Source organism: Arvicola amphibius, chromosome 9 (assembly GCF_903992535.2).
Source record: "Arvicola amphibius chromosome 9, mArvAmp1.2, whole genome shotgun sequence".
Taxonomy (NCBI): Eukaryota; Metazoa; Chordata; class Mammalia; order Rodentia; family Cricetidae; genus Arvicola; species Arvicola amphibius.
In genome coordinates, this window is record NC_052055.2 from 38,340,409 (window position 1) to 38,410,439 (window position 70,031).

The window sequence follows — 70,031 nt, forward strand, 5'->3', positions numbered from 1 at the left end:
CCACCATTACATGGATCCATTTCTGTACTGATCTTGTGTAGCCCAGGGTGTCCTTAAACTCACAGAGGCACCTCTGCCTCTGTCTCCCAAATCCTGGAATTAAAGGTGTGTGCCATTACTGCCTGCCTTCTAGTGACTTAGTTTTACCCTCTGATCTTCAAGCAAGCTTTATTTATTAAAACATAAATATCACTCTATATGTGTGTGCACATGCGCATACACACACACACACACACACACACCACACCACACACCACACACCACACACAAGAGTGCCGATGCCATGCAGGCCATAGCAGCGATGTTATGTTCATATGTCCAGCAGGAACTGAATTTTTGTGCTCTTTAAGAGCAGTACATGCTCTTAAGGACAGAGTCTTTCTCCACTGGTTTCTGTTTCCCAAGTGATACAATTAAAGGTGTGTGTTACTATTCCTGGCTTTTTTTCTTTGAAAAAATATGTATGTATGTATGTATGCATGTATGTATGTATGTATGTATGTATCTATCATCTATCTGTCTGTCTGTCTGTCTGTCTGTCTGTCTGTCTATCTCTCCACTAGTGTTTGTGTCACTGTGTGTGCATGTAAGTCAGAGGAAAGACACCAACCCCAGAACACAGGAATGACCCTGCCCAGTGTACCTTGGTGAACCAAGTTTAGCACAGCTGCTTTTAGGAGAAAGAGTGAAGGGTTGCTTATAGATGCATGAGTGATTAGGAAAAAAAGTCATCCCAACCCAGCATGGGTAATGATCTCCCCATAGCTTTACAGGAGTGCCCGTCCCTTGCATTAATTTTCTGCCTCCTAAATACTGCAATACTCTCAGAGGCCACGGGCAGTGATGCTACAAGAGTTACACATTGCAGCTGTCACTCAGCCCTTACCCATGTCACCACGTGGGTTCAGTAAACTCACTGGTTCATAGAGGGAGATTTGTGTGGTATCTTTGGTCTGTTGTGGGTGCTCTCCCCTCACATCTGCCAAGAAAATGTTAATGCAACCGTCTTCCTGGAACTTTCTTCTCCTGGAAGAAGACAAAGAATAAAATATTAAAACAATGTGCTTCGCCTTTAATCCCAATACTCGGGAGGTAGAGGCAGGTGAACCTCTGCCTTCAAGGCCAGCATGGTCTACAGAGTGAGTTCCAGGACAGCCAGGGCTACCCCCTTTTTCAAAAAAACCCAAACCAACCAACCAAAAGCCAATGTGCTTATAGGAGGACAGGGCTCAGTAAAGTGTTGGATGTGGAGTGCCTGTGGGGCTCGGCAACCTTATTTATTCTGATAGACATTTGTCTCAGAACAATCCTGCCTGGGCTTCACTAGTGTAGCCAGCAAAGCAAGCCTTCGCAGGTGTGGCTGGGGAAACTCCAGTCCCCGCAGGTGCAGAGGCATGGAAGCTGAAGGCCTTCACGGACTGTGGGGACAGCAAGAGGCCTGTGTCCAGGGAAAGGAGGAGGTGGAGTCAGGCATGCCTTGGGAGGGAGAGACCAGAGCCTGTGCAGACATCTGAAGATGTTGGCGTCTATCTGGGATTTAGTGAGGAACTAGTGGAGGCTTTTGAGCAAAATGCTATAGTACAACTTGGGTTTTGTTTTATTTATTTTATTTTATTTTTGTGGCATAACAAATCAAACCCAGGGTGTAATGAATGCTCCTCAGTTTTGTTTGGTTGTTTCTTTTCCTTGTTTTTGTCTTTTCTTGTTTTTTTGAGACAGGGTTTCTCCGTGTAGCCCTGGCTGTCCTGGAATTCCCTCTGTAGACCAGGCTACCCTTGAACTGCCTGCCTTCCCAAGTGCTGGGGTTAAAGACATGTGCCAACACTGTCCGGTTTAGACCTAGGCTTTAAAGGAATCCCTCTAATTCCCACATGGACAGATTGGCGGAGGACAAGGTTAGAAAACCCGAGCTGTCTTAGTTCACAATACCTGGTCAGAGCCTGAATCACATGGTAGGAGTGGGGTGGGATGTAGGGGGTCAGAGTCTAGGGGTACAGAATGTTCTACCCAAACGGATGGGGGCGGGAGGGGATTCAAGGATGATTCCAGACCTCTGACCTGGGGACTGGAAGCAGAGACGCTGGAATGCTGTGGGAGGGGAGGCTGCTGAGCCCTCTTAAGTAAGAGGCGTTGGTAGACAGTTGGAGCTGGAGATAAAAATAAACTTGGTTGCATATTACGCATTTCAGTTAACTGGGTAAGACGTTTGGGACCTCGCAGATCAAAATGGGGTAAGGGGCTGGAACAACACGTGCAGAATTTGGTTACTTAGGCGGCCTGGAACGAGGTGGGGCAGAACCCACGGGAGCTGGGTGGAGTGGAAAGAAAAAGCCTCTTTTGGTGCTTTGCAGTTTCGTTTTGAACAACTGCACAAAACGCTCCGTGGAAGCCCGTTCCATAGTCCCACACCCACCCTACACGTCGTAAATGGTCACTAGATCTTTCGCCTTCAATGTAGGCGCAGGAAAAGCTTCAGAGAATTGAAGCGCTAGCCAGCCCGCGGGTGTTCAGGGCAGAGTCTGTACCCAGAGGGTCAGTCTGTGCATCCCAGGACCGTGATGGGTGGGACTCGGAAATCTGGGCCTTAGGTCTCTCCCAGAACGTCTGCGAGTTGCGAAAGGACAGAGCCCAAGATTCGGTCTTGGGGCTTCGCAGCGCGCGCGTCCCCTTTAAGGCTCGGCGAGTGACCTCAGTCGCGCGCTCCGGCCCCGCCCCCGCCAGCGGCGCTGCCAGCGCGCAGGCGCGTCCAGGCGGCACTCGGCAGGGCTCAGGACGCGCCAGTGGCGACGAAGGTACCGGGCTGCGGCGCCGCCTGCTCCGCCCGCAGTCGCCAGCGCTATGGGCTCTTGAGGTACCCGGGCGGCGGGATGCGCGAGATGAGCGGGGACACGGCCAGGGCTGCTCCTTGGGGAGAGCCCCTTCTTGGGGGCTCCCCGCGGGGAGGAAGGGACTCACAGGCCCCCGCGCGGCCCGTGGGTGTGCCCGCTCCGCCAGCGTGGCGGGGCCCTGAGAGTAACCGGACCTGCCCATGGGGGAGCAGGGATGGGCGGCGCGGGGCCCAGCCTCTTACCGGTGGGACTGTAGGCACCGCGGTGGGTGTGCAGCATCCAGCCTGGCACGGCCGAAAAGCACGTCGAGGCGTCCGTCCCCTGTGCAGTGGCCTTAACTTGGCCAGGTGGTCGGCCCTCGGAGCTGTACAAGCGTACACTGGGCATGTGAGAGCCTTGCCCACAGGTCAAGTAGATTTGGATGGGAACAGATAGGAATCCGGGGACCCCAGGATGTCGGTGTTCAAAGGAACCCTAGAGATTGGTTTGAGAGTGTGCATCCGACCTGTGTGTTGTGCCTGTATTTTCCTGGGCACGCCCTTGGACACTTTGCTTGAATAAGACCCAGCGCTAAGGGGCTCCAGGCAGTGGCAAGGCAAGAGTCTGGGGAATGGGCCTGGATTTCTAGTCTGTAGCTTTTCTGAGGGACTGTATGAGACCGGTTATCTCATCCTTCCCTCTCTTGCAGGCTGTGGTGGGGCAAAGCAGGTGTCTGCCTGCCTGATACCTGTGTGTAAGGTGAAGGGCCATGCATTATTCATCTGGCTGCCAGGTGCTGTATGTAAGGAGAGAAGTAGCAATCTGTGCCCTGAAGGCTAATGCTTGCAGACTCAGCCAACACACACACACACACACACACACACACACACACACACACACACACAAACACACAGTGCAGTAGCAGCAGCATCAGTGAAGGTGCAGGTCTTAGAGGTCCGGCTTTCCTTTTTTTCTTTTCTTTTTGTTTGTTTTGTTTTTCAAGACATGGTTTCTCTGTGTAGCCCTGGCTGTCCTGGAACTCACTCTGTAGACCAGGCTGGCCTCAAACTGGGAGACCTGGAATTAAAGGTGTGCCCCGGGATTAAAGGTGTGCACCACCACTACCTCCTGAGGTCTGGCTTTCTTGACAGGCTGTTCGCAGCATCCCTTCCCATGTCGACATAGTGGGCCCTTGGGCTCTTTGCACATCTGAACATCTTGAGAGTTCTGTGTTGTGCCAGAGTTGGAAGGGAATGGTGGTGTTCACCAGGACACAGATTGGATGATCCAGGCATCTGGTAACTCTGAGGTGGCTGGGCAGAGTTTGACTTGGAAATGAGTAACTCCAGGGATTCCAGAAACGCAAGACAAAGGCAGAGGTGGGTTTAGAGCTGTGTGTGTGTGTGTGGGGGGGGGTAGGAACAGGCCAGGGAAAAAGACTTCAGCAGAAAAGGACAGTTGAGCCCAAGCTGGGCCACTGACATTCCTCAAGGGCTTTTTGTTTTTCATGTATATTTTCCGTGTGAGTAATGTATTGTTGTGTATGAGGAAACTGAGGCAGCAGGTGGGGGGGCATTAGTGACTCACTTGTCAGCGTGATACAAATGGACTGGTGGAACCCATCATCCTTGAGTCAGGAACTGTGTCTTGCCAGGTTGCCTTAACTTACGAGCATCTACTGTGTGTCAGGCTATCTCTAGTCCCTGCTATGTCCAGTTTCTCCTTGATGTCCCTGGAGTAGAACACGGAGGGACCGGACCTGTTACCTGCCTCTAGGGGCTCCCCATCTGCGAGGAAAGTGGACATAGATGGCAACCCCACTGGCCAGTGTGGGTGGAGAGAATCTAAGTATTGTCTAGGGGCTGGCCTGGGTGCCCTTGTGCAGTTCTGCAGAACGGATTGTCACTTGCTCCCAGGGCAGTGGGGTTGAACTAGGAAGGAGTAGAAGGGGTTCTAGATGGGAAGGATGTGAGTGACCAGCTTGTCCTAGTTCTGTGGACCTGGAATCCTGTCTAGGGATTGCTTTCTCCCATTCTCTCTCTCTCTCTCTCTCTCTCTCTCTCTCTCTCTCTCTCTCACTGAATTGGGGCTCAGTGCCTGAGCCCCGTCCTCATGTCCTAATCTCTCTCACATTCTATCTTCGAGGTTTTGCTCCTGTTTGCCGGCCGGCCTGCCCAGTCCTCTCCCCAAGAGGGGCTCGGTGCTATTTCCAGTCCCTGCTGTGCTCATTTCTCTCTGTACGCTCCCTGGAGTAGAAACTGCTAGGCAAGGCAGGGTACAGCCCTTTATTGTTTTGAAGACGGAGTAGCAGCAAATGAGACTGGGGATTTGGTGTGAGGCTAGGAGGCCTGGATCTGGGCTCGCAGAGTTCTATATGGGGTCTGCCCCAGGACCTTGGCCGAGGCTTTGGGGGCAGCAAATACTGAGTGTCTTGTGTGTGCCCTGAATTTGCTGGCTGTCAGGGAAGTGAGGCCAGAGTCCTGGGTTGGCTGAGGTAGCCCAGCGTGTAACTAATACATTTGAGACAGTGCTCTACCTGTGGTAGGAGGAGGGCGATGAAGGGGCCCAAAGGACAATAGGAACAACAGCTTGTTTCTTGAGCACTTGCTGTGGGCCAGGCACAGTTCAGAATGCTTTCATGAGTTATCTTTCTATCTCCACCATCAGGTGAGGTGGGCTCACCTTTCAGATCACAGGTGAGTCGGTCCCATCTCTGTCTTGCTCTTCCCCTCTGCCATGGAGTGTGCTGTGATGCCTTGCTGATCCCAAAGGACTAGGGATTTGGTACTGAGGAGGAAGAGGAGGCTTCTAAGTAGCAGGAGCCCCAAGCAAACATGGAGGCTTGGCATGTCTCCCCTCTCAGAGGGTTTTGATTTGGTCCTGGTGTGGTCAACAAAGAGCCTTTGAAAGTCTGAGAGGAAGTGACAGGCACAGCCCTGTGTTCCGAGGCTGGTATCATCACTCTGCGTCTTGCTTCCTTCATTCTGGCAAATGACTCCAAGATGACCTGCCTCCTTCCTGTTTGCTGCCCCTTTGGTCCCTGGTTTCCCTTTAGTCTCTGCATCTGGTTTTCTTTTACATCTTCTGGGCCAAAGGTTACTGTGCCCCAGGTCAGGCCTCTGGACCCTCCCTTGGAACGGTTACCTGCTCTCCTGCTGGCCTCTTCTGCTTTCTGTCATTTGGGTTCACTGAAGAAAAACCTGTTGGTTGGTTGGTTGGTTGGTTTGTTATTTGAGCAGGGTTTCATGTATTCCAGGCAGAACTTCAATTCACTATGTGGCTGAGGATGACCTTGAACTTTTGATCCTCCCAAATGCCTAGAATTACAGGCACGCGCCATCTGCCCAGTGTTTGTAGTACCGCACATGACAGGAGGTACTTTACCTGCTGAACCAACCCCGAACTTGTTTTCCTAAGGACCGAACTCCTGATTCTCCAGGGCTCTTGGGGTCATAGCTTCTCACATCCCAGCTTTCAAATATCCTTGGGACTTAGGGTCTGTTATCCACCATCTGTGCTCTGAGCACTCAGGAACAGCGGATAGAGCTGGTAATGGAGCCAGGCAAGCTGGGTGTAACTGTGAGCTCCGTGAAGACTTGCCTGCTCTTCTTTGCTAGGGACCTGGCTGGCTGGCTTTTGATACAGTGACTGGCCAGTCCTACCAGAGTGTGAGGAATTAGACGCATCCCTTCTCTGGACAGAGGCTGTGAGAATATGCGTGCCCCACTGGAGGGTCTTTGCAGAATACTGCTGAAGCACAGCTGTGTGAGGAGGCGGGGGCTGTGGGCTGTAGGACGTGGCATGAGAGTTGGGGGAGAATACCAAGTTGAGTGCCCTAGCATGGGCAGTTGAGCGGTCAGGAATCTGGGCCAGCGAGGTGGCTCAGTGGGAAAAGCACTTGCTGCGCAAGACTGGTGACCCGTCTTTGATCCCCAGAGCTTGTGGTGGAAGGAGAGAACCAGCTCCTGATGTCTTCTGACATCCGCATGTGCGCTGTGGCATTCCTGTGTGCACATTCACACACACATACACACACACACACACACACACACACACACAAATAATAATAGTAATGGAAAAACTAAAGTTTAAAATTAGAGACTTCATAAAAGGTTTGAAAATGGTTAGTGAGAGCAGGAGAGAGGGAGCTAATGAGCTGAGCCTTCTGGTGACCTGGAAAGAGAGTGAGGAGTTGCAGGTCAAATCCATGCTTTTGTTAACATCGTGTCCTTGGGCAGGTTGCTTACCAGTTGTAATTCATGTTTTTTTTAAATTAAGGTAGTCAGGCATGGTGGCACATGCCTTTAATACCAACACTCTGGAGGCAGGGGCAGAGTAGATGGATCTCTGTGAGTTCTAGGCCAGCCTGGTCTACATAGCAAGTTCCAGGACAGCCAGCCTGCATAGTGAGACTTTGTTTTATTGAGATAATTGTTCCAAGCTATAAAGCAACAAATAGATAAATAGTTAAGGTTGTGGTATTGCCGCACATCATGTAATCCCACTACTTGGGAGGTTGAGGCAGGAGAATGAGTTCAAGGCCAGCCTGGGGAAGGACAGGAGCTGCAGTTTGTCTCATCTGTTAGAATACAAATGCTGATAGCATAGCGATTATAGGGCTGTTGTGACCCAGTGTTTCCCTTAGTGCACAGCTTGTACACGCTAGAGGTCAGCCTTGGGTGTTGTTTCTCACCACCTTATTTTTTACCACAAGGTCTCTCTCTAGGACCTGGGGCTCTCCGATCAGGTTGGCAGGCTGGCAGGGAGCCCCAGGGACTTGCCTGTCCCTGCTTCTCCCGTCTAGAATAACAAGTGTTTTATGTAGGTGCTGGGGATCGAACTCAGGTCCTCAGGCTTATGTGCTTTACCGGCTGAGCTTTTGCTGTTTCCTTGCAGGCCATTGAATTTCTTCAGGCATCCTGCGTGTCAGCTAGGGGAAGAGACACCAGCTACAGGGCAGTTACAATCGTCCTGGATGCTTTGAGGGTATAGTCTTGCCTGGGCAGATGTTTTTCTGAGGAGGTGACAGTTATGATGTCACCGTGTGGAAAGGTGGAGAAAGTAAGCTTCAGGCAGAGGGGGCAGCTTATACAGTGATCTGAATCAGTGTCACAAAACCAATCCTGTGGCCCTACAAATCGGCATAGCCTTACAACAGTACCTAGCAGGACTGTCATGCATGTTCATTGAAGGTGATTTCTGCTTCTCAGAGGCCAGAACAGGAAGACAGAGTTGGGAGCATCATGGAGGGATCTGAGTGCCCCCCCCCCGCCCGCCCAGTTTTAGGTTTTCTCCTGATTCCTCCTGTACTGTTTCTGCTGTATGGAGTGTGGGATATATGCCTTGCCCAACACACACTGAGAAGTCACTGGCAGCGTTTCTTTGTTTGTTTTATTTTTTAGGATTTATTGATTTTTATTTTGAATGGATGAGTGTTTGCCTGCCTGTGTACCACGTTCCTAGGGAGGTCAGAAACAGGCATTGGATCCCTGGGAACTGGAGTTACAGATAATTGTGAGCTGCCATGAGGGTGCTGGGAACTGAACCGGGTCCTCTGCAGGTCCAGCTGGCAGTGTTGGTAGCAGCCACCGCTGGAACTCTGCTTCTTAGAGCCGTGCGGAGGGCATTCCGGACTGGACTTGGCCTGAGCGCTCAGGCACAGGTGCTCACATCCCTAGCTGCTGCCCGAGAGTAGCATAGCCAGCTGGCATGCAGCGTCTAGGGGCTTCTTCTGCCTGCATTTAGCAGGGTGTCCTGTCCGGCACGAAGCCTGCACTGAGGAGGTGCTGAGGTGGTTTTGAGGGAGCAAATGGAGCAGTGGGTTAATGGCTCTGTTCTTCAGGATTGTCCTCCATGGTGATCAGGACATCCTGTGTGTTTCCTTGATTTACTTAGGTTTTGTTTGTTTGTTTTGCTTTTTGTGACAGGGGTCTCTTTGCATAGCCCTGACTGTCCCTGAAACTCATTATGTAGACCGGGCTGGACTTGAACTCACAGAGATCCATCTGCCTTTGCCTTCAGATTATGGGACTAAAGGCATGTGCCACTATGTCCAGCAATTTATTTTATTTATTTATTTAATAATTTTATTTATTTATTTTAGACAGGGTGTCCCTGTATATTCCTGGCTGGCCTAGGACTCTCTACATTGACGAGGTTGGCCTCAGACTCACAGAGATCTACCTGTCTCTGCCTCTGAAGTGCTGGTATTAAAGGTGTATACCACCCACCATGTCTGACTTGTTTGTTTGTTTGTTTGAGATAAGGTGCCATGTAGCCTGGGAGCCCTGTAGCTCCTGGTCTTCTTCTGAGTGCCGGTATGTACCACCATGCCCAGCTCCAGAACAGGCCTGTCTGTTGGGACTGAGGTTGCATCACTGGGGCTAGCAGTGCCCAGTATCCTCCTATAGGGGATGAGGGAGGTCTCGGGCTTGTGAGAAGGCAGGAAGCCCAGCAGACACCCCCTTTTCCTTCTCTGGGGTGGAAACCGGAGGGGGAAGATCCCACCCAGAAAGCCTTTGTGCCTGACCCGCGTCACTTCCAGCTCTCGTGTGTGTTAAAGAAAGCCACACACAAAGAGGTGACCACTGACATAGTGACAAGGTCTGCAGTGTGGTCCAGTGCCCACTGGTGCTGGTGGGGTGGTTCCTGTTGATTAAAGCCACCCTGGGCCACACAAGACCCTATTTAACCCCTCCACACTTCCCCATAAAAGAAGGGATTGCCATTGAGTTTGATATATTCTAGGTAGGAGCTTACACTACCTCACTGTTTACTGAGTGTGGGGTCACAGACATTTGCCTAGGTTGTTATAAAGTTGGCTACAGGTAGAGAGAGTGATGGTTCTGGTACTTTGCTTGAAGTTCTGTGGGAAAGATGAGGTCTCCAGCCTCCATCCTGGCCAGTACTGTGGCGTGAATGATGGGCAGGGCATCCTCAGAGCAGGGCATCCTCAGAGCAGGGCATCCTCAGAGCTGGAAACTAGAGTGACCTTAGGACACTTGCTGTTCCTAACTTCCCTTTATAGTGGGCTTCTTAGCCCTCTGCCCACCTCCTTGTGCCAGGTGGGTTACCAGTCAGAAAGCCTGGTCAACAGGATGAGGGCCACAGTTTGGAGGGTTGATAGGTCACATGATTGTGAAGAAGGGTGTACATACACCTATTGTTTCTGTTCCAACCTCAAGTCTGAACAATGATCTTGTGAAGACTGTTTCTCTTGCTGAGACTAGCAAGCCCTTTACATGGGTGTCATGGCCTATTCCAATATGGCTATTCTCTTCTCTTCCTCTCCCCTCTAAGGTAATTGCATTTGTCATTCTGAAAGGGATTTTCAGATCAGACGGCTTCCCCACCCTGAGGTACATCTGGCACCTGTATTTTTCTCCTGGTAAACCCCTATGGGCAAACTGCACCCTGTCCTCTGGCAAATGGCTGAGGCCTTTCACTCTGCAGGGCGCAGCTGTTCTCTAAGGCACATGGGTCATTTATAGAAAAGCTCTGAAGGCCCTGCTGTAGCTGCTGTAGCCTCTGGTTTGCATCTCTGTTTATCTCCTATGAGCAGTAAGTGGGGATCCCAGCAGCACCCTCAGCACAGTGATGGTTGCTGGCAGTGTGTGTGATCATCTTTATATTGTTAATATTGGCATGTATTTATTACCGTAATTCCATCCTTAATATGATCTGTGTAGGACTTTGCAAATGATGCTTCCCAGTGGCCTCGGCCCTGGGAATAAATATTTTTATTCTGTGGATGGAGAAACTGAGACTCAGGGTGAATTGCCTATGGTCCTAGAGGGGAGCCCCAGGCTTTCTGGCTCTTCCTGACCTGACCTGAGTGTCCACCAATGTTGCTCTCCCCCAGATAGCTTGCAGCGTCTGGGGAAAGCCTGGCATACCAGGTTGCCAGAGATGGAAAGTGTATTATGAAGGTCCTGGTTGATCTGTGAGGACCCAGGAGGCAGCAGCAGTGTGCTCTGCTTGGGGTGGGCTGACGGGCAGTTGAGTCGAAAGTGTAGATGGGGGATCATGGCTCTTGGAGAAGAAGGGAGGTCCTTCAGACAGTGGGGCCATGTGGAACACACAGAGACCTGGGACACAAGCAGGTGACATAGCCCGGAGGTCAAGTGAGCCTTGAAGTGAGTTTGGGGTTCTGTCTCACCTCCAGAAAGGCATTGCATGACACATGAGTGTTACAGTGTGCTTCAAAGGAGCAGGCATGTGACAATTGGGATTTGCCTCAACTGAGTCTTTGCTTTATGAAGCACCCTAGTGGAGTTGGGGGCCTTGGTGTTTTGTAGTTCTGCATGTCTCTGTGGGGTTAGGGTCTCTGTGTGGAGACAGGTGGACCACCTGGCTCTCTCTGGCTCTCCCACTCAACTGGGGATAGATCCACACTTTTTCTAGTAGCTGTGCCTGATTTGGGGAAGAGGAGGAAGCCCCATCCTGCTGGTTGCATGTCCTCAGTTGCCCTCATTCTCGGGGAGGACACTTGGATTCATGCCTGAGACTACCCCCATCCTCCAAGACTGACTGACTGGAGAGCAATGCTTAGGTGGGGTGGCTGTTGGGCACGTGAGTTATGTAACAGTGATGGCTCAGGAGTAGGGAGGGTGGATGTCATGTGGGTGTCTGTGATGTCCCCATAACTTCGGCAGAAGGGCTGATGAGAGGGGCTTTTCTCTCACTTGGGAAAGCTAGACTTCGGCTCTCTGTCCCACCCACCTGGCACTCTCCTGCATGCCAGTACCTTCATTCAGAGGCATCAGTTAGAACTGGATGACTCGGTGACCCATTTCTGTCCAGCAGGACATCAGAGCTGGAGGTGGGAAGGGATGACTGTCTAGGTCTAGTCTTTTCATTCTTCCTTTTTGGCAGTGCTGGGGTAGACCCTAGAGCTTGTGCATTGCTAGGCAGGGGCTCTACCACTGAGCTGCACCCCAGCCCTGGGTCTCCCCTCTTTTGTGTAAGTGAGGAAACTAGTTCATGGGTAGAACATTGAGCAGGGTGGGTCTGATCTAATGCAGTACTATCACTCAGAGCTCTGCTTGTTGAAAACTCAGGACTTTCTCTGTCCGTTTTCCCCCACCACCTCAAGTATCATTTTCAATACCAAGATTCGTTCCCTGGGTGAACAGCTTAAGTGGACTCCCCCTCTATCTGAAGGTACATTTCTGAACCGCCAGAAACCACATGAAGAATTAGCCTACAGCGGTGTTACCATATGAGCGGAGTGATCGGTTTACACGGCTGGGCATTGCTGTCACTTCTGGACTCGACCTCAGTGTCTATTTACAGGGAGACACAAAGAAATTATGGCCTGTCCAAACATGGGACACTGTGCAGTCGCGGCAGAGCTGATGATGGCTCAGGGGCTGTCACAGGTAAACCTCTGAATGAAAACAGCAAGTGGAGGGCGCTGCGTGAGACAAAGGAGGCGTTCCTGGGTGTAGAGGGTCTCTGGGCAGCCACAAGAAGCTGCGCCTCTGGGCTGGGGTGTGCTGGTGCTGGCCTTGCTTGGTGAATGTCCTGTGTGCCTTCTTCCACCCACAAGGAACAGGGGCTTGAGAACTTGCCCAAAGCTGGTCCAAAACTCCTTTGAGCGATCTTCTTACCTCAGCTTCCCGAATGCCACCAAGCCTAGCTCCCCGTGTACTTCCGATGGCTGAAACACGTGAATGTTACATCCTTTGCAGAAAATCAGACAGGCTTAATTGAACTCACCTCTGGCTCAGTGTAGGAAGGCCAGGCCACCCGCTTCATGGGCGGCCAGCCTTACTTAGGCACCTGACCTCATCCGGTAAAATACACACCTAGTTTTCACAAAAAGGGTCTAAGAAGGGGAATGTGGGAGTTCCTTAGTGAATAGGACCTCTGGATCCCTATTGGGGAGTTTGCCACTTTAAACCCAGGGCCTCGCTCAGCTCACTTCCTCTGGAGCCTTCAGGGCTTTCCCCATGGGCAGCCAAAGCCCTGGGTGTCCCAGACCTGTAGTGGCACTTTAAGTTATGCTTGCTTGAGAAGCTGCTTTTTGCTCTACTGGTGTCCCTGGTGCCCCACCTCCGTGCCTGTGCCCATCCAGCTCCTTGGCTTCTCTCCTTCCCTCCACAGCAGCCCCAGATACCAGTTCAGTGTTCATGAGTGTCTGCTCTGCACTGCCCTCTGCCCTTCCCATAGCTATCACATAGGACTTTCTACATTGTGGCCCAGGTATCCCATTCTTCCCTGGGCCTCCTCTGCTGTAATAACTGCTCACAGTTCAGTACCTGGGGTTCACCCTGCCTGGTTTGAGCATCTGGTGCATGGCGGTGCAAGTCCCTGGTGCCTGGCTTCTCCCTCCATGTGTCAGTGAGGCCATCCAGCTTTGTAGAACTGTCCTTTGTTCTTTTTCACTGTGGATGTCTCCTCTGGCTGAATTTGATGCTGTTTGTGTAGCCTTCCTGTGTGGATAGGCATCTGGACTGGGGCCTCTTCTGCTTTTGTCTTGAGCCTCATGCTCACTCTGGGGGTGTGCGCCAGTGTGAGCTGCCTGCTTACTACACGTTTGTGAATGGAGTTGATTGATTGGGATTTGCCACCTCCTGATCCTGGACTGGTGAGACTACTGAGAGGCACCTGCATCGGTCCTTGTTTAGGCAGCCTGCTCCCAAAAGGCCGTGGGAATGTCGGGGTTCAGGATTCTGCAGTCATGTGCTCAGCACTAGATGGGACATTAACTAGCTGTCATTTTAGAGAGGCTCCAAAGTTTAGCCCTAGAGGCTGCACATTGATCTACTTGTTCTTGGTGTGGAAGAGAACTGAGCAGCCAGAACTCAGCCTGGTACTATTGAAAACAAAAAACAAAACCACTGAATTTGCTGGGCGTGATGGTGCATGCACTTAACCCCAGCCCTCTGGAGGCACAGGCAGGCAGATCTGAAACAGCTACATAGTGAGACCCTGTCTTAGAGAAATCAGCAACAAAACCAAATAAACCCTACTGGATTTGGGGCTGGAGTGGTTTAGAGCACTTCCCTCTTGCAGAGGACCCAGGTTCCCTCCCTGCACCCACGTGGCGCTCACAATCTTCCTAACTCCAGCAGTTCCAGGGGGTTCATTTCCCTCCTACTGGTCTCTGTAGGCACTAGGCGTGCATGTGGTACACAGACATAACATGCAGGCAAAGCATTCACACATAATCATACATTTTTTTAAAAAGCAAACAAAACAACAACAAAACCTCAAAGAACCCAAAGCAAAAGCACTGAATTCAGGGCAGTTGTAAATAATCCCCTGCTGAAGGACTTGAATTCCTCTGCTGTTGCCTTTTGCTTCAACATCCCCCACTCCCATTGGGCAAACAGGGCCAAGCTGGGTATGTTTTCCTCTCTGCTTCAGCCTTTAGTGGCCTGTCTGGGGGTGTTGATGGGATGGCATGTGGGAGAAGTGGACCCCTGGACTGTCGTGAGTCATGTGACCTTTTCAGAAGGCTAGCCAGGCAAAGCTGCAGCTGCTGGCCAGCCACTCTTTCTTCTAATCCCCTCTGGAGAAGGGCCAGCCTGTGGCTGTCGCCTATCTCTGATGTGGGTCAGCTTCACTCCAAAGGCAGCCACTGGAGCTGACCTAGCTGAGCAGCCCCCAGAGGCCCAAGGGCTCTGCATTCCCAGGCTGGGGACTCAGGAGCCGGGAGCCCCTATGCGGAGAGGGGAGGAGGCATGTAAAAATGGACGCTCCTCCAGGGGATAAAACAAACAAGAACAAAACTTTCTCTCAGGGTGTATAGTCACATTCCAGAGAGGAGCCTGCCCACCTGTTGCCGAGCAGCCTGGCCTGTGCACGGCAGCTGCCTGAGCACACATTCCACGGTTACAGCTTGGAAGGGTTCACATCTGAAATGAATGAACAAAAACCTGACTGAGTGTTGTGGTTCATGCTTATAAACCCAACACTCAGGCTGAGGCAGGGGGCCAACCTGAGTTTAAGCCAGTTTGGGCTACAGTGAGCCCTTGACTCAAAAGTGGGAGGTTGGCATGAAGTGAGACCGGAGGGGGGGCTTGGTGGCTAAGAGTGCTTGCCGCATGCACAACCATGAGGACCTGAGTTTGGATCCCAGCACCCACTTAAGCTGGCTATGATCTCAAGTGCAATTGGAATCCCTGTGCTGGGGTAGGGACCTGAACCAGGAGGATTGCTGGGGTCTGCTGGCTGCTAGCCCGAGCCCAAATACTTGAACTCTAGGTTCAGAGAGAGAGAGAGAGAGAGACCTTTCCTCAAAGGAATACCTGACACCCTCCTGGTCTCTGTATACATGTAATATGTACACAGACACCACACACACATCATATTCACACAACACACACATACATATACTACAGATACACCATAGATACCACATATATACCCACACATACCCTATATACACACAACTCACATACACCATACACACACCAAGCATGTATATACCGTCTATAGACGCACACACACACACACACCAAGCATGTATATACCGTCTATAGACGCACACACACACACACACCAAGCATGTATATACCGTCTATAGACGCACACACACACACACACATGTACACACACAATTTGAAGAAAACCAGTGACAAGAGGTAAGGCCAGCCTGGGCTCAGACTGATAGGAATGTGACACCCCACCTATTGCCCCGTGATGGGAGGACGTGGTGGCGGTGGCAGTGGCAGCAGCACATGGTACTTGGATCTTGTTCTTTCCTGGAAGCTCCTCTGACTTGCCTGTGACCGTGTGCCCTTAGTGCCAAGCAGGGAGAGGTTGCATAATTTGCCTCTGACACACAGCTAGAATTGGCAGAGCTTGGAGTCAGGTGTAGGTGATCTGACTCTGGGGCTCAGGGTTGAAGAAGGGCAGTGTGAAGAGGGACCAGCGACCCTGTCTTTTTCTAGTGAAGACTGCAGGTGTGGAATGTGTTGGGGAGGGGAAGTTTACTGAGTGGGTTTCTGGGTTTGGCATAGATCATTGGCAAGGACCTGGTTGAACGTTACTCTCGACCGTCCTTCCTGTTTCCCACTGATTCTGTACTCTCAAACTTCTTCTGGCTCAGCTTCAGCTCCCTTGATCCTCTGGGGTACAGCAGAGGGGATGTTGTGTGGGCTGCTCCTTGTTTTTGATCTGGGTTTGCTCAAGCTGGCTTCCTTCTTTCCTGTTAGCCACAGACCCCACCGCAACATGAGCCCAGCCCCTGTGTCATGGTGGCCTCATAGAGGTTCTGCCTGGATGCTCTGGCCAGATGATCTCTCTTTCACACATGGCCAGAATGTCATCTGTGGCCTGGACACCACCTTGCAATGACTCTGTGTGAGGCCTTCTTAGCACAAGCCTGCTCAAAAATTAGGACACAGGCCAGATCCACATCATTCTCTGTCCCTGCTGTGTCCCCTGCCCCCGAATCCGTGTTCAACAGTTATATTCTAGTCCCTACACACTTGCTGCCTGCCGCCCTCAAGGCCATAGTCCCTGCTCTCCTGGAGCTCCTCTCCCTGGGAAGGAAGGTGTTGAGTGGCCGATAGCATCACAGTTTAAAAGGCTGGGAGAAAGACCCTGCTAGCAAAGTGGCACCACGGGTGTGATAGAGGGCAGCGATGTGCAGGCAGTTGAGGACAGAGTCCTTTAGGGAAAATGGCAGAACAGTCTGGTCCCCAAGGCAGAGACTCCAAGACATGACCTTTGACCTCCAGAGGGTCAGTGTCCCTAATTCAGGGAACTTCTTTATTTCAGTAGTAGGTAGCCCTTGCTAGAGTGTTCCAGCTGGTGAAAGCCTCTGTCTTCACAGACACCTTCATGTGCCCCACCAGTCTGTAACAGTCCTTTGCTCTCCTTGGTGTGGCCTTTCCAGGCTGGAAGACAGATGTGACTCAGCATCCGTCCTCTGCCCTCTCTATACCCTCCCTCTAGCCAGACACTCGGGTGCTCAAGCCACGCTGTAAAGTGTCAGTAGTGGGGCGGGTTCTGGTGACAGAGCCACAGAGCAGCCTGGGGGCTGTAATTCCAGGCTCTCCATTGCTCAGTTCTCACACAGTTGCCTTTTCCCGTTCCCTTCTGCATGTCTGGCATCATGGGCCAGCAAATGTGGGAGACAGGCATGCAGGCCTTCGCACTGAGCACAGCCAGGTTCCGCTGGAGTGGGCTGGGCCTCAGGGTGGTGGTGACATTTTTGGTGAGGTGAGGGTTTAAGGTTTTGTGATCATGTGGACCAGGGCGAGGAGAAGCTCTTGGACACTCAGGCGTGTGCTCACGCGTGGCACAACAGGGTATCTGTTGCTGATGCTCAGATGGGAGACTGGGACTCCTGACAGTGCTGAGTGGATGTGGAAGGCAGGCCTTGTAGCTCATGGGCTCTCCAGGCATTCCCCCTCTCCACCAAGGTAGACTTAGAGCTTGCAGAAACCACAGATGCTCCTCCTCACTCAGCAGCAGACTCATTTCCCAGCAGATCTGACCTGAATTGAGGTGAGGCTAATTATAGCCTTTAAAAAGATTTTACCTGGGTGGGTGAATTTCATTTTTCTCCATGGGAATGCAATGCATGGGAAGTTTGGAGGGTTGTCTAGACCCCTCTGTGAATGCTGAACCATGTGCGATTCTATAACCTATCTATTTACCTACTTATTTATTTAATTTTGTGGAAACAGTCTCACACACCCGGGCTGGCCTCAAACTCACTGTGTAGCCAACACTAGTCTTCTACCTCTTCCTCCATAGCTCTGGGATTACAGACATGAGCCATCATGTCTGGTATATATACTTGGGATGGAACCCAGGGTACTGTGCACACCGGGCAACCATTCTACCTACTGAGCCACATCCCCAACCCTTTATCCTTTTGAAAGTGTAGACAATTCTGGTTTGCTAAGCTCATTGACTCAAAGGCCATGGCAACAAGACAGTACGCACCTTTGCTCTGCTCCCCAGATAAGAGCCTGGTCACTTGTTAAGGTCCAGCTCAGGTGACAGCACACAGATTCCAGTTCGGCTACCCAGGACTCAGGATCTGGGACAAAGTACCAGCTTGAGGCCTGGCCTCTTACGAGCTGTAGGCTGGCGGGTGAGTGGTGGATGGTGGGGTGACAGTAATCACTGGCAGGTGGGCCACTGAAGGGACCAGGCAAGTGCTTGGCTTTACTTTCTGTGTGATCTGCAGCCTGGGACCAAGGGACTAAGGGACTGTGCTATAAGAAATAAGGACAGAAATGTCTGCAGAAAGATGAACCATGTTAGTGACCATTGCTTGCTGTACTTGTACACTTTTATCAGCAATGGAACCCCCAAACTTGCCATACTTTTGATCCTAGCACTTGGGAAGCAGAAACAGGTAGATCTCTGAGTATCAGGCTAGCCAAGGCTGTGTAGTGAGACCCTGTCTCAAAACAAATAAAACAAACGAAAGCCAAATGTGGGCTGTAAGATGGCTCAGTGGATAGAACCCTTTCTGTTTCAACCATGAGGACCTGTGCTTGGTTCCTCAGCACCCATATAAAAAACCGTACTGATGGGGCAAGATCGTTGGAGCTTGCTGTCAATCTAGGTTCATTGAGGGGCCTGTCCAAGGGGAATAAGGTACAGAGCAATAGAGGACACCTGACACACTCCCTCCTTTGGCCCCTGCACATGTGCACATGGGTGCACACATAAACAGCAGCCATACACAGGTAGATAAACACTGGGCTTTATGAGCATGCACCTCCTTTTTGTGGGTTTTGATGTACTGATAAGTATACACAACTTTCCTTTCCCATTACGTTATATCTATAAGACGCATTCAACATAGAGGTCAGAAGACAAGCTGAAGATGTCCTAAGTTTTAAAGCTGGTGTCACTTAGAGTGCAAGCCCTCTGGCTTCCTAGGCTGACGTTTTCTGGGCAGCAGAGCTTTAGTGCAGTGGAAGGCCTGACTGCCGTCCATGTTTCCATGCCCAATTTTCGTGGCTGCCTCTCCCGACAAGGCTCCCTGCCCATGCCGCAACCAGCAGTGCTTCTCTCTTGGCTCTTCTCAAAATCAGGTTACTCACTGTCCATCCCAGCCACAGGCTGTAAAGGAATTATCAGAATTTAGCTGGAACATTTCCGTTTCCTGTCAGTCAGATGTTTTTATAACCCAAACAGGCAGCATTTGCTTCAAAGTCTCTAACACAACCAAGATTCACTGGGAATTCTTTAATCCGCTACAAAATTCACTTCATAGTATCTTAGAATTTGAAAACTGTTTTTGGGGATTGTTCTGTTTTAATTTTTTTTAAACCGATGCAAGCTATGGTTTTTGAACACAAAGCTCTGTACCAGTAGAGCCTTCCATGCTTGTGGCTTCTGATGGTGGTGTCATGGGCCTCTCAAACAGTCTCTTTCCTAGGAAGGAATGTCACAAATGTGCCTGAGGACATTTTGAAGGCAGGTCTAGGAAGCTAGCCGCCTGCAGCCTGCTCTAGAACTGAATGCCCACGCGTGGTACAGTTCCTCTTTCCTTTTCAGTGCTTAAGAGGAAGGAAGCACCTGGCCCTGAGTCCAGCCTCAGTTTCCCTATTGTTAAGTTTGGCCACTCAGATTGTTTTTCTGCAAGGTAAGGAAAGGAGACGTTCTCTCCCTTGGGGGTTTCCACGGTCACTCAACTCAGTCTCAGCTTTTGTGGTGGTTTTCATGTTCTGCCAGTGAGTATTTCATTATGGAAAACTCTGTACAGGCTGAGGAGCCTGTCCTTCCCCCCTGCCCCCCGCCACAGTCTCAGCAGTTACTGTGTGTGCTCTTACTCCATCTTTCTCTCTTCCCTTAAGAAAGGATGCCAAGCTGGATGCTGTGCTCAGGCTCTGGAGGCTGAGGCAGGAGAATCCCTGCCTCCCTTTTGAGACAGTCTTGCAAAGCCCAATCTGGCCTTGAACTTGCGAAATAGCAGGGGGTGGCATTGAACTCTGCTCCCTTTGGTCTGTCTCCCAAGTGCTGGGATTCCCAGTGTACTGCCATTCGTGTCTGTGCAGTGCTGGGGCTGAACCCAGGGCTTCAGGCATGCTAGGCAAGCACTCTGCCAACTAAGCTTCACCCCACAGAGGACCTCTCTGAACATAGAACACAGGATTTTTGTTTGTTTTTTTGAGATAGGGTTTCTCTGTGTAATCCTGGCTATCCTAGACCAAACTAGCCTTGAACTCAGAGAGACCCATATGCATCTGCCTGTCTCCCAAGTGCTGAGATTAAAGGCGTGAGTCCCCACCGCCCAATTTAGTACACAGAATTTAAGGCCAGTCTTGGGCAGTGGGGATGGGCGTGGGATATAATATCATGCTTTAAAAAAAAACCCATATTATATGTCAATATGCGTCTCTACATGCTGGAGACTTTAAAATCTATTTTGGGGATAGAGAGGTGGCTCATCAGTTAAGAACACTTGTTTCTCCTGAAGAAGACCTAGGTTCAGTTCCCTGCACCCATGCAGAGCAGAGGCCTACAGCCATCTGTAACTCTATTTCCAGTGGCTCTGACTGAGTCTTGTGGCCTCTGGGGCACAGGTACACTTGTGATGACATAACATATGCAGGGAAAAATACTCATATGCATGAAATAAAAATTAAAAAAAAAATCTAAAAAACATACAAAAACTAACCCTCTGTCTGAAACAAATGGAGATCCTCAGGAAGTTACAGACCTTGTATAAAAGGTGAAGTGCTCCCTCCACGGGCCATGTCCGTCTTGACTATAGCTGCACCAAAGTCTTTCATGGAAGCAGTTCACACAGGGCAGCACCATGGGAACCGGGCTGTAAGATTTCTTTGATTTGCCAGGCGGTGGTGGCGCACGCCTTTAATCCCAGCACTGGGGAGGCAGAGGCAGGTAGATCACTGTGAGTTTGAGGCCAGCCTGATCTATAGAGCAAGTTCCAGGATAGCTAGGGCTGTTACACAGAGAAACCCTATTTCAGGAAAAAAAAAAAAAAAAAAAAAAAAAAGAAAGACTTCTCTGGTTCTGTAGTGTTACTTACGGGAGGGCATGTGTCTGTGTGTAGTTCTGTGTGATTTATCTCATGTGAGGTGTTGGCCCCTCACCACTGTCAAGATACCAGCTATCTCATGACTGGAAGAAACCTGCTTACACAACCCCCCTTCTCACTGTCCCTGACCTCTGCTCACTGCTCTCCTGAGCTCCGCCTTTACAGCCTTGTCACGTTGAAAACGCCCTGTAAATGGGCTCTGTTTCTGATTTTTGAGATTGGCCACTTTGACTAAGCATGTGCCCTCGAGGTAAGTAACCCCGTGTTTTCCATTTTAAAGTTCCTTCTCTTGGCAGGTTTCCAGTCCCGGGCCTGACTTCTTTCTCTTTGAGCAGGTCTTGAGTTCCATTAGAGCCGCTGGTTACTACCACAGTGTGCTGCTGCTGCTGCTGCTGCACCACCCTAGGGTGATGGTGTGTGCTGCCACAGTGTAATAGTAATAGGAGCTCCTGAATAGCTCTGGCCAACAGAGAGAGCTTCCTGTGCCTAGTGCTGGAGTCTTTGTTTTTCCAGACAGGATCTAGCCTGTTTTATGTAGCCCTGGCTGTCCTGGAACTCAGTGTGTAGACCAGGCTGGCCTTGAACTCAGAGTCACTGCTCCACCACCACCAGGCAGACTTCCTTTTTTTAAATACTGAGTAGTAGTCTGAAGTCTGGAGGTAGAGTTGTTTTTTTTTTTTTTTCCCCAGTATTCACCTGTTGACAGAATTTTGGGCTGTTTTTGGGCTTTTTAAAGAAGAAAGGGCTTATTATAGCTAACGGTCCCTGGTTGTAGTCCATCGTGGTAAAGAGGTCAGGGCATCCGGAGCTTGAAGCTGCTGGTCAGCATGACATCTTCAGTCGTGTGTGCTCAGCTTGCTTTCTCCACTGTTAGACTGGTTGGGATCCCCTGCTTAGGGAATGGTGTCGCCTACTGTGGGCAGACTTTCCCACCTCAGTTAACATAATCGGGATACCCCTATAGACAGGCTTAGATGCCCACCCCACAGGGGATTCCAGATTTTGTCAAGTTGCCAGTTAATTTTGACCATCACAGTAGTTGTAAACTCCTGAGCTCAAGTGATCCTCCTGCCCCAGCTCCTGCCGGCTGTGTGAGAAAGGCCCAAACCATACTCTGCCTGTCCTTCACGGTGTGCTTGTGAGGTGTAGTTTCTCTGCCTGTCCTTCACGGTGTGCTTGTGAGGTGTAGTTTCTCTGCCTGTCCTTCACGGTGTGCTTGTGAGGTGTAGTTTCTCTGCTTTCTTGCCAGCATTTGGCACTGGCGCTGTTTCTCGTTTTGTAGTTCTGGGTACCTCACTGTGGCTTTCATCTTTTTCTCCATTGTCTTTTGATGCTGTGCTCACTGTGTATCAGTGTAGCCAAACGCTCTTCTTATCTCTTGTTTCTTCAGGTTGGATGGTGTAGTTGAGCCTGTGACTGTTTTTTCTGCCCACGATGAGCTAGCTATGCCCAGGTTTGTGCTGCAGACACCCTGCTACTCTGCAGTGCATCTTTATTAGCATAAAAAGCTTTCGCGCTTTCTTTCTCCCCTTTCCTAGAGAGTTGGAGTTTATTAAGAGATACAGTTTTAACTGGGTGGTGATGGCCACCACCTTTAATCCCAACACTCAGGAGTCAGAGGCAGGTGGATCTCTGAGTTCAAGACCAGCCTGGCCAACAAAGCGAGTTCTAGGACAGTCAGGGCTGCACCACGGAGAAACCGTCTTGAGAAACACACAGATGAACACCTTCTACCACCACCCCCCATAGCAATCTGCTAGAACAGTAGAATAGCTGGAATTCTGAGCCTTGTCTTTTATGTTCCTCCCACCTTGAGGAACATGGACTTTATGTGAAAGGGGAGTCATAGAGACCACGTGGATTAGAGGGGCTGTGCCAGCTGCAGTTGTCCCAGCCACAGTCCCTTTTGTTTCTCTGAGGCTCTAATGCTGAGCTCGTCCAGTGAGTGCTCCTCCCCAGGGAGACATCTGTCTGTCCTAGGTATGGAACACTGGTCCCAGGGTCTCCACCATCCTCACCCTCTGCACACACTGGGAACCATTCGCGAGGTTAGTGTGTTGTAGACCGGACTGCAGATGTTGGCAGCCTCTACGTGGGCCTTGTGTCTGGGTGGAGGAGCTGCTACACCTGTTTCAAGGGACCAGGAACTAAATGTTTGTGAGTGAGGGCATTGCTTTAACTGTTGTCTGGGAGTGTTCTAGAAACCTTCCAATCTTTTGGTGGGGGCTGAAAGCCAAATTCTACTTCTTTTTCCCCCCTATTTCCAGGATGCAGATAATGTCACTTTAAAGTTGACATGAGAGAAAAGAAGACACACGTGAGATAGTATTTGGGGACATGCTGGCCGTTTAGGGGTATTTGTTCATGTTGTGCCCACCCCCATGTTTATTCTTTAATCTGACAGGCGAAGACGTTGATTTACAGTGCAAACCTTCATAAAGAAACTCAGGCACTAGCTCTCAGCTTGGCAGCCGTGCCTGCAGCAGCTATTATTAGGCTGTACCACCAGTCTTTATATATAGACACCTTCTCCGTTTTTGAGTTTCCCAATTTAGGCGCCTTCTCCGTTTTTGAGTCTTGAATCTGTCTTTTAGGCGATGGGTTAGGGATTGTTTATGTGAAAGAAAAGAGCAGCATAAGGGATCTGCCTGGTCATGTTCTGCAGGAGCGACAGGTAGGTGTGGAGATGGGGTGATAGAGGGGAGCTAGGCAGGAGGTGTGAGTGAGCGAGCTGAGAGCAGGCAGGGTGTGGCTAGCTCATAGGACAGGTGTGAGTTGTTTGGACCCCACAAAAACCCCAGGGGAGTCTTCTGCAGGTGTCACTACATTCTGGCCTGGATATCAGTTCCTGGACTTGGAAGGGACTGTGAGCTTGGTCTCCAGGACTGACAGTGAAGCTGGGGACGCAAGCTTCATTCAGGCTTCTTGCCCAGTGTCTGTGATGTTCACTGTCTCTCCTTTCACTCCGTTCAGTTGTGTGTTCTGGGGCAGGGTGAGTCATGGCCAGAGTTTGTGGTTTGGGCAGTTGATCTTCCAGGTCACCTGATGGCGGAAGACATTGACTCTTGTCAGTAGGTGGCAGCACCGAAGAGGATGAGGCTCGCGGGCTCTGAGCTGGGGTAGAGGGGGCAGTTGGACTCCTCCTCTCCAGCTGCTGTGATAGTGCTGGAGACTAGCCTGTTTCTCACAGTTCTAGAGGCTGGGCAGTTGAAATCCAGGCGCTGACCATACTCTGTCCAGTGGGGCCCATTCCCGGTTCATAGGCAACTCTTTTTTTCTGTGTCTTCACTTTGCAGAAAAGGCAAAGAGTCTCACATGAGGGTGCTAATCCTATTTGTGAGGTTTCTACCCTTCTTACCTAAGCACCCCAAATACCCTACCGCCTAATGCTGTCACTTTGGCAATCAGTCTGGGGCATCAAACTCCTAAGAGCACATTCTGGATGACCCTGGAAAGCTTTACTCTTTGCAGATGGCTCAGGTCTCTGGCCCAGCCTTGGCCTCCATTGGTAAACACCGTGGGTACCTGAGAGCAGCTCTTTTCTGGACCGTATGGAGTTATTGTTCCAGGTCACATGGGACTCCAGCTCTCCGCCTAGAAGGACATTGGTTCCGCAGAGGTGCCACCTACTCCAGCTTTGCTTTCCCACCGGAACTTCCTTGGTGTCCGGTTCCTCAGTTCTGCCTTGTTCCTTGTTCATGTTCTCTTTGAAATATGGATTGAAAGCCAGTAATGAAGTTGAATGGTGGTGGGGATTCAAAGACAGGAATTGGGACTGCCTCTGAAAGGTAGGCGTGTGTCACTTAGTAAGGGCCCTTGAAATGGATTGGAGTATCCGTCTAGAAGTACATAGGCAGGGTTTCAGGACGAGATGGTTGCTGGGGGCTGGCGTGGAGATGAGTGGTCGAGTGCTTGCCTCACATGTGTGAAGTCCTGGCTTCTATAGCTTGCAGTTTGAAGGTGCACAGTTGGGAAGAGCCATGAAGGCTCAAAGAAAGCACAGCCGGGTCCAAGGGGTAGATGGCTGTCAGCCATTAGGTAAGTCAGAAAGTCAAATTACCAAACTCTTTGGGTAGATGTCCATAGCAGTAAAATAGTTTGCCAGATCAGGGTGGTCCACATTTGTAATCCCAGTACTCAGGAGCCTGAGGCAGGAGGATTGTGAGCTCAAGATCTGCTTGGACTCCACAGGGGGGTGACAGAAGAGCCCATGCATGATGCAGTTGTATGTGCCCTATGAGGGCTCTAGCTGGCAGCAGCAGCACTTTGGGGACTGTCAGGTAGCAGGCAGGCTGAGCTGTTCTTGACAGCTGTGGAGGGGCACTCTTCTGTACCCCCGCATTCCCAGCCATGGTTTGGTTTCATAACTTCGAAGGGAGCCATTGGGGGCTTTTGACAGACAAAGGTCCTGGTCTGACTAAGGTCTTAGAATGTCACAAGGCCATTGTGTATTGGCCTAGACATGGCAGGGCAAAGGCTGAGTAGGACATGTCTGGGGCCAGAGTGCTATAGATCTCAGAGGGTGCTTCCAACACTAAACTCACCCAGATTTCTTCTCTAGGCCAGCCTATCACTACTTCAAGAGATTCTCTCAGGGAGCCTGCTGCTGCTGGGCACCATGACAGTGAGGGGGGCTGCGCTGGCTCCAGACCCAGCGTCACCCACAACCGCAGCAGCTTTGCCTGGCGTCTCTGCAACTCCCGAGGGCAGTCCCACAGCCATGGAGCAGCCTGTGTTCCTGATGACCACTGCCGCCCAGGCCATCTCCGGCTTCTTTGTGTGGACAGCTCTACTCATCACCTGCCACCAGGTACCTCCATAAGTGTCCCGAGTGGCTTCTAGTCCAACGAAACATCCCGTAGGCAAGCCTGACTGTAGCCATAAGTGCGCTCTGCTTCCTAGGGGATTTCTCCTCCACATCCCACTCAGCTGAGGGCAGCTTGTGGCTCTGGAGTTGTCTGCACTTCTCTGACAACCAGAACAGCAGGGATGGGAGGAGACACACAGATATGTGTCCACCTTGATCTAGAAGTGACACTGTGACTTCTGCCCATGTCTAGCTGAAGCCACACAACTGTACATGTTAGAGATGTCTTCACAACGGAGAGACTTGAGAGCGTGAGGGAGGTGGCAGAGGAGCTGGTCACATGTATGTGGGTAGCAGCTCAGAGAGAGAAGTCAGGTCTCGAGTCTCCTGTACTCGAGAGGCCCCAGGGGAGGTTGGGCGCTCAAGAAGGAGGCTTGATGAATGCCCCCTGCAGGCTGGGTGAGTCTGCACAGGCCCCTGGCAGTCCCTCACCAGCTGTCATATGTCTCAATCTCTTTTAGATCTATCAGTGTCCAAGAGACTGGCTTACAGCAGATGGGATTGTTTTGTCCTTTTTCCCAGTCAGGGCTGGGCTGGGCCAAGAGTGATGTCATGAGAGTTGGGACCAGGCACTGGGGCTGGCTATTGGCTCTGCTTTCTTCTGCCTCCCTGGGGACATCGCAGTGCTGCCTTGGATGAACAAGCAGCTTCAGGAACAAGGCATAGTGTGAGCAGGCCACTGTGGCCACATGGCCTGGAGTGTATCTGTGTCCTCCAGAGTGAGGCCCCTGTCTGTCCCACCCTTTCTGGCATCTGCTAAGATACAAGGCAGAGGGGCCACAGGCAGATGGCCTTCATTCGGCCTTGACCAGCCCTTCAGTTAACTCAGCGCTGCTGCTGTGCAACCCTGGGAAGGCAGAATGAACAGAGCACACATGGAGGATCTCAACTTCAACAACACCGTGGCCTTACTGTCCCATCTAGCTGAAAGGTGGTTGTAGATGCTGCTCACACCAGCTTTATGTGACACCTTTGATTTGACTCTCATGATGGAAGTTTTATCAACTAACTTTACTGAGCAGGACTAAGTTTCGGGGGTACTTTGTATCAGGGTATAGAGCAAGAAGAGCAGAGACAGAAGGCAGGAGCCCCCCTCTTCCCTTGGCGCAGGAAGACGAGGGCAGGTGGCCGGGAGGGAGGCAGGTGGGGAGCAGTAGGTCTTGAGTGACTGATGCCCTCTGCCCAGATCTACATGCATCTGCGCTGCTACAGCCGGCCCAATGAGCAGCGCTACATCGTGCGCATCCTCTTCATTGTGCCCATCTACGCCTTCGACTCCTGGCTCAGCCTTCTCTTCTTCACGAATGACCAGTACTATGTGTACTTCGGCACCATCCGAGACTGCTACGAGGGTGAGGACATAGTTTGGAGTGGGACTGGAGGGAGGGCTGGGGAGCTGGGGGCCATGGGAGCAAGGGGAGTGCACTTCGCTCGTTCTTTTCTGGGATATGGGGTCTGGGCATCATTTCTCACAAAGATGAGTGTAGATTCCCCTTCCCCACCTGACTCTCCATCTACCCTGATAGATGGGTACACGTGTACCCAAGTCTCCCCTTACAGGCGTGCTTTGGTGTGGGGGACCCCAGGACACATTCACAAAGCCTGGAGGCAGGAGCTCCACCTCTAGCTCATCTTTTTCTCAGTTCTGGCTTCTCTAGCTGGTGGGCAACTTGTGAATGGTCCATCCGTGGATAGAAACCCCAGGTATGGGTGGGACGATTTACACAGCCGCAACCCCATGTGTCCCCTGTGGTGCTCTGCTGAGTCTCAAAGGAAAGGACTTGCACCCTCTCATGGCCTTGGTTCCCTAGCTCCTCCCACCATGTCCCCCTCATCTTTCTTGCCTTCTCCACACCTTCTACAGGAAACACATCAACTTCCATCCTAGCTAGAGCAGAAGGTAGTGTCCTGGTGTTGGGAGCTGGCAAGGTCTGGTTTTCCAGCCCTGTGTGGGCCTGAGGCCTGACCCTCATCCTGCCTTTTCCCGAGTGTCACATCCTCCTTGTCCACACGTAGACCAGGTGCTGTCTGCGTCTGCAGCAGATGCTGCCCTGCCGGGGGTGCTGCCCTCAGTGGAGAGCACAGCCAGGCACATGACTCAGTTGACTTCCCCCACTTTGAGACAGAATCTTACACAGCTAGGATGGCCTCAAACTTTTTGGGGGGTGGTGTCAGGGTCTCATTTTATAGCTCCAACTGGCCTGGAACTCATAGAGGTCTGCCTGTTTCTGCTCTTGAGTACTGGGATTAAAGGTGTGCACCTTATAGTCTTTGTCTGTCTACCTTTTATGTGTATGAATGTTTGCCTGCATGTAGGTCTGTGTACCACATATGTAATGCCTGAAGAGGCCAGGAGAAGGTGTTGATAACCAAACCAGGATGCTCCTTTGGCAGAGCAGCTAGTGCTCTTAACCTTGAGCCATCTTTACAGCACCAGACCTCAAACTCCTTTTCTTTTCTTCTTTTGAGACAGGGTTTCTCAGTGTAGCCCTGGATGTCCTGAAGTTGATCTGTAGACCAGGCTGACCTTGAACTTAGGATCCTCTTGCCTCTGCTTCCCAAGTGCTGGGGTTACAGGTGTGTGCCACCATATCTGATTTTATGTGGTGCTAGGCATGGAACCCAGGGCTTTCTAGATGCTAGGCAAGCATTCAACCAACTAAGACACTTCCCAGTCCAGTTTGTGTTGGAGGAAGGGGGGCCATACATGCCAGGCATGTACTTTTGAATAAAAGGACTTGAGTAGCTCACACCGTGAGCTCTACCCAGCCCTCTGTAGGGCTGCATTGATTCCCAGTACCCTCCTCCTTGCTGGTGCTCTCATAAGTTCCTTCCAGGAGAGAATATAGAGGCAGATGGGGACCCGCTCAGTGCTCCACTGTGCTTGATGTTCCTGGAAGCAGAAACCCCCAGGGAGACTCTGGCTGGGGAAGGGAAGAGCTGAGCACCCTTCTCCCTTCAGATGCCAGCCTCAACTGGGACAGCTTCTACTCACCTGGTTCTTATAGAAGCAAAAGATTGTTTTCGTACTGTGTATGTGTCTTTGTGAATGTTTGTGTCCCTGTGTCCTGTGTAGTCTAGGGGCAAATGTAGGCTTTTCTCCTTGGTTCGGCCTTGAAAATGGGACATCTAGCAAACAGTGGGGACTTGGGGGAGCTACCATTCTGCCCTTACTCAACACCTCAGAGTAGCAGCAGATGGTGGGTGGCACCCCCACTTCAAAGGCCTCTCTGTTGCTCCCACCTGCCCCAGCCAGCCTCCCTGCATGTGGAAAGGTTGGCTCAGGAAGTCTGCCACTCTGGGAAGCTCATCTTCTAGCAACGCTATTGTCTCAGACAGCCCATCTCCCAGGGACTTTACAAACAGCGCTGAGCACCTGGAGTTGAGGCTGCTTGAGGTCACTGGCTGTTAGTGTCTGGAGTCAGCAGCCTGGCCCTCACTCTCACCTGTCCCTTCTGTATCTCTTTTCAGGTCTCTTTTAGTGGCAAAACTAAAAAGGCACACACGCATGCACGCACACACACGCTCATAAACACTTCTCTTTTCTTCACTTTACCAGGGAGACTGGACTACGATTTTTTCTAGGTGTGCATTTAGTGTTTGCATTTTATATATTTAAATATTGTCTAGAGGTGACCCTTGCATTGCCCCACACTCCTTTTCTTTCGTTTAATTTGTTTTGTGACGGGTTCCATATGCTCAGTCCTCCTGCCTCCGTTCCTGAGTGCTATGATTGTAGGTATACCTCAGGCTGGCTCCCCCTGCCCTTTCCGTGTAAAAGTCTGGGTCTTGCTACAAGTACTGACTACAAGTTTTAATTTTGGGGTTGTCCAGTTTTCTATACTTATCATTCATTTATTCCTGAGTGCTACAGTTGAGTTTTTGAATAACCAGCCCCACTCTCCCTGAGACAGCAGGTGCTGTGTGACTCTGTCACTGCTGGCTTTTTCTTTGACCACATTTCCCTGGAGTCTGCAGTGCTTGCTTGTGAGGCCTCCTCTCCTCAGCTGTCAACAGGCTCTGTCATTCACCATGCTCTTTGGACTTGTGTCGGCTTCTGTATAGCGTGGGCCACCTGTTTCCGTTTCTCCTTTGTTTGTGGTTTCTTCTCTCTGTTGGTCTGTGCCCATCTTTCACCAGCCTCCTGGAAGAGCAGGTGCATAGGGGTGCTGATGTGAAGTCCAGAGTGTCCTTATTGGACTGCTCTGTGATTGACATCCCCAGGAAGGGATCACACCTCAAGGTTGGGTCCTACAGGCCACTTCTCACAGCTTCATCTCCTGGTGCTGTTTCTGGGAAGTCTGCTGGATTCTGACCCTGTGTAGTCACTTGCATATTCTTTGGTTTGTCCAAGACAGGGTTTCTCTGTAGCTTTGGGACCTGTCCTGGAACTAGCTCTGGTTCACCATCATAATATTCACCATAATATTCACCATGTTGACAGGCTTGAACTCCCCAACTTAGGACCTGAGACCCTTGTTTGTGTCTTTGATACTTTTCCTTTCCTTTTACAAATGATTGAATTATTTGAACTTTATCTTTTATTTAGTAATCTGGAAAGAGATACTCACATCAGGACTCAGTAAGGTTGGGTTCCAAAACTACCCAGGTTTTGTTTAACTTGTCTGAATATAACGTATATAATAGAGTTAAAGCAAGCCAGGACCACCCACCACTAGCCACAGCCTACCTAATCTTTGTGTCTAGGTCCCTGTCACTTCATCCAGAGGCCTAGTTCCAGGGCCTTCATGGCTTTCTCAAGTATGAACACTCCTCTTAGCCTTGGGCTGAAGCATCCATTTGGTTGGAAGTTTGCACAGGTAGGAGCCATAAACCATGACCTTGGTGAAGTCAGCAGTCCTGAGTCTTCATCAGGAGCATGGCCTTACTTACATGCTTAGTATAAGGGATTCAAGATCCCAGTGGGCTGAGCAGGGCTTCCAGCAGCCGCACATGGACTTGAAACACTTCTCCATCTTTCAGGTCTTTGGGAATGTCCAACAGGGAGGGCATCTTTCCTCTTTTCCTCTCTGGGACTCCTTCGTGGGATGTGCTCCTGGAACGAGGCTCACGAGGCTCTCACGTCTTTTCAGCTTCTCTTTTCCTGTTGCTCTCCAGGAGCTGTTGTTGGCTTGTTTTTCACCTCATCATCTGCGAGCATCCTTCCCCAGCTCTGCTTCACTCACCTCACTGTGATGCGCAGTGGCTCTTTCTGTGCTTTTCTGAGCCCCTTGTTCTTGGTGCTGCAGAGTATTCTTTTCTCTGGGGATATCAGTTACGATTTTCTTCTGTATCAGCTCCTCGAGCTCTTTGCATATCTCTCCCTCTTCTCTCTCTCTCTCTCTCTCTCTCTCTCTCTCTCTCTCTCTCTCTCTCTCTCTCTCTCTCTCTCTCTTCCTCTCCCTTTCTCCCTCCCTCCCTCTCCCTCTCCCTCCCTGCACATGTGCTGTATTCATATGTGTGTGTGCACATGCAGAGGCCAGAGGAGGTTGTCTGATGTCCTGTTTATCACTTTCTGTCAGGGTTTTTCTTTGAATCTGGAGCTAGACTGTGGCCAGAAAACCTTATCAATCTTCTGGTATGCCCCCGAACATCCCTCATCCCCTCACCAGCTTTGGAGTTACAGATGCCCAGTTGCACATGACCATGCTCGGCTTTGTGGGGATTTGAGCTTGGGTCTCCATGCTTATACAACAGTGGTATCACCCACTGAAGCCATCTCTCTGCCCCTGCTTTAGTTTTTTACCTTTGTGTTAGAAGGCATCCTTAACTATCTAATGTCTTCAGCTTTGTTTCCTTTTTAAGAATGGGCTCCTGATAACTGGGCCTTCCAGTTGAGCATAGACAGTCTTCCCCGTCATGTTCATACAGACATGAGAAAGGTGCCATGTGATTCTCCACAACATACGATTCCTGTCTTCTGCGCAGAAGATGCGGACAGGTTGTGTGAGCAGTGGGTATGGGAAGAGGGCTATGGGAATGGTTGTATTTCTGCCAATCTCATTACCACCCTCAGCTGGGCCGAGTTCTGGCCCTCTAGACACTCACAGCCTAAAGTTCTGTGTGGAGTCTTGGGGCCACTTCCTCACTTGCACACCCACAACCTCAGCTGCACGAGACTGGGGTCCTCTGGGCTCTGCCCCCCCTTTTTTAAAATGAGGTTTTGTTTCATAGCTCTGGCTGGCCTAGAACTCACTGCTTCTACCTCTGCTGAATTACAGGTGTGTGCCATCACGCTCAACTCTGAAACTCCCTGTGTAACTTAGGCTAGCTTTGAGCTTGCAGAGATCTCCCTGCATTACGTGAGCCGCCCTTCTGGCTCTTCTGGGGTCCTTGTTGGCACCTCCCTTCCTCCAGGGCAGCCCACAGCATCACCCAGAGCTTCTGTTGTCTCCCAGCAGTGACCGCATTGGCATTCCTCCTGCCCTTGGTAGTGTGCTTCTTATATGAGGTCAGTCCAATTGTCTGGTTGATTTTAGCGGGGACAGCTATGTGTTACACTCAGGAAGTGTACAACTATACTCATGTAGATGACAGGGTTCCCATTCTCTAAGGCAGGGGCTGAACCTCAAAGATGCTGGGCCCCTTTCCCAGGATGCTTCAGCTCCATACAGTGTAGCACAAGTAATAAAAACCCAGAGACAGATATTGGGGTTCAAGCTGAAGATCAGAAAAGCAAAGCAGCCAAGCCACTAGAGAGACCTTACCCCTATCCTCAGTGTGACTGTAGACTGCAATGCTCTCCACCAAACCTCAGATGCGGACTGAACCCTACTCCCATTTTATATCCCTCTCTAGTGCTGGGATTAAAGGCGTGTACCACCACCACCTGGCCTCTTTGGCTAACTAGTGTGGCTGCTGGGATTAAATGTGTGTGCCACTGCTGTCTAGCCTGTATGGCTCTCTAGTGTGGCTAGCTTTGCACTCTGATCTTCAGGCAAGCTTGCTTTATTATAACACAAATAAAATATCACTATAGTACAGCACTCAGCTGATGAGGCTGTAGTTCACACAGCACTGGGAAAGGCCACAGGGCTGAGTTAGAGACAATTGCCGTGTGTGTTTTGGTGTCTGAGTAGGTTTGGGGTGAGGTCAGAGCCTGGGACGCTTCGTGACTAGAGGCAGAGATGCAGCTTCCTCTGCTCCCTGCAGTGTGTGGTGTTACACTTGTTTATGTGGTGTTTACAGTTTGGCCCAGCTTCTTCATCAGCAGCAGCACATTCCTACCTGCTAGTTACCAGGTGGAGTGTGTATCCCACACCACTACACAGTGTGAAAACAGAAGGGCAGGCAGCTGCAAAGCTTGCCCAGAATGACCTGATAGCGATGAAACACCAGCCTCCGGCTTGGTTCTCTGCAGCCAGGATTAGCCGTATGCTGGGCTTGGTGAAGGAGAGGGAAGAAACCATTGTTTTCCCCAGAGAATTGCGAGCTCTCTGTTGGGAAGAGTGTACATGCATAGGAGGAATGCAGTGTCCTTCACCCCGTTTCAGAGTTCAGATTCTTGTTTTCGAGATAACAGTCTGGATGTGTAGCCTAGGCTGTCCTCCAGTTCGTGATCCTCTTGCTCCCGCCTTCCTTGTGCTGGCCTGACAGCTGTGCAGTGTTACCCTTGGCCCAGCGCTCACACCCTAGACACACTGAATCTCGTGTGTGGCCCAAAATGAACCATGTTTCTTGGGAGAGAGGGTACAGTGAATGAACAAAGAGCCATAGGCCTGGGGCCAGCAAGATAGCTCAGCCAGTGAAGATGCCACCAAGGCTGATGACCCGAGTTTGTTCTCCAGGATCCATCTGTCAGGAGAGAGCTGACTCCTGCAAGTTGTTCTCTGATCTCCACATGCATGATGTGGCACACGTGTGTTCACACATATATACAAATAAATGTATGTGAAATTCTTAATTGATTTTATTGAGCTATGCATTTTTCTCTGCTCCCCTCCCATCCTCTCTCCTCCCCTTTCAACCTTCTCCCATGGTCCCTATGCTCCCAATTTACTCAGGAGATCTTGCCTTTTTATACCTCCCATGTAGATTAGATCCACGTATGTCTCTCTTAGGGTGCTCATTGTTGTCTAGGTTCTCTGGGATTGTGAATTGTCAGTTTGTTTTTCTTTGTTTTATGTCTAAAAGCCACTTATGAGTGAGCGCATGTGATAATTGTCTTTCTGGGTCTGGATTACCTCACTCAATATGATGTTTTCTAGATCCATCCATTTGCCCAAAAATTTCAAGATGTCATTATTTTTTTCTGCTGTGTAGTACTCCATTGTGTAAATGTACCACATTTTCCTTATCCATTTTTCGGTCGAGGGGCATTTAGGTTGTTTCCAGGTTCTGGCTGTGACAAAGCTGCTATGAACATAGTTGGGTACATGTCCTTGTGGCATGATTGAGCATCCTTTGGGCATATACCCAAGAAGGTTGTTTATTAATTTTCTGAGAAATCGCCAATGTATGTGAATTTTTAAATTTTTTTCAAAGCAATTGGCCAGTTTGCTGTCAGTAGGACACCCTGACAGGTCATGGTGCCACTAGCCACAGCTCACAAACAGGAAGTGTAGGAGCTCAGTGGATCTAAGAACAGGGAGAGAGCCGATGGGCGAGGGCTCAGAAGCAGCATGTGGGCTGCCAGAAGCAGGGACAAGCAGAATTCACAAAGGATGCATTCACAGGGAAGGAAGGCTTTGGAGCAGTGTGGAATTGGGGACAGTTGCTTAGGGGCAGGTCCCCTGTCCAACAGAGTTGGCTCATTGAACTGTAATTGCCTAGGAAGGCCACATGCCTCTGAAATGTGGGAAAGAATGTTCTGAGTCTCAGTGTACAAGCAGAAGGGACTCCTGTCAGAGCAGGCAAATTCCATTTCGCAGACATATCCTCAGTTATCTGGAATGTCCCAGACAACTTAGTCATTCCGGATCAACTTAGAGTTTCCATGTAGCAGAGGCAGAGACCGGCCGAAGGTGCTCAGGTTTGACAGGAGAGAGCTGGGAGCAGCCAGAAGCACTTAGGACCATCAGTTCTCTTTGGTACCTAGCCTTCCATAGGTGGTCAGGGAGCGTATATTGAACAGTATATGACTTCCGGCCTGGGGTGCAGCTGCAGGGACAGCTAGAGGACACTTCTGAACAGGTTCTCACCGACGTCCTGATCTCCCAGGCTGTGCATTGTAGCTAAGAAACTGGGTGGACCATGATGACTTAGACTGTAACCTCCTGTCCAGGTAGTTACTGGCTAGAGAAGTTGCCTTTGGGCGTTGGAAGGGACTGCCATCTCTGCTGAGGGTTGCCTGCCTCTGATGCCTGCATCTAATGGCCAGCCAGGAGGTCACAGCTTCCTTCTCTGATGATGATGCTGATAAGAAATACTCTTTCTAATGGTGCACATCTTTAATCCCAGCACTCGGCAGGCAGAGGCAGGCGGATCTTTGTGAGTTTAAGGCCAGCCTGGTCTACAGAGCAAATTCCAGGACAGCCAGGAATACACACAGAGAAACACTGTCTTGGAAAAACAAAAACAAAAACAAATATTCTTTCCAAGTCAGGTGTGATGGCACTTGCCTGTAAACTAGCACTTTTGGGGGATAGAGGCCAAAGGATCTTCCCCAGTTTGGGGTCAGCCTTACCTACATGATGAGTCCCTGTCTTGAAAAACAGGGAAGGAGAAAGGTTTGTTCATTCTGTTAAGCTGAAGTCCTCCTGGGATCTGCCCTGAGACTGTGGCTCTTGTCTGGAGTGTGGAAAAGCCTCTAGTATAGTCCTGTTTGTTCTTGATCCTCACCCTCCTTTCCTAATGGCGCACTCTTGTCCATAATTTAAGATGTGGTTTCTAGAATGGAGCAAAAAGTTCTAGATGTCCGACAGTCCAGAGCAGGAGTAGGAGAGACCATCGGTTCCCTCTCAACTGTGGATTCCATGGTCACTGATGTGTCCTGGAGCCTAGCTCATGGCCTGGCATACAGGCTGTGGTAGGTATTCAGGAGGCACAGGGGCCTTCCTGGAGACCAGGTCTGGAACCATATTAAGAGTGTGGCAGGGTGACAGCCTGCTGCCTGAGTTACACCTCCCTCCTGGCCCCTCTCTGTTCCGTTTCTGGCCTGTGTAGAGGCCTCTGGTGTAAACACTATTGCTGGGTGTTTGGATCTTTTCTTTGTGAGCCTGTATTTTGTAGGAAGGGATGGATTTTTCCAGATGGCCAGGGGGTCTGATTTGACCAACCAGGTCATGTCTAAGGAGTCTCTTGTCTCCTTTCTCTGAGAACTGATTGAGTCCATTATTGACTCATTAATGGTTCTTTGGAGTGAAGCAGCACCCTGGCTGGCTAGCCTGTGTACTTCTAGGTAGTCCTGAGCTGAGAGCTGAATGTAGTGGTAGTCTGAGCAGCTCAGTCAGAACTGGCTGTAGCTGAGGCTAGACCAGCAGCACAGGCTTAAGGCACAGAACGGGAAGGGAAGGGTGTGAGCTCAACGGCAGGTCCTCCTCAGGAAAGCATTGCAGGACTGCTTGGCAAGAAGAGATGATGATGCTGGGCCCTGTGGTTTCTCTGAAGGTTTCCTTCCAGACCTACCAAAGGGAGTCATGTGACAGCCAGTCTACAGGGAGGCCTGTGGCCTGCCCTGGGCCGTTGCTGTAGACACTTTGCTTTGGGGCACCACATCTATCCCCTCGGTTTTCATCCCATCAGTGTTAGTTGTGGGTACAGGTACCAGGGCTTCGGTCAGTACTGGAGGCTGGACTCCGTTCCTACCTGCAATGTGTTCACAGCCTGGAGAAAGCCTCACGCCATTTAGTGAGTGCTGTCCTAGGAGCCCAGCCTCCAGTCGGGCTTCATGGCCACTGCTCTTCTCCACAGCAGGCCCTCAGGAAGCACTTTTCCCAGCAGGCACAGAGAGCTTGAGAAACCTGCCTGAAGCCACACAGCTCCTAAGTAATAGAAGCATGGTCCATAGATGGGCGGTTGGATTCAGGGTCCATGGCTCTTTGCCCCAACTTTTTGCTGCCCTGTATCCTGAAAGGGTCAGCCATCATCAGGAGCCTGCCGGGACTAAGTGCAGCTGTGCTCAGCCCCTTTCCTTGCTGTTGTATTCTGAGTGACCATTCTGCTGACCTGAGTACTCTGACTTTCCACAGCCTTTGTCATCTATAACTTCCTGAGCCTGTGCTATGAGTACCTTGGGGGAGAGAGTGCCATCATGTCTGAGATCAGGGGGAAGGCCATTGAGTAAGTACAACAGTGTCCTGACCCCCACGTGGGCACCTCACAGCCGTGTAGTTGGACATACAGACCACACCCATGCCCGTGCTCTGCTGTGCCTGGCTCTCCAGCTCCTTCCTTGTCCTCTTTGTCCTTTCCTGTTTGCATTTCTCCTACAGTTTTTCTTGTTCATTCAGTGCTTTCTGGGCCATTTTGTGTGTATTGCTGGCCCCACCCAGGCCCTGACTTGTTTGATGCAGAGGGCAGCCTTTTCCATTCCACCCTTCCCATTTCCCAGGTTTTTCTACTTGTCTCCCCTAGGTCAAGCTGCATGTATGGCACGTGCTGCCTCTGGGGAAAGACCTACTCCATTGGTTTCCTGCGGTTCTGCAAACAGGTATGTGCCCAGAAGCAGCCCCAGGTCAGGAGGACCAGGCTAGGGACCCAGGTTCAGACCTGCGTCTCAGAGGGCAGTTCCTGTTGCATGCTGACCTGTGCCCTACCGGTTGAGGTCACCTGGCTCCCAGCTGTCGCCAAGCTGATCTGGAGACACTGAGTTAGCACCATCTGCTAAGGCGGGCAGTGAACATCCTGGAGTACCCAGCAGCCTCAGGCCAGGTAATCTAGTCTGGAGTTTTGTTCATTTGGAATGAATCGTGCTGAACCAGGAAGCACACAGGAGTTGTAGCCTGTCAGTTTGAGAACTCATCCCTTTGTCCAGGGCTGGAGGGTTTAGGGATTAAAGATACATAGCAGACAAGACTGTGTGGTCCCTGCCCTCTCCCACATTCCAGTTGGCAGTGCTGCAGCTTTTGGTTTCCTTGGCTACCACTTCCTGGCTAGAGTTGGACTTCTAGCTTCTCTGACTATGTGACCTCAGATCATTTGCTCAACCTTTCTGAGCTTGTTTGTTCTTTTATAAAATGGGGGTGGCAGTACTTATCTCAAGGGGTAACTAAAAGGAACAGATGAGGCAGTGGGTGTCAGCCTTTAGCACAGCTCTGGCTCATTCAGGGAGACAGAAGCAGAGGGTTCCACACCCAGTCTTCATCACTGTCCTTGGCCTCTGCAGGCCCTCAGTCAGTCCCTCCAGCATGAACAAAAATAATCGAGAGAAATGTGCCTCCCCTCCCCACCAGGAACACTGCAGCCTACCCTAGGGCCACCCTGTTTTCATCCTCTGTGGAAAGCTCAGGACCCCACAGCACAGCTGCCCACACAAGCAGCATGTCAGTAGACATGCCCAGGCTCCAATTCAGCTACTGGTTCTGTCTCCCTGAGGGAGCCTCAGGATCTCTCTTGTGGAGTGGCCCAGAAGGGGTTAAAACTGTCCTGGTCCAGGGTGGGGCTTGCAGAGCCTTGTTTACATGGTCCAGCCACCCCGGTCCAGGCCCAACTGTGACTCATCCCCGCTTTTGATCATTACATTGTCCTCAGAGTTCTGCTCTCAAGAGCAGAGCAGAGATCACAGCCAGAGCACAGGCGGCCTCACCATCACCAGGTGTGGGTCATTCCCTGCCCTGTGGGCTCTGAGACTCTGCTGTTGAACTTGACGTGGCAGGCCAGCAGTGAGAGGAGAATAACACACAAGGCTCCCAGCAGGCGCCCCAGCACTCGTAGTATCTTCGTTCCAGAGCCACAGGGTGGGCCAGGATGTCCTTGGGCCCAGAGCCCAGTGTCTGAGTCTCTTGGAGCACTTGTTAAAAGTGGAAATTCCTGGGCTAGGGCTCCAGAGTAGTGGAAAAGCACTTGCCTCACATGTGTGAGGTCCTGGGTTCTGTCCCTAGCACTGCCAAAGAAGAGGAGAAAGGGAGGAGGGGGGAGGGGCAGACAGGGAAAGGAGGGAAGAAGGGAGGGAAGAAGTTTGGATCAGTGCCCCCAACCCATCCCAAGAGTAGAAAGGACTGCCCACTCCTGGGACTGATGTTACTTTGACATCTGACCTGGTCTGCGACTCTCAGACCCATGGAATAGCTGGACAAAGGCTCGAGGTCTGCTGACGTGGGCTCCAGTCCCTCGTCTGTCCGTTCAGCTCTATGCCTCAGTGTTCTTGTCTGACTGGGGTATGAACCCCTGCTCTTCTTCCTTCCCCGAGCTCGCTCTGGGTGGAGATTTGCAGTCCAGGGATTGTGTCGGGCTTTCTAGTAGCAGCACGTAGCTCTTCCTGTCACATGCTCCTCTGTCATGGCTCTCCCACAGCACAGCCCAGGTCCTCAGTGGAGCAGGGATGGGTTCCCAGGCTGCCCTTCTACTCCAGCCACTGGTCCTATCCAGAGCCACACACTCCAAGGCACGTGCTGGAGTTTCATGTGCCCTCTCCTTTACTCAGGACTTCCGGCTGAGGATGAACACTTTTAGGTTACTGGGAGCCTGTGGATGATGCAGACACCCACTTCCATCCCGATATTTGCAACCCTGTGCCGTGGGCATGGGTTATTTTAATGTTGTCCAGGTGGCTACCACTTGGAGCCCAGGTGATTGCCTGAGAGACTACAGTGAATAGCCAACCGGGCCTGAATGCCCACGTACCTTTTCAGGCTCCCACATATTAGAGGGATGTCTTCTCCCCACTTACTGCTCTTGAAGGCCAACTCCAGGTTACTCGGACCCTGGTTCTTCAGAAACCCTGACCCAGGCCAGAGCATGGGTCAGGGAAGCAGAGGCCTTGTTTTCACCCGCTCCCTGTATGGCTAACTCCTCCTTAGAGCTCACTTGTTCAGAGAATGCAGTCCAGGACCTGCTGTTCTCTCTAGTGCCCACTTCCTGTCCTTGTTCACATTCTGCCCTGGGTGAGCCTCTGCGTGAACTGCCCCTTTGTATGTATGTATGCATGCATGCATATATGTATTTATTTGCATGAGTGCATGCATGGGTATGACTTGCAGGAAGTTGTTTCCTTCCACTGCGTATCTTGAGGATCAAAGTTAGGTCAGCAGACTTGGCAAAGAAGTCTTTACCTGTGCCTTTACCTGCTGAGCCACCCCACTAGCCTGAAGCTGCTCCCTCTACCTGGATCCTGCCTGTCTCCATCTTCCTGAAGGCCCCTCATCCTCTGAGCCGTCTCTGAGGTGTCTTCTACTCCTGGTCCACTGGGCCCTATATTCTTAGTCCTTGAGTCCCCAATATCACCATGTGTCTTTACCCATCCTGCTTCCCTCTGCACACAGTTCCCTTCTCCCCCTTCCTAGGAACCATCATAGGCCCAGCTGCCAGAACTGGTGCTTTCCCGCATTCCTACTTTATCCTGTCTTGTTTGTTTTCCAAACAGGCCACCCTGCAGTTCTGTGTAGTGAAGCCACTCATGGCCGTCAGCACTGTTATTCTCCAGGCCTTCGGCAAGTACCGGGACGGGGACTTTGAGTAAGCAGGGGTCCTCCCCTGGGATCTATGGGTATATTGGCACAAGGGTGGGTACCCTACCTTGACAGATCCTGTATGTGTTTTTTTCCTAAATTGCATGGGGCTCAGACCTCCCTGACTCTCAGCCTGAGCCTGGCAGTGGTCATCTTGCACTTGGTCTTAGCGAGTCACATCCATATTAACATTCAGGATGCATAGTAGTGGGTGAGTCTCAGAGGTGGCTACTCTAAGACAGGTTCTAAAAGTGAAGGAGCCCTAGGAGGCAGTCTTTAGCCCTAGATATAAAGACTCTACTGTGTGAACTGGCCACACCTTTTCATTTGTGGGTTAGTGAAGGCGGCCTTATACCTGGTCCCATACTGTGAGTTCTTTTTACTGCCTGGAATGTGTACTACAGCCCACTGAGGTCAGGAGAGCAGATCAAGCTTAGGGGTACCCACTGTGACCTATGTCCTGTAGCATAGCCCTGGCTTCCCTCTAGTGCCCTCCATCAGGAATGGGTTCAGAGCAGGGTCACCATCTGACTGAGTGAAGTAGGAGTGGAAGACTGCCTGCCTACAGACACACCTCTGAAGCACACTCCCAGAGTGTCTCCCCATCCCATCCTACCCCTCCCTCCAGTGGTCATTGTGCCTTGTTGGAGAGCACAGCCATGACCCATGGAAATAGGTGGTAGGCAAGGCAGAGGAGGGAGCAATCTGCCTTCTCAGGGTCGGTCCCAGCCACAGCATGCCTGTTCCACAGTGTCACCAGTGGGTACCTCTATGTGACTATCATCTACAACATCTCAGTCAGCCTGGCCCTTTACGCCCTCTTCCTCTTCTACTTCGCCACCCGGGAGCTGCTCAGTCCCTACAGCCCCGTCCTCAAGTTCTTCATGGTCAAGTCCGTCATCTTTCTCTCCTTCTGGCAAGGTGAGCCTCCTCTCGGCCTGGTGATCACAGCCCCGGGTCCATCTCCCACTCCTGCTCGTGTCTTCACAGCTGAGTCCCAGGCCAGAGTGCTGTCCTTTATGTCCTGCCCTGGAGCTCAGAGATGCCTTGGCCACTGGGCATTTGGGAGGGCTGAGGCTTACAGGAAACTTGAGTGCAACCTTGTACAGTTAGTGATGTCGCAGTTTTCTGACTGACAGGTAGCTGCGAGGATTGGGTTTGCAGAGACCTTGACTTTATGTCATCATTCCTGCCTCCAGAAACAAATGAGCCCTGCCATACCCTGCAGTGTGTGGCTATCCGTGTGGTATTGCATGAAGGGCTAGTGAGGGGGTCCAGTGTGTGACCAGACAATGCCTCTTCCTGTCCAGGCATGCTACTGGCCATCTTAGAGAAATGTGGGGCCATCCCAAAGATCAACTCAGCCCGCGTGTCAGTGGGTGAGGGTACTGTGGCTGCTGGCTACCAGGACTTCATCATCTGTGTTGAGATGTTCTTCGCAGCCTTGGCCCTGCGGCATGCCTTCACCTACAAGGTCTACGCTGACAAGAGGCTGGACGCTCAAGGTATGAGCCAGGTTCCTAGGGCAGGACCCTAGCCTCATGAGGTCAGCTCCAGAACCTCCCAGCATCTTATAAGGGTTGATCCTGTCTCTTCTGAAAGAGGGGCTAAAGAGGTCAGAGCATAGGGGTTTCAGATCCCAGAGGGACTCCCAGTTTGTTTCTGGAAGCTTAAGTTCAGTCTTTAGGTTCTAGTGTGGAGACCCACAGATGGGACAGAAGAGCGTATACCTATAATCCCAGCATTTGGGAGGCTGAGGCAGAAGGGTTACTGTGAGTTTGAGAAAAAGAACAAAATAGAAAGGTGGGACAGAGACCAGTGACCAGACACTGCTGTGCCGAGTCTGCTCTGTCCTGTTCTGTCTGCTGAGTGGGATTCTTCAAGGAACAAACAGCAGGACATTCTTTCCCTGTGAGAAGCAGGATCAGAGGCAGTTTCCACAGCTTGCTTTTCACACCTCTGCTCCTTATTGCTAAAGAATATTCTGCAGCCCTTGGTATACAGGAGAGGGCTGGGCCGCACCCTGGTGCTTCTGTGATTGGCTAGGACACATAAGCCTTGAGGAGCCTTCTGGTGACTGGAAGTGCAGCCGTCTGGGAAAGCAGCAGGCCAGCGGGGCAGAAGGCCTGTTCCTGAGGGAAATGCCTGAGGCTGGCATCCACAGTGAAAGGCTACATGGGTGGGAGAGGGAGGTCTCCTGTCCAAGGCATATGCCATCCAGTTGCCGTCAGCTTTCCCCCATGACTAGAGACCAGACAACCTCCTTCCCCAGGCTTCAGTGCTTACCACAGGTTCCTGTGCTTGGCACGGAGAGCCTTAGGGGCCCACAGGCACAGGACTCCCTGCCCAGGCCTCGATAGCTCCTTTCCTGGTTGGGAAGAAACCTTGAAATGCCTCTGCTAGACTGTGCTCTCTGCCACACTGTGGTGCTCTGGTTGCCACTCTGGTCTTTGATGGCATCCCTACTCTGTGCTGAGCCACTTGCTGGCTGGTGCCTCTTGCTACCTGTTAGGCCCCAGTGGGAAAGATCTGATATAGGAATATATATATTCCTAAAGCCTGGTTTAACAGGCCCTGGGGCCTGGAGCCAGGCCGTTTGCAGGAATAAGCTGAGTTATCTATAGTAGAGGGGTGTTGTGTCGTGGAGGCTCTCCAGGAACGCCTTACTGGTGACCTGACTGTCTTTCCATGTGCTACCCTCAGACAGCACCCCACCATTAGGTGCACCCCCCACCAGAAGAAACAGCCCACCCAGGACAACCTGCTGTTGGTGTGAGCTCTAGTCCTTCCTCGTAACCATGGCACCCAGTCCCTCCCAGCTTCACATTAGTCTGGGGTGAAAAGTCAGCTCTGCTCCACAGTCATCCTCTGAGCCTTAATTTCCAAGTCTGTGCAGAGGAGTGAGCTTTGCAAGGCACAGAGCTCTGTGCAGGTGTAGCTCCAGCAAACCCTGGGACAAGTGGGAATAGAGGCCCTGACTCAGATGTGAGATGGGTGACCCCTGTTAGCATGAGCACTGACCTTCAGGGGCAACCAGAGCAGCCTTGGTGTCTGGGGATGGGTGGGAGTATCACTGGGCGTGGGGTGGGCAAGCAATTTTCACTCAGCTGTCTCTTGTCTTCTCTATCCCTCCGGCTTCTCTCCCTGCCCCTTTACCCTGCATTTGCCCTGGGTTTGGCCTCGGGCAGTGCTGACATACGGCCCATACGGTAGGTCTGCTCTCTTTCTCTGTCTGTACGTCTGTCCTGCACGTCAGTCTGGTCCTGTCACTGGCATGCCTTTCTGTGGCTCCTCTGTGTACCCATCTCCCAGTTGGCACTTCTGGATGAGAGCCCTGAGCACCTGCCTAAGAGGGCTGCCCTTTGTCGAGCTTGGCTGCCTTTGTTCCATGCTTTAGTTTTGAAATACACCCTGCTAGGTTCTGGGGCACAGTGCCCACTAAGAATGGCAGGGGCATTTGGCAGTGTCTCCAAGACAGAGCACCCAGAGGGTGGAGAGACTGAGTCCCAAGTCCTGGGCCCAGGGTTGAGTTCATCCTTCCAGCCTGGCTCAGTGACCTGCACGGTGCTTCCATCCCTGCCCCAGTCCTGTGGGGCACATCTTCAGATGCAGGGATTGGAAGCTCCTGTCCTCTTAGGAGGGATAGCCAACAGGCCAGCCTGCCCCTTGTGGAGCCTCTGGCACTGGAGCTTGGGGTCTTCCAGGTTAACTGTTACAGACTTCCGTTTCTGCCCAGCTGCTCCTGCCTGTGAGCATTATTCCCAGGGATGGTTGCCTTTGTCCCTCCATCTTCACTTCCTTACAGCTCCCCTGTTCACTCCAGTCAGCAACAGCACTGTTGTCCTGCCCCTTTCATGTCTCAGGAGGGGACAAGCGAACAAGCACATTGGGGTGGGGGCTATCCCAGGAGCAGGGGCAGGAACTAATCAAGTTTCCCTCTTCCTACTCTGGCCCTTGCCCCGCCTGCTTGCTCCCTGCAGGCCGCTGTGCCCCCATGAAGAGCATCTCCAGCAGCCTCAAAGAGACCATGAACCCACACGACATTGTGCAGGATGCCATCCACAACTTCTCGCCTGCCTACCAGCAGTACACACAGCAGTCCACTCTGGAGCCTGGACCCACCTGGCGTGGTGGCACCCATAGCCTTTCCCGGTCCCACAGCCTTAGCGGTGCCCGTGACAATGAGAAGACTCTGTTGCTCAGCTCTGATGATGAGTTCTAAATGTGGGCCCTGGTGGGGAAGGAAAGATGCCTCCTCCAGCTTCCAGCCAGGCTGGGGAGCAGCCAGCACAACCTTGCTGTTACCCTTTTATTTATTGGACCAGAAACAACTCGCATATCACTTCCAGAGGAACAGGCCTCAGGAATGTGTCTACATGGCCAACCCTGCACTATCCGGGGCAGGAGCAGAGGACACTGGCTGTAGATGCCACACCTCTGCTGCCCATCCTGTACTGGGGACACGTCTGGAACCAGCCATGCCTGGGTCTAAATGCTTGTGTTTTGGCTAGAAGCTGCATCCTAAGCCCCCTCCCCAACAAGCTATCTGCCGAGGCTGTCAGGCCCAGCCCACCCACACCGTGCAATACCCAGACCCGACCTGATCTTCCCACCTGCCTGCCCTTCCCTGTTCATTTTTGTCCAGTGTGAGATTTGTCTCATTCTGGGCAGCAGGAGGCGATGTGAATGCACCATGGACTTTCCCCTTCTCCCAACCCAGGCCTGCCTAGCATGCTGCAAGGATTGGAGCCCCCACGAGCCTCGGGGCCCCCTAGGAAGGATGCCTCTGTGCCTATGGGCCCTTTGGTGACATGTGGGGCTCAGGGCCCTTGGGCGTCCTCACTGTGGCCACTTGGGCTGCCTCTTAGCTCTTCTGGCTTGCTGAGGACAACCAGAAGCCCATACTGCTCTCTCTTACTTGGGTCCAGTTCTTGATAGTTTGGGGCAGAGCCCTTCTATAATTCCTGACTGTGCCAGGGCTTGGGTTCCCTACCACCTCCTCAATGGAGCAGTAAGACTCCTGCTAGGTCCTGGTCTCTGCCTGGGGCTTATCCCTCCTGGGTCGTGGGAGAAGTCTGAGTCTCCACATTTCAGACCACTTCCAGAGGAAGGCTGGAGGGATGGTTATACAGCGGGGTCATGGGAGGGGTGGTCTCAGACCCTCCTGGGTCCCCTGGCCATGCAGGGCCTGGTGTTCTGCTCTCTCTGGCCCCCGGCCCATCTCTTCTGTGCCTTAGTCACATATGAAAGCCCTCCCCGGTCCCTGCTCTCCCAGGCACTTCCTTGTTGAGCTGCTGGCACTCAGGACTTTGCGGCGCTGGGTCAGGTGCCCTTGTCTGGGACCACCCATTCTCTCCCCTGGCTCCCTCTCCACTCACATCCCAGAGCTGCCTCCAGGCCTGGGACTCCAAGGTAGGGTGGCAGAGAACCTGGCACGTGGAACCCAGGCAGCACTTGGGTTTTGGCATCTGTAGCCTCTTGAGGTGGACAGTGATGTGGAAGGAAGAGCCTGCCTTGTGGCCTTCACTGGAAGTCCTCCCTCTGGTCACTTCTGGAACAAACAGGTTCCTTCCCTAGGGTCCATGGGGAGGGACCTCATGGGGCTGTTGCATCCTAGCAACCTTCTTAGCCTCCTTCCTTCCTCATGGCCCAGAGGCCAGCATGTAGGGTGCCAGAGGGCAACTCTCAGCCCCACCCAGTAGGCCTGGCCAGACGGTCCCAAGCTGCCCAGGAAGGCAGGTGGGAGCTCCTTGGAATGTTGCCATGGTTCCCTCCTGGGATTGCTTCCACCAGTCTGTTTCTCAGGCTTTTCCCTTCCTTCCAGGCCAAAGTATGTTGCTGGTTCCTGTCCCCACTGTTCCCCACCCACCCTGACACTTGCCTGTTGGCATGGTGGGTGAGGCTGCGGGGGAGCTCAGGGGCAGGAAGCTAATGGTCCATGGGAACACAGGACAGGAACCTGTACCCGACTGCCCCATTCTTCCTAGGATGCATAACCTATCTTGTCTCATTTATTTTTTATTTTTTTCCAGATAGAATAGCTCTTTGTACATAAAAGAAAATACTTGAAAATGAACTGTATGCTGTATGAAGCCAGAGCCCCTAGTTTTGTATCTCATTGCGTGACTGTCCTGCGTTCCACCACAAAGCCGCTCTATTTTGGTCTCTGTGATATTTTAAATGCGTGACAGAAGCAAGCAAATAAAGTCAGGAAGAAATATATATATGAGATAATATAGATTGTATTGAAATCTCTTCTGTCTGCCAGTGCGGTTTTTTTCCTGCCCCCTTTGTCTGGAAGAGGTGTAGTGAGCGTGGACAGGGGTGTCCGTCCTCCTCCTGTGTGTGATGTGTGTGTACATCATGGGGTGTCTGGAACCAAAATCAGGTTCCACATCCCCACTGGACAGTTTCTCCTTTCTTCACAGACAGCCGACCACAACGTGTTCACCCTTTCCCCATCCCCACGAGGGCTGGGCCTCATTCCCTGTTCTTTTCCAGAGGCAGGCAGTGACCCTTCTAGGTATCTCCCAGAAGGTCAGAGACCTTCCTTGGCTTCTCTGAGCCTATCTTCCATCCTTAGGAACCAGGAGGCCTAAGGCAAGTACCAGGCCATAGTACCTTCCCTGCATGCACCAGGCCCAGGCACTGTGCTGTTCTAAGGTCTGGCCTGTGGGTGAGAGGCATGGCTGGAATGTGTGTGGGCGGGGGAACTTCCCAGGCAGCCTATAACCTGAAGGTAAACAGTCTACATCATCTGTGCACCCCCACTTCCACCCCTTCCTGCTGCCAGGCCTGAGCCTGGCCTCTCAGGAAGGAGTATTGGCACAGCCCCAGTTTGAGGGGGAGACCGTACTGTGGGTCCAGCCACATGATCTAACTCTTCCCTACAGTCCGACTCTGCTGCTTTCCTTGGCCCCTCCCTTCCTCCCTGACCAGCCACAAACAAGGTCCTCACCCTAGTCCTGTGGACCGTCATTTATTGTGTTTTTAGGGCTTTTCTAGACCATGCCTCTATAGCACCTTCATTTTTAAGGGATCCATGCCACCCAGAGAAAGACCCCTGGGATTCAAACCCGTTTCCCTGGCTGAAGAGCAGAGTATTCCACTCCTTTCCAGGCAGAGTTAATGAGTGGGTAACCCTTTCCCCTTCCCTCCCAATACCTAAGATTAAGGCTGAGGCCTGCTGTTCAGAACTCAGCCTTTCACTGGGCTGTAAAAAGTCAGACCTATGTGAAAGTGGTAGACAGTTTGAAAATCCAAGACTTTTCTCTGCCTGAGACTGTACAGACTGTGAGCACAACTTTTTCTTGCTCAGTCTCCACCCACACATACTTGCAAAAGCTAGCAGTGGGATTTAGCCTCCCAGTGACCCAAAACTTCCTGAGGCCCAAAAGTGGTCTCAGGCTACTCATTCAGAGCATACATAAAACACTCGAGTACATGCACTTCTCTGTGGAAAAGAGAATTCGACTTTATTCAGAACGTCTACAAAATACTCAAGGCAGATAACTGGCTCACTTGAAGTCAGAAAATAAATAACTCTGGGAGCTGGGCAATTTTTAAAAAAAACCTTGTTGCCATCCAGCTTTCCCTAAATATAAGATTAAATGTGATTTATTTGTAGATATAAAATATAAAGTCCAGCTCAGGGCCCACGTATTCCCAGGGAAAAGAAGCTGGGCTCTGTCTGGCGAGAATAACTTAGATCCGTGCAATAAATAAGAATGTGGAGGGGTCAGCAGTATACAGCGTTGGGGAGGTGCTAGGGCCCAGACTTCCCGGGGACCAGTGGTCAACCCCACCACCACAGATACTCCGGACCAAAGTGGAAGCCGTAATTCCAAGGGACCCCCTTTTCTCCATTCCCTGCATCAGGACTGTGTTTGTCTCTTCCTACCACAGAGCTCTCTCCATTGCCCTCCTCTGGCTGGCCAGCTTCTCACCTCATCCCTTTGTGTCACCTTCTCTCTCCTTCAGCTTCTCTCCTACTTCGTAGATGAAGGTCTCCCAGGCCAGAGAGGCCCTTCTACCGCGTTGTTATCTGTGTCTGTTCCCCGTGAAGTCAATCCATGGTTGGAATGTTAGGGCAGCCGTGAGAGGCCCATTTTGGGTTGCAGCTCAATCCCTCAGTGCTATGTGGCCTTGGGTGGTTTTGCCTGGCAGTTTCCCCAATTGTCAGAGCTCGGTTGGTCTGCTCCAAAGACTCCTAGCTTGAGAAAGCCTGAGCGTAGCTCAGAGTCCCCTAGGTCCCAGGCAGAGCTGGGAGGTCTTTTGAGTTCTGCTTCCCAAAGGGCAGCCCCACAAGGCCACACCTAGTCCTAAATCTTGGGAGGGTTGGAAGGGCATACTGGTACAATCTAAAGCCTCCCCGCCCCCAGCTCTTCTCCAGGCCATCTCTGCACCTCCTCGCTTCCAATCTGAGATGGACTTTCAGCCCAGGGAAACCCAGGACCCCAACGTCGTCCCCCCATCTTAGCAAAGTTGCCCCTCCCCAGGGCCATCAGGTCCCAGTCTGGGGACCTGCAAGAGTTAGAAAGCCCAGGAAAGGAATGTGAAGTCACCACACTGGGTAGTGGTGGCAGAGAAAGGGACCAGGAGCAGGAGGCACTCAGGCACTTTGGGAAGGGAATCGGGTAGGAGAGGGCCTCGCCGGATTGGGGGGGGGGGGGGGGAAGGGGTGGGGGGATACTAAGAGCAGGGGGCAGGGTCAGGAGCAGGGGCAGGGCCTGGCACCGATTTGACGATAGTGATGACGCTAGCGGGAGCCACCAGTGCCGGGGGCCCGCGGGCGGCGGCCACCGAGCGGGCGAAGCCCTGCAGCGCCTCACACTTGCCGCGCAGCGCGTCGAGCTCCAGGCGCATGGCGGCGTTCTCGCGCGCCAGCTTGTCCACTTCGCGCTCCAGCTCGGACTTCTGCTTCTGCAGCTCCTCCTTCTGGCACACGCGCTTCACACGGCAGCTAGCCGCGTAGCCGCGGTTCTTGAGTGTGCGACGCCTCTGCTTCAGCCGTGTCACCTCCTCCGCCGACAGACCGCGCAGGTTCCGGTTCAGCTCGCGCACCGACAACCCCATCAGCGCCTCATCCGAGAGGTGCGGCGTGTTCTCACTCAGCTCGCGCTTGACCTGGGGAAACAGAGGCACGCAACCCATGCTGGGGATGCCGCCCCACTTCCCAGTGCGCCCTCCTTCCCTGTTTTTGGCAGTAACTGGACTTAAGCCAAGACTTTGAAGGTGACTGGGACCCTGCATTAGCACACAGGAGGCCACCCAGGGCTCAAACTAACCAAGTCAAGTCCTGGACCCCCGCTGAGAAACGCAGCCTGGAAAGTCCCTTTCCACAGGGGAAGCTGGCATAGTGGGAAGTGACCTGCCCCTCTGGCCCTGTAGCTGTTTAGTCCCCTTTGGGGCTTCCAGGAAGGAAAGGGGAATTGGGACAACGCTGCTGTACCAGGAGCAGCAGCATCAGAGAGAGCCCACAGGAGCTAGTGTGGTCCACAGAAGCTAACTCACCTTCAGGGCTTTGCTGGATAAGGGATCCACAGACATTTTTGCAGAAGGTGCCCTCTGGGCCTGGGAGAGAAGAAGTTCAAGGTCATTTTCATTGGTTTGTTCATGTTTTACTTCACACAGGTTTATTGGAAGAGGAGAGAGAAGGGGCAGGGACAGGTCCATGTGGACAAGAGTGGCAGAAGAGAAAGAGGCAGAGACAGGAGGTGGGTAGAGCCCACCTTTTAAAAGGGAATGTAGCAGATGTACACAGGAGGGGCTCTTAGTGGCTGCAGCTGAAGACCTATCCCATCAGGACCCCAAGGGCAGGCCAGTACAGATGCCTGAGTACTAACACACAGCCTAGCATTCAAGGCGCCTAGGTCAGCATTTAGTCCTGCCTCCCTTGACCCCAGCTCCCTGTAGTGACCCCTCATTATCTAGGTCTTTGCTGAACGCCAGTGTCCATCCCAGTTAATGGCTTGTCCCTCCCTCCCAGCCCCACCCCCCAGCCTTACCACACCAAGTTCTGTGCCTGCACACACTAAGCACTTGACAAACCTGAACTGAGGGAGTGGATACTCCTCCCATGGGCCATTCTCCCACATGGAGCCAGGACATGCATGTTTTGGTTTGTTTCAGTTGTATGTGTTAGCTGGGTACACCAGAGCCATAACAGCTGCGTGGAGGTCAGAGGATAATTTGCAGGAGTCAGTTTTCTCCTTCTACCTGTGGGTTCTAGGGCATCTATTTAAGATCCCAGGCTTGGCAGCAAACTCCTTTAACCACAGAGCAATCTCATGTAGCCAAGGCTGGCCTCAAACTCCCTATTCTCCTGCCTCTGCCTCTTGAGTGCTGGGGTTACAAGCTGTCTACAGAAATGAGCCCAAATGTGTGCAGGTCAGTGAATTTCCAAAATTCATCCTGTACCTCATCAAGCTATAGCACCCAAGAGTCCTCCCCAGCAGCACTTGGCCAAGGTCACATTTTGGGAAGATTTCCCAAACTGCCTGGGGTCTGTCAGTCACTAACTCTCCATGGCTCTAGAGGGGATCGCAGCTATCCTCTAGCCCACGATGAGCCCAGTAGTCCCCAGAGCCTTTCCTAGGGCCTGCAAGCCTCACATTCCTTCAGTGACCATTTCCTGATTAGCTACAATTTGCCATGTATCTGGCACTGGGGAGACAGGTGAACAGAAACTTGTGGGGGGAGGCTGGTGTGGTGGTGCACATCTGTATCCCAGCATCTAGGTAGCGGATCAAGAAGGACTTCAAGGCCAGTGGTGGCCGGGTAGCAAGTTTGAGGCCAGCTGGGGTTACATGAAACCCTGTTAAACAAGTGCTCTTAGCCACAGAGCCATCTCTCCAACCCTTTTCCTTTCTTTTTGAATTGGGGATTGAATACATGGTGCACAGACATGCATGCAGACAAAATACTCATGCACAGGAAATAAAAATAAATGTCAAAAATGTAAAAGGGCAAGTGAGAGAGGCCCAGGGTTTTGGATCCCTGAAAGTCATGCAAATGCAAGGTGAGTGTGGTACCCCACCTGTAATCCCAAGATGGGAGGAGGATAGAGACGCCCCCAGAGCTAACTGGCTAGCTGGGCTAGCTGAACCAGGAGCTCTGAGTTCATGTACGTCTGCACACAATCAAGGACCCTCAGCGCCAACCTCTGACCTACACACACACACTTGTATCCTGCATGCTAACACCCACATGCACACACATCTCACAGAGTCTTCACCACACACGCCATATCCTGCTCAGTGCCCTGTAAGGATGTCCCCTCTCCAACAGCAGGATCCTTGCTGAATCCTCTACAGTTTATCCCAGCTTAGCACAGTGTCTGCCCTGTAAGGATGTCCCCTCTCCAACAGCAGGATCCTTGCTGAATTCTCTACAGTTTACCCCAGCTTAGCACAGGGTCTGGCCAGAGAAGATGCTCATGTGGCAACTGTGGAATTCTCAGTTGTGACTCAGGCCTTGGTGGGGACAGTCTGGGGCTTCTGAGAAACTCCCACTAGGTTAGGGGTCAGTGGAGCAGCTCAGACAGCAGGAAGGAGTGGGGCAGGAAAGGGAAGTTGCCCATTCAAGACACTGTTTTGACTGACACAGCTACTGTGATCCCAAGGCTAGGAGGGTCTGATGGGGCCTGCAGGGGAGCAGAGGCACAGGGCAGGGATCCTGGCATCAAGAAAGAGACAGGAGGGTCAGAAGTTCAGGCCATCCTGTTAGATCATGAATTCAAAGCCAGCCTGGGCTATGTGAGACCCTGCCTCAAACAAAAGAGAACTAAAACTAACAAAAGAACCGCTAGGTCAGGCACGACACCCTGTAACCCCAGGGTTGGGGAGGCTGAAGCAGGAAGATCACAATTTTTAGTCCACTCTTGGCTACACACCACATTCAAGCAAGACCCTATCTCTACACAACAAAAAAACCACCATGCCCCTTTTGATGTAGCTGGAAGCTGCACTTGGGGCCCAGACCAGGACTTGGGCAGTTCTAGATGCCCTGTGCTGATTCTGGCGAGTGGGTCTCCTTGACTTCACAGGACAGAATAGAATTTGCAATCCTCTCGCCTCGCTTACCTGAGTCCTGGCATAATAGGTGTGGGCCATCATCTCTGGGATTATAGGTGTGGCCATCATATCTGAAGTGGCATGTGTTTTAAACAGTTTCCTGCCTGAGCCACACACTACGGTGGGGTGATATCTATTCAATAAGAAAATCTGACATGCCATGGCCACATGGCACCTCCCGTGGGTCCTACTGGCCAGAAGACAAGAGTCCAGGCACCATGTAGTGCTCCAGGCGGCAGGCCCTGTGCCCAGCCCCATCCTGCTTCCCACTAGTCTGCCTCCAGCCTGGAAGAATCTCTCAGTTCCTATCACCCCACTCCCTGCTGCCTCTCCGCTTTCCCCTCAGTCTGTCTGCCAGGTTCCTGCTTACTCTGTCCCTCGGGTAGGAAGCCCTCCCTGACCCATAGGCCTTGCTGGGTGCCCCTGTCCCCCAGCCCTTCTTGCCCTTGCTTTTCTTCCTCGGTGGTGCGACCATCCCTTTACTCGTCCTTACGTAGACAGCTGAGTCAGCCCTGGGTGTTTGAGGCTGCCCTGCCCGGGCCCAACAGGGGCAGGGAGCAGGCGATGGTGTGGGTGGGTGGAGTTTCTGTCATGGTCACCCAGCTGGTCAGTGTCCCAGCCAAGTTCCAAGACCAGCTTAGGGGAACATAGTGTGAGTGGAACTTGCTCGTTGGCCTCTACATTCTTCGCCTTGTCTTCCGCCTTGTGAGACAGATGTCACAGGTGCCAGGAGAGTCGGAGCAAGCATAAGGACCCCACCCAGGTAACCTCTGGCCCAGATCAGGGCTTGAGAAATGGAAAGAGCGGCACTGGCTGAGAGGCAAACCCCAGAGTTTGAGTCCTGTCCATGTTTTCTCCAGGCTGTGCAGCCAGGGGAGAACTACTTCACATCTCTGGTCTCTACTATCCCATCTGTAGAGTGGGACAGTTTCTTCCATGGCTTTAGTGGAAACTTGCCATACAAACAGGGGCAGAGGCGGTCTGGCAGCTTAGTAAAATTGCTGAGCCTGGCCAGGTGTCAGGGCTGCAGTCAGCTCTGGGGGCTTGTTCTGAGTCAGCACAGCCAGCCAGGGTCACCACAGAACTGCATGCAGGAAAGGCCCTAGAGACCACCCCAAGAGGAAGTAGTGACCCAGGGAGGCACCTCATTTGCTAGAAGCCACACCGCAGCCTGTCTGCAATCCAGGCAGAATTCTGCCTACCTTGTTTTTTTTCTCTTCATTTTTTTGAGACAGGATTTCTCCATGTAGCCTTGGCTATCCTGGAACTCGCTCTGTAGACCAGGCTGGTCTCAGACTCACAGAGCTCTGCCTCTGCCTCCTGAGTGCTGGGATTAAAGGTGTGCGCCACCACCGCCCAGCTCAGGGCTGACCCTTGATCCCTTCCGACCATCATTTTCACAGTCTTCCTGATAACACTGTCAAATAATGCCCCAAGACGGTGACAGAGGGGTCACAGCTACCCAGGGCAGAGCCCAGAACTGAAGCTGTGCTGAGCCGGACACCTCCGCAGTGTGCAGCACAGCTTCTATGAGTCCTGTTCCCTCACCTCTGTGAGGAGGAAGCCACTCCACTGTGCAGCACCTGGACCTGGGTGAGGTCGGCCAGAGATGGGATATTCAAGTTACACCAGATACCCAGGCCTTTTTGCCAGCTGTGTGGAGCTGGACTGGTGGGGGATAGTTGTCTAGTCAAGGACCTGGTGGAAGAAGGGGGCCTCTCCCTGCACAGGTTAACTAAGGGCCTGCAGGGTGCCGAGTGCTGGATGCCGTTCGACCCAGAACCTTGGCAGTATAGCCCGGCCCCTTACGATCAGTTATCTTTCCTGGTCTCCTTGCGCCTTAGATCAAGTCGGGGTTGGATTGGGTTGGCTGGGCACAGCTCACTCTAGCCAGAAACTTATTTCCAGGGAGATGAAACAGCCCCTGAAGCTTTCAAAACCTCAGGTGGCATATGCCTTTAACCCCAGCACTTGGAAGGCAGAGGCAGGTGGATCTTTGCGTTCCAGAGAGAGTTCCAGGACAGCCAAGGTTACAACAAAGAAACCCTGTCTCAAAAAAACAAAACAAAAAAAACCCAAAACACCTTAAACCTCAGCTTTCCTCATGAACCTTCTTCACACGGCACAGCCAGCCCCCCAAGAGGTGGGACTGCAGCCATACCCTTGAGAACAGTGAATGCTAGGAAGGCTGGGACCCGCCCCTCCTCCTACATCCTGCCAACCCACATTCTAGCCTCAGGCCCCTCAGTGGCATCCTCAAAGTCCATGGAGGCTCAGATTTGCCCAGGAATGTCCTAGCTCAGCAGTCAGCCAGTCACAGAGGGACTGTCCCAACACGAGAAGGGGGAGAGATTTTCCCACTGCCTTTGACTTTTGGCTTCTAGCAGCAGGCCCCAGTTTCTAGGACACAAGGCAAGGAGACTCCACTGCCACCAGTCTGCCTGACCCAGGGACCCCACCCTCAAGACTTTTCTTCTTCCTGGGGAAGCCAGCGGGGCCAACTCCAGGTCTGAGGTTCCTAGTATTCTTTGGAGACTCAGGAGTGAGCTCATTCTTGGGGACATGACGGCTGACCAGCCAGGGGCCTTGGCCTTCCTGTCCCTGTCTCTGGCCCCTCGCTGTACACCAGAGACATCCTGCAGACGGCCCACCCACTGGCATGGGCTCCTCTCTGGCTGCTGAGCCACACTGCTTACTTGGTGAGGACAGAGGGAAAAAATGTGTTTGCCTGGGTCTTGGCAGTGAGCACGGGGCGCCTCCTCCCTGCTGGAAGGGCGAAAGACTGGGAGAACTGAGCAGCACAGGCGAGCAGCAGCCTAGGGTTCCAGCCCCATGCTGCTACCCACACTCTCACTGTGTGACTCCAGGTTGTCGCTCCCTTTCTCTAGGCCTGGATTTCCCAACATGCCCAACCTCCCTGGAACCCAAGGTACCATCCAGCAATGGCAATGTCATGAGTTTACACTGTCAGGTTCTGGCCCAGCGTGAAACTCCAAAGCCTCCAGCAGGGTGGAGACATTGGAGGAAAGGAAAGGAAACCAGGGAAAGCCTACTGGAGGCAGAAGCATGAGCGCACAAGCAGCCGGGCTATGAGCCCTGACCTCCTTTCCCCTCAACCTGCACAGCTAGGGGCCACTTCCTCTTCCAGCCAGACCAAGACCACAGTGGCCTGACCACTGCCTTACCCCCTTCTCTGCCTCCACCTCCACCTCCAATAGCATCAAAGGGGTCCCTACAGACACGAACCTGCAGACTTAGCCATGTTTGGCAGATTTCGAGACCTTGTCCTAGCAGGGTGTGGTCAGGTACACCTTGATCGCAGCCCTCAAGAGGCAGAAAAAAAGATCAGAAGTTCAAAGCTGCTTCAGGCTACATAAGACCCAGGATCAAGAAACAAAACAAAAATAGGGCTAGAGAAACGGCTCTGTGGTTAAGAGCACCGGCTGCTCTGGCAGAGGACCTAGGTTCTCTCCTCAGTACCACATTGAGTGGATCATATCAGCCTGTAACTAGAGTTCCAGGGATCTGACACCCCCTGACCTCCACAGCCATCTGCACATGTGTGGAACACAAAACTCCACCAAGGCAAACGCCTATATAAATAAATTAAAAAAAAAAAAAAACCTGAACTTTAAAGTCTTTGGGAAAAGACGATCAAAACAACAGAGCCCATGCTACCAGCTGCCCAACCCACAGAGGAGCCTCCGGTCGATAACCTGTTCCCTCCAGCCTCCCAGCATTCTTCTTGCTAATAATCAACAAATGAGCAGATTGGATTTCCTAATGACTATTAGCCAAAAGGAACACAGGCTCCTGTGTTTGAAGAAGGAAGCCACCTGCACCCTGAAGGACCTGGTCATGGTTGGGGAATTCCTACAAGGCTCCTCTCGTCCACAGTCTTGCTTTCTGCTTCCTGAACCTGTGGTCCTCTTTCTGTCTGTGTCATTAGGCTCAAGGACATGGAGCCATTGCCCATTTCTTTAGCTAGCCACACATTCAAGAAGCACCTACTGTATGCCATGCCCTGTGTTGAGCCCTGAAAGCCCCAAAAGGAACCACAGCCCTTGTCCTCTGTGTTCCAGAGTCACTGCAACATTAGACTCTATCCCCTAGCCACCTCCCCAGGGAAACCTTCCATGATTGCCCGGGCTAAACAGGAGCCCTGTCGCTACTTCTCCTTCAGGGCACTTATCTCGGCTGCCACTTTGTAGTCAGCTGTTTTACTTTGTTTCCCAGAAGGCAGTCCTGGGTCTGTCTGTTTACCACACCCCTAAGTGTGTGGTCCAGCCGCTATGCAAGGCTAAGTGTCAGCAAAGCTTCCTAGTGTAGGGAGATAGGAGCCAGCAGTCCCCCCCCCACACACTACCACAGCCACGGGTGAACTGGTCTCACCAGGCCTTCCTGCTGCAGCGAGTGAATATAAATCCTCCCATCAAAAACTGATAAGGTGGACAGATAGCTCAGTGGTTAAGAGCACTTGTTGCTCCTGCAGAGGAGGGTCCAGATTTAGTTCCTAGCACCCACAGGATGGCTCACAACCATCCGTGACTACAATTCCAAGGGATCCAACACCCTCTTCTGACCTCTGCTGGCACCAGACACACACAGGGTACAAACACATACGTGCAAGAAAAATGCTCATTTAAAAAAAAAAAAAGTGCACTATCTAGGGATCCTGGGCCCTAGTAGACCTCTGGGGATTCAAGGGGAAATAGAATCTTTCAATGCTAAGTTTCCATTTGTCAGTGAGCCAGTTAGCCACTTCCCCTCACCACTGACCCCGAGCCCCACTGGGGAATGTTTCTTGATGTTTCAGCCTTGAGGATTGACCCACCTACATCCTGTGGTCCTGACTGCAGCCCCCGCCCCCAACCACCAACTCTACATACATCTCCAGCTGCAGGCCTTGGGGTCGGTTCTGCTTTCCCAGTTTCCCCTGGTAAACCCGCTGTGCTTTGTAACTGACAGAGACTCTGCTCCCCTGCCATCCTGCAGCAGACGGGGACACTGGAGTCCTCACAGGTGGAAGCAGAACTCACTGGGCTCAAAGTTAAAGTATTATTGATTCCACCCCTAACAAGCTTGGTTGCCACCTCCTTGGATTCCAGGGCAAGAGGGAAAAAGTCTGAGTCGGGTCCTGGGGTTCCCAGAACTAGCTACCCTTCAGGTTGCTGGTCTCAGCAGGTGTTTGCTTAACCCTTCCCGCAGGAAGACAGGGATTACACTGCCTGCTGATCTTGCTGGTCCAGGGTGGCCTCTAGGTGTGCCAGTCTTTAATTAGCCCTGGGGTCCAGCAGTCCACATACAGGTCCAGTCTAACGAGTCCCACCTGAGAACTGAAACTACCAGGTGCGTAGGCTATCCTCACGCTATCCTCGCTCCCTCCTTCAGGACCCAGCAGGTGCGGCCTCAGAAACCCAGACCAGTCACTGTAGTCACCGGAGCAGCCTAGGAGCCTTCCCTTCCCCAATCTTTGCCATGGCCTTTCTGGCCTTCCCTATTTCTCCTGAGACAGGAGGAATGGGACAGTCCAGTGATGAACAGTCCATACTGAGCCAGAAAACCTGGGGTTAAGGAAGGACTTCCACGCACTTCATTACCAGATCCACCAGGTGGCCAGGAGGAGGCTGGCTCTGCTCTACCTAACACTGCTCTGCAGGCACCCGCGCTGGGCAAGAAACAAACACTGATGTCACATGGCTCCATCCAGGGGAAACTCCGGAGACAACTGGGGCCGGGCAGTCCCGTCTGGTGGGAAGGGGGAGGATGGCGGAGGGTGGAGAGGAGGGAGAAGAAAAAAAAAATCCAGACCTGGTATGACCATCGACTGGGCCACTTCCTTCACTCGGGTTCTTATTCCGCATTTGCTCCAGTGGACACCGGTGTGACACTCACTTCAAGGTACACCGGGCTAGTGTCAGTATCCAGGGAGCGCGTGCAGCCAAAGACAAACACATACACACACCCCGAGATAAACCGGGCGCACTCAGCCCGCAGGACCCTGGGCGCTCCCTAGAGAACACACACGCACGCACGCCACCGGGGGACGTAAACAAACCGCGCACACACGGTGCTGGGCGCGGCTCCAAGAACTGTTCTCACCGAGTCACGTACGTGTACGCCCCGCCCCCGCCCCCGCCTCCGCCTCGGCTTCCTCCCGGGGGCCCGCGCACCGCCTCCCAGCCAGCCCCTCGGAGGCCCCTCGGTGGGCAGACGTACAGGGGCGCCGACAGCACGGCCCCACGCGCGGCCCAGGCGCGACCCGGAGCGCTCAGCCTTAGCGCGGTCCCGGTCCCTGACGCGTCCTTACCGCTCTCCGCCAGGCCCGGCGCTCCGCGCGCGCTTGTCGCAGCTGTCCCCGCAGCTGTCGCGGTGGCGGTCCCAGGCCGCCCTCGAGCCCCACGCCTCTCCGATCGGGACCGCAGTTCACTGGGTACCCGGCTCCGCGCAGCGCCGGCCGCTCGGAGTTTTGTTATGGGGCGGGCGGCGCAGGGGGCCGGAGCCTCGCGCAGTTGTAAAGCGAGCTTCCCGGAATTACTCACGCACAGGATTCCTTTCATTCATAAAAACCCAGTCATGCACTGACGTCATCGCCCCGGCCGCGGGCCGGCCCCAGAGCTGCAGACTAGAGTCAAGGCCACGCCCATGCCCAAGTGAGGCCCCGCCCCCAGTAGGCTCTGCTCTAGGGGCCCACAGTAGGAGTTCGGGGCTTCTCAGACCCCGAGACTTCGTCCTCAGTGCGTTCACGTGACACCTCTAGAGAATAGCAACGGAGGTGTAACTTGCTTCACTTCACCGTTCACTGTCGACTCCTTTCCGATATACACCCTTTGCCCGGATGATCTCACGCCTGTGCGCCCCAGGTTTGTATTCCTAGGCACAGCAACTGCTTGCCCATGATCTTCCCTGTGCCTCCACTCGCATGTGAGAATGTGAGCGAAGGTGCTCGCCACTAATTCTCACAACTGGCGTTTGGTCCCCACCACTTACACGATGGAAGGAGACAGCTGACACCTGAAAGCTGTCCTCTGAACTCCACATACTTACTGTGGCATGTGTGCAGTCGCGTACAGACACATAACGAATGAATTTAAGTTAAGTATCAAAGTTATCAATAAGAAAAGGAATTTTTAAAAATTTGGCCTCTGGAGCTGGAGAGATGGCTCAGTGGTTAAGAGCACCACCTGCTCATCTAAAGGTCCTGAGTTCAATTTCCAGCAACCACATGGTGGCTCACAACCATCTGTAATGAGATCTGGTGCCCTCTTCTGGCCTGCATGCATGTAGGCAGAATACTGTACACACAATAAATAAATAAATTTTTTAAAAAAATTTGGCCTCTGAACTAATGTTCTCAGTCCTTGAAAGTACACAACCATGAGCTGTCTATCCTGTTCACACACACACCCCCAACCTTCCTACCTTTTAAAGAGCTCAGGTCATACCTGGCAAATAGTAGGTTTTCAACCAGTGAAGGAATCCAGTAGACCTGTATGGCATGTGGGAACCCCATGTGGCTAGAGATTTTGGCCTCACCCCCAGCCTAGGAGGACAAAAGGGTAAGGCCTCAGCACCCACACCCTGATGCCCATAGAAGTTGATCTCATTTTGGTAATGGTCAATGATGTTGTGCAATCATGCATTTAAAGGTGCGGTTGGCCTTCTCACACTCTTTCCAGTGGCAGAGTCCCAAGATGACTCGAAAAAAATGGTACCCTGCGAGGTGAAGGCAAATGAGGAAGAATAGCTCTTCGACCTCAGAGCTCAGGTGTCTGGAGGAGAGAACTCGGTACGGCTCACATCTTTGCTTCTTTCAGTGAGACCTTTCTCCATGTCACTGGTCTTTCTGGAAAGGAAACCATTTGCCAAGAGGGACTTGTGGAATGAAGGTGAAGACTGACCATGAGCCTTCCCCATATGCTGACATGCCGGCTTCAAGGACCTGGGCACTGCTCTGTCTACCAAACTGGGCCACAGGAGGAAACAAGACCATGACTCCTGGACCGAGGACCTGTCGATCCTCGGAGTTCTTGCTCACTTGGGTGAAAAATCAGGCAGATTGAGGATGTTACCTCCTGACAGCCCCCACAGGAAGGAAGGTTGCTGTGGTCACTGTCTGTGCAGAGGACTTCTCTGGTTATTTTTCTGTCAATAAATTGCCTTCCTGTAAGCTAAAAAAAGTGGGGCGGGGCTCTCTGGCTTGAGACAGTTCTGACTAGCTAAGTCTGGACAACTTGGGCATTTAAATAGAGCAACAATGGATCATAACCTATTAAGTGAGAAATGTTGAGTTTACAGTGATAGAAATAAATAGCCAAAAGCGGGGAAAACCCCTCAAGTGGAGAGAACTATGGCATTAGAGAATGGCCACCAAGCCACCCCACTGTAATAACACATTATAGCAGGGATCATCAGCAGGAATTTGTGTTTGACAAGAAGCAAGATATCCATATAGTCTGGGTAATTGCACCTGCCACCCAAGGATGCAAGCCTCACAACTCAAGCTCAGTCCCTCAGAATTCAAGTGACAGTCAAAGGAGAGCACTGGCCTCCCGAAGTTGTCTTCTGGCCTAAACGGGTCACACACACACACACACACAGACACACACACACAGACACACACACACAGACACACACACACACACACACAGACACACACACACAGACACACACACAGACACACACACAGACACACACACACAGACACACACACACACACACACAGACACACACACAGACACACAGACACACACACAGACACACACACAGACACAGACACACACACACACAGACACACACACAGACACACACAGACACACACACAGACACACACAGACACACACACAGACACACACACAGACACACACACACAGACACACACACACAGACACACACACACAGACACACACACAGACACACACACACAGACACACACACAGACACACACACACACAGACACAGACACACACACACAGACACACACACACAGACACACACACACAGACACACACACAGACACACACACAGACACACACACAGACACACACACACAGACACACACACACAGACACACACACAGACACACACACACAGACACAGACACACACACACACATAGACACACACACACAGACACACACACACACACAGACACACACACAGACACACACACACACAGACACACACACACAGACACACACACACAGACACACACACACACAGACACACACACACACAGACACACACACACAGGGTGTTAGAGGGAGGGGAGAGTGATGATGATGATGATGATGGATAAAATTTAAAAATTAAAAAAGATATTTCAGGCTGGAGAATTGACTCAACAGTTAAGGGCATGTATTGCTCTTGCAGAAGACCTGAGCTAGGTTCTCATCACCCACATCAGGTGGCTCACGAGCTCTTGTAACTGCATCTTCGGTGGTATCTGAAACTTCTGACTTCTGCCCTCCAGCCGGCACCTGTACTCACATGCACACCCCCCACACCTACATGTAATCAAAGATAAAAAATATTTAAAAAGAGACTCATAGTTTCAAGATAATTTTACATAAGACTACTAACTATTGTTTTATGTTTTTTATTTTATTTATTACGTGTGTGTGTGTGTGTGTGTGTGTGTGTCAGAAGGCCAACCTTCAGAAGTCAGTTCTCTCCTTCCATGGTGGGTCCCAAGGATCAAACTCAGGTCATCAGTTTTGCGCGGCAAGCGCTTTTATCTGCTGAGCTTTCTCATTGGCCTGAACTAGTTAATTATTAACTCTGGAAGGAAAATAGTAACTTTACAATGGAGGAAATAGGCAGACCCAGCCTTCACCAGGGATCCAAGTTAGTAAACCAGTGGAGGGGCAAACAGATGGTTTGGGAAGCGTGATAACTTGTAGCAGACAATACTACATTCTCAAAGCACAACCCTATCAGTTTCCTCCTTCTGGCAGTTGTTCTGTGAGCTGCAGGAGAGTGCTCTTGATTTTAGAAAATACTCATGAAGTATTAGGTAAAGGGGCCTCATGTCTTTGGTTTACTCTGAAGGCGTTCAGATACAAATATGTGAATAGTCTCTGCTAGGTAGTTTTAGGTCAGTTTGACACGAGCTGGAGTCAAGTGGAAATAGGGAACCTCCATGAGAAGAGGCCTGTGGCCAAGCCTGTAGTGCATGTTCTTGATCGACATGGGTGTCGGGGGCAGCTCACTGTGGGCAGTGCCGTCCCTGGCTGGTGGTCCCAGAGAGCAGGGAAGCAAGCCAGTAAGCAGCACGGCCCCATGGCCTCTGCATCAGCTCCTGCCTCCAAGGTCCGGCCTTGAGTTCCTGCCCTGATTTCTCTGGATGATGAACTACCAGTTGTAAGATGAGATAAACCCTTCCCTCCCCGAGTTGCTTTGGTTATGGTGATTATTCTAGCAATAGAAACCCTAAGACATCGCGTGTGGGCTAAGGTTGTGTCATCAAATTGTGGACATTGAAGGATACCTGACACCTCCGAACATGACTGTACTTGGAAGTAAAACTGTTTTTTTTTTTAAAGATGCTTATTTTATTTTATTGTGCATGATTGTTTACTTGCATCTGTTTATGTGTACCCCATGTGTGTAGTGCCCTTAGACACCAGGCAGGGCATCAGATTCCCAGCACTGGAGTTACAGATGGTTGTAAGCTGCCCTGTGGGTGCTGTGTCCTCTGAAGAAAGAAATATCAGCAAGTTTTAAAGAGGTGTAGGTTAAAATAAGGTAGATGCTTCATCTGATTTCAGTCCTGAGAAGAAGTAGGAACGTTGACGCACAGGGAGAGCCAGGCGTGCCCCACACAGGGGAAGATCCGGGGAGACGAGGCCTCTGGAGAAACCCACCCTATTGTAGCTTTGTTGTCGGCTTTCAGTGTAAGGGGTGAGAAATGGGTTTCAGCTAGGAAACCACCCGTGACCTTTTTTTCATGACAGCCTTACCAAAAAATAGAGATAGAAGGAACTGTAATACAACAAAATCTGCTCAAATTTCAATATTTGGGGACTTCTTCTTCTCCTTCTTTTTTTCAAGAGAGGGTTTCCCTGTGTAGCCCTGACTGTCCAGGAACTCACTCTGTAGTTGCCTCCTGAGTGCTGGGATTAAAAGCGTGCACCACCATCGCCCGGCCATTTGGGGACTCTTAATGACAGTTATAAGGAAATTAAACTTAAAAATTTTCTTTAAGCCGGGTGGTGGTGGCGCACGCCTTTAATCCCAGCACTCGGGAGGCAGAGGCAGGTGGATCTCTGTGAGTTCGAGACCAGCCTGGTCTACAAGAGCTAGCTCCAGGACAGGCTCTAAAGCTGCAGAGAAACCCTGTCTCGAAAAAAAAAAAAAAAAATCTTCTTTAAATTTGAATTACATCACAATGAAGACACTGAGACCTTCAAGATGGGTGTAGAATGGGTTTCTGGGCTGCCCCTCCCAGCTGACCTCCTCGACTCTGGAGCTGGCATAGTAACAGTGCCTGCTCTGTGGCTGGGAAATAGTTTCATGCCCTCACACCTATAAGCCTTTCTACCATGCTCATTGTGCAATAGAAAATCAATGATATTGGGTGAGACGCAGATGAGGCCTCCGATGTCTCCTAGGACACTCCCTCTGAGAAACCTACTTATCCCACGGTGAGTGACTTCAGTCACACCAAGCTGGGTGTGATCTCACCCTGCCAGGACACCTCATCGTGCAGGGAGGTACCTGGTTGCCAGTTTCTAGAGAGAGAGTCACCCTCTGCATGCACAGCCCTACAGAACTGTTGCTGGCCCAGTTGGTCCCCATTCATCTTCCAGACTCTAGGGAATGGGTGCCCAGCCTTGTACCCATGAGACTCTGACGCACAGCAGAGGAAGTGGTTCAGGGCCGGGGTGCAGCTTGGATTGCACTTCTAGCTGACCTCAGTTGGGGTCAGGGAATATGCTGTTCATTTTTCTAATCCCCGTTTGCTCCTGCAGACTGAGAGTGTGGGGCTTAGCCTCTGAGCTGATGTCATTTGGATCCCCTTCAGCATCAGGACATTTGTTCAGCTCTGGGCCAGCAGCGCATTTCCATGGGTCCCTTTGCCAAGTGGAAGTGGTGCTCAAAAGGGATTCCTTCTCGCACCTTCAGACACCTGGGATTGCTCAAAATGCTTCCACCAACCACCAGCCTTACACTAGTTTCTTACTAGTGGTAATTAATGACCACTTATAATGATGATGATTGGCACAATGGGGCACTTCCTTTGTGCCAGGTGCTGTGCTAGGTGCCCACAGTCTATTCTCATACTCTCTTTCATGTTCTTTCTTTTATTTTGAATCAGGATCTCATGTAACCCAAGCTAACTTCAAACTTCTTATGTAACTGGGAACGATCAACTTCTGATGCTTCTGCCTCCACCTCCTGAGTGCTGGGATTGCAAGTGTGTGCCTCCACATCTTGCTGAGGATCGAATCCGGGGCTTTGTGTACACTAGACTAGTGCTCTACCAACTAAACTACACTCAGCCCCCTGCATGCTGTGTATACTGCCAGCTCTTCCTGCGTGCTGTCCCAACCAGCCCTCTGATGGAGGACTCTCATTGGTTAATAAAGAAACTGTCTTGGCTTTGGGGCAGGATTTAGATAGGTGGAGTAGACAGAACAGAATGCTGGGAAGAAGGGAAGTTAGGCAGCCGTCATGCCTTTCCTCAGTGGGACAGACGCCATGGAGCCAGCCACCAGGTCAGACATACTGAATCTTTCCCAGTAAGACACCACCTCGTGGTGCTACACACATTACTAAATGTGGGTTAAAGCAAGGTATGAGAATTAGCTAATAAGAGGCTGAAACTAATGGGCCAGGCAGTGTTTAAATGAATACAGTTTGTGTGTTGTTATTTCGGGTGTAAAGCTAGCCGTGTGGGAGCAGGGCGGGACCAAAAGCAGGCCTGCTCACCTCTGCACTACAGCCCTCCCCTGACCCAACAAATCGATTAAAACTCATATGGCATGTCAGTCTTTCCTTTTCATTATTCAGAGATTACTTTATTTCTGTAATTAGACCCATGTGGATCCTGAAGGTATATTGTTCCTGTCTGAAGCGTGTCAATGCATTTAAGGCTGTTTTCCCTTCCCACAAAGCCTCCCTCTCCCACCACTGTCACCATCTCAGAACTGTGGTCCCATCAACCAGGCCAGGAGGTGGGGACCTCTGGTTCCCCGGTGTGGTGGGTCCTCAGTCCCCTTCAGCCATCTTCCTGTCTTAGCAGTTCAGTGTTATCACCTTGTAAAAACTTGTAGGGGAAAGGGAACACTTCAGCATTGCTGGTGGGAGTGCAAGCTGGCACAGTCCCTTTGGATGTCAGTGTGGCGATTTCTCAGAAAATTAGGAAACAACCTTCCTCAAGACCCAGCAATACCACTTTTGGGTATATATCCAAAGGACGCTCAATCGTGCCACAAGGACTTGTGCTCTACTATGTTCATAGCAGCTTTGTTTGTCATAGCCAGAACCTGGAAACAACCTAAATGCCCCTCAAAAGAAGAATGGATAAGGAAAATTTGGCACATTTACACAATGGAGTACTACACAGCAGAAAAAATAATGACAGCTTGAATTTTGCAGAAAAATGGATGGAACTAGAAAACATTATTTTGAGTGAGGTAATCCAGACACAGAAAGACAATTATCACATGTACTCACTCATTGGTGGTTTTTAAACATAAAGCAAAGAAAACCAGCCTACAAACCACAATCCCAGAGAACCTAGACAACAATGAGGACACTAAGAGAGACTTACATAGATCTAATCTACATGGGAAGTAGAAAAAGACAAGATTTCCTGAGTAAATTGGGAGCATGGGGACCTTGGGGGAGGGCTGGAAGGGGGAGGGGAGAGGCAGGGAGGGGAGCAGAGAAAAATGTAGAGCTCAATAAAAATCAATTTAATAAAAAAGAAAGGTTAACAGTAGATAACGATCATATAGGATGATGTAAAGGTGGGTTCCGCGTTTCCCCTGAGTCCAGACAAACAGCAGTATGTCCAGGCCATGGCTGGGGACATACGAGTGGAGCAGTGGGAGAGGAATCATGGGTGAGGGACTCTACCATGCTGTGTACATTCCTGTTCTTCTCCCGTTCGCCCTCCGTTTTCCCTCGAGAAGCTCTTCTCCTCTGACAGTGGCAAAGCGTGTCCCTTATCTGACATGTTGGAGACCAGAAGCATTTTGGGTTTTGAGTCTGGGGATATTCGCATATATTCAATAAGATATTTGGGGGCTAGTGCCTGAGGTTGAATGCTACATTCATTTGTATTTCACGTTCTGATGTAGGAGGGTCATCTGTCTATGTGTTACTTTCATTGGTTAATAAAGAGACTGCCTTGGCCTTTTAATAGGGCAGAAAATTAGGTGGGCAGAGTAGACAGAACAGAATGCTGGGAAGAAGGCAATGAGTCACACGCCATAGCTCTCCTCTCCGAGATGGACGCAGGTTAGAATTTTCCCAGTAAGCCACCACCTCGTGGTGCTACACACATTAATAGAAATGGGTTAATCAAGATGTGAGAGTTAGCCAGTAAGAGGCTAGAGCTAATGGGCCAGGCAGTGTTTAAATGAATACAATTTGTGTGTTGTTATTTCGGGTGTAAATCTAGCCGTGCTGGAGCTGGATGGGACAAAAAGCAGGCCTGCTCACCTCATCACTACAACATTCATCTTCTACATATACTCTAAAGCCTTTGCTTGGTTTATGCAGTACTGAGGATCAAACCCAGAGTCTTGTGCATGCCAAGCAAGCCCTCTTCCAGTGGCGCTATACCCTGGCCTGCCTAAGTGTACCTGTGTCACCTAAGATCAGGCAGCATCATGATGACAATCAAAATGCTTCATTTGTGGGAGCATTTTGGGCTTGAGCTGGTCAGAACAAAGTGGCCAGCCTTCATTGGGAAGCTGCATCCTTGTCTAGTCCTCACCATGTGGGTGCACAGCGAACCATGACCCAGATGCCACCATTTAGCTGGGCTTCCCCTGCCTGCCACATCCCTGGGCTCAAGAGAGAACCCACTGTCACCACCACAGCCAATCTAGCAGCAGCTGGGACTACACAGTGCCATCCCCTTAGGTACCACAGCCCTCTCAGATGTCAGGGGGTCTCTTGCAGGTCCCAGGCCCCTTACCATTTGGCATCTCTTGCGCCATCTCCCCACTAGCCCCACCTCTAGTCTTCAGTCTGGCCTCATCCCCTCTCTGTCATTCATCCATCCAGGTTCTTGCAGAAGCCACTCCTTGTTATGCCCCAAACCTGCATCTCCACCTGTCCACTTCCTGGACCTTCATGCCCTCAGGACGGCCCACTTCATCCTAGCAGTTAGGTTTTCCTTTCTCCCCTCCCCCCTTCAGCCCTCATTCCATTCCCCTCCCCTCTTTGTGGACACACCCGAAGGCATCTCACTCCCTTCCTCCCACCTTGCCAGTGCTGTCCCACAGGAGACTCTTGCTGAGGCACTGGAGACCTCTTTGTTGCTGTAACTAATGGTTTGTGAGATCCTTGGCAGCCTTGAGCCCTCTCTGTCCCTTCCTTTTCTCTTTCCTCTTCAGCTTTCAAGTCCCCTTCCCTCGTACAGCTCCACCCCTGACTCTTTCCTACCCCCATTCCAAGGGGTTCCCAGAGTTTTGGCCTTTGCCTGCTCCCCAAGGCATCCGAACCTACCCAAGTGTTGGGTGCCATCCCTGGTCTCGGCCTCACCCGTCTCTCAGACCCCATCAGCGTTCCCTGTCCTTCACACCATGTGCAGCTCCACGTGGTCACAGTCGTTGTCAGTGCTGTACTTCACCATCTCTTGTCCCCTGTTTTCTTTAACAGCTTCGTGGCACCCTTTCCACTCCAGTCATTTCAGTGAGAAAGCAGGTCATGCGTTTAGCTCATCCCTGCCCCTGCCTCCCACAGCAAAGCGGTGACTGACTTTCGGTGATCCCACATTGCCTCCTCCTCTGTCTTCTCAATCCCTTTCCCCAGCTATGGCTTCCCTTCCAGCCAAGCCATCTCTTCCCAGGACAACTGCCACAGCCACCTGCCTGTCCTCCATGCCCCAAGACTCCATGCAAAGGACTGGGGAGCATCTGAAAACCTCACCTTGGCCTGACTGCCCTGTTGATCAGAACCTTCTATGGCCCCTTCCTGAGGCAGGTCAAATGCAGGCCTCGCTCTCAGGCCTCCTGGATCCGGCCCTCCCCTGCTTCTATTTCCTCAGCTCTCTTCTGAGCCCTCCCAGCCGCTGCCACTGGCCTGTTCTCCACTCCCATGCGTTTAGTCCTGCAGACCCCTCCATGCCAAGGTCCTCCTGGCCCATTCGTCTTTCAGTCTCTACCTCGGATGTTGCTTTCCTCAGCAGCTTCCCTCATCCCCGTGCGGAGAGGCTCAGGAGAGAAGCTCCAACTCCTTCATCTTTCCCCACTTTCACGTTTCCACAGCTATCTCACGGGGGCGTTATTGTTTGGGACTGCAGCTGCCTCCTCCTCTTCTTTGTAAATTCAATGTGTATGCGTATGCACAGGCGGGGTCCAGGATTGCTAGAAGCATTGTCTGGAGTTGGGTGTGTGTGCATAGTGTGTGCAGGCTAGGGAGTTAGGCTGTCACAAGAATTGCTACAACAGCAGAGTGTGTGTGGAAAAACTCAAACCAAACAGGGTCCTAGGTTACCACACTGTCACGGGTTACTATGCTGTCGCGGGTTACTATGCTGTTGTGGGTTAGTGCACTGTCACAGGTGACTACACTGTCCCTGGTTACTACACTGTCATAGGTTACTACACTGTCACGGGTTATTACACTGTCCTGGGTTACTATGCTGTCCCGGGTTACTACACTGTCCCGGGTTACTACACTGTCATGGGTGACTACACTGTTGCTGGTTACTACGCTGTCACAGGTTACTACACTGTCCCTGGTGACCACACTGTTGCCTATGCTGGCCTGCCTCACTTCTTCCTCCTTGGATTCTGAACAATTCTTTGCTTACTTTTATCTATTTTCCTACACTAATTCAAGTTGGCTCTTTGCAGTTTATATTCAAATGTTCTGACTCATTTGGATTTCTCTCTTTCTTCCTTTCCATCCTTCCCTTTCCTCCTTCCTAATGCTTTCCCTCCCTCTCTTTCCCTCTCCCTGTCCCATCTCCAAGGTCTTGCAACAAAGTCTCGATTGGCTAGGAACTATGTAGCCCAGGCTGGATTTGAACTTGCTGTCCAACTGTGTCCACCTGCTGCGTGCTGGGATTTCAGGCAAGGGCCACCACATCCAGCATTTGCCTCTCCGTTCAGTCAGATAGGATCTACCCATCTTGTCTCGTTTGTCTCTGATGGAAATCTCTATATAAATGACTGTATTGGCATGTCAAACTCATCTGCATGTGGCTTGAGAAACCTGTCCAAAGGCTGACTGATGACTAACAGCTGATCAAGCACAGTGGTCTTTGTCATCACAGACTAGCCCGTCGCCTTGCTGATCACCTTGAGATCTGGTGAGATATTCACAAATTTTCTAGGCTTTTCCTGCTTCCCCTTTCCAGCTCCTTTTAAATTAGATATGGATACATGGCTCGCTTAGGCCACTGAATTGCGAGCCACATTGCTTCTAGTGGTAGCTTAAAGGGCTAGGGTTAGATGTACTGGGTACTCATGCCCTGCCGTGGTGACCATGAGTGCCTCTCAGCCTGAACTCTAAGTGGTGGCAATAAACACGAGATCCCCTCCCTCCTCCCACTCAACAGCGA

General features: G+C 51.6%; 2 protein-coding genes across 5 annotated transcripts; one reads left to right on the top strand and one right to left on the bottom strand.

The window, feature by feature from the left end:
- Positions 1 to 2,734: 2,734 nt before the first annotated feature.
- Tmem184b (transmembrane protein 184B) lies at positions 2,735 to 46,464 on the top strand. Of its 2 annotated transcripts, none has more exons than XM_038342530.2 (9): positions 2,735 to 2,851; positions 25,358 to 25,606; positions 26,850 to 27,015; positions 36,793 to 36,883; positions 37,178 to 37,253; positions 40,125 to 40,216; positions 40,961 to 41,130; positions 41,520 to 41,714; positions 44,190 to 46,464. In XM_038342530.2, the coding sequence occupies exons 2-9, from the start codon at positions 25,415 to 25,417 to the stop codon at positions 44,429 to 44,431; spliced, it is 1,224 nt and encodes a 407-aa protein (XP_038198458.1). In that variant the 5' UTR covers positions 2,735 to 2,851; positions 25,358 to 25,414; the 3' UTR covers positions 44,432 to 46,464. The 2 variants fall into 2 exon arrangements, with proteins under 2 accessions (XP_038198458.1, XP_038198459.1); XM_038342531.2 differs by lacking the exon at positions 2,735 to 2,851 and adding an exon at positions 17,773 to 17,868.
- Positions 46,465 to 47,658: 1,194 nt separating this feature from the next.
- Positions 47,659 to 58,831, bottom strand: Maff (MAF bZIP transcription factor F). Of its 3 annotated transcripts, XM_038344126.1 has the most exons (4): positions 58,095 to 58,352; positions 57,292 to 57,298; positions 49,723 to 49,782; positions 47,659 to 49,335 (listed from the first exon to the last, which is right to left on the bottom strand). In XM_038344126.1, the coding sequence occupies exons 1-4, from the start codon at positions 58,145 to 58,147 to the stop codon at positions 48,901 to 48,903; spliced, it is 555 nt and encodes a 184-aa protein (XP_038200054.1). In that variant the 5' UTR covers positions 58,148 to 58,352; the 3' UTR covers positions 47,659 to 48,900. The 3 variants fall into 3 exon arrangements, with proteins under 3 accessions (XP_038200054.1, XP_038200053.1, XP_038200052.1); XM_038344125.1 differs by lacking the exons at positions 57,292 to 57,298; positions 58,095 to 58,352 and adding an exon at positions 58,594 to 58,831; XM_038344124.1 differs by lacking the exon at positions 57,292 to 57,298.
- Positions 58,832 to 70,031: the final 11,200 nt, after the last annotated feature.

Bases quoted from the DNA above. Each gene is read 5' to 3' on its own strand.
- Tmem184b (XM_038342530.2), top strand. From the start codon at position 25,415: ATGACAGTGAGGGGGGCTGCGCTGGCTCCAGACCCAGCGTCACCCACA. The intron at 40,217-40,960 runs GTAAGCAGGGGT...CCTGTTCCACAG, and splicing joins TACCGGGACGGGGACTTTGA to TGTCACCAGTGGGTACCTCT. The intron at 41,131-41,519 runs GTGAGCCTCCTC...CTTCCTGTCCAG, and splicing joins CTTTCTCTCCTTCTGGCAAG to GCATGCTACTGGCCATCTTA.
- Maff (XM_038344126.1), bottom strand. From the start codon at position 58,147: ATGCGGAATAAGAACCCGAGTGAAGGAAGTGGCCCAGTCGATGGTCAT. The intron at 49,336-49,722 runs GTGAGTTAGCTT...CTGTTTCCCCAG, and splicing joins TATCCAGCAAAGCCCTGAAG to GTCAAGCGCGAGCTGAGTGA.